Source organism: Mesoplodon bidens, assembly GCF_964165515.1.
Source record: "Mesoplodon bidens genome assembly, contig: HAP1_SCAFFOLD_146, whole genome shotgun sequence".
Classification (NCBI taxonomy): Eukaryota; Metazoa; Chordata; class Mammalia; order Artiodactyla; family Ziphiidae; genus Mesoplodon; species Mesoplodon bidens.
This window is the reverse complement of record NW_027672719.1, coordinates 664,038-736,126: the sequence shown is the minus strand read 5'-3', so window position 1 is coordinate 736,126 and position 72,089 is coordinate 664,038. Positions and strand designations below refer to the sequence as shown.

At 46.0% G+C, this 72,089-nt stretch overlaps 2 protein-coding genes and 1 long non-coding RNA gene across 3 annotated transcripts; all 3 read right to left on the bottom strand.

Annotated features, from left to right (window-relative positions):
• Window positions 1-18,604: 18,604 nt before the first annotated feature.
• On the bottom strand, window positions 18,605-25,800 carry LOC308609774 (BCL-6 corepressor-like; the record flags this gene model as incomplete). Its single annotated transcript, XM_081259069.1, has 3 exons — window positions 25,626-25,800; window positions 24,253-24,439; window positions 18,605-18,852 (listed from the first exon to the last, which is right to left on the bottom strand). Exons 2-3 carry the CDS (start codon window positions 24,428-24,430, stop codon window positions 18,605-18,607), a joined length of 426 nt encoding a protein of 141 aa, XP_081115195.1. The 5' UTR covers window positions 24,431-24,439; window positions 25,626-25,800.
• A 27,980-nt stretch (window positions 25,801-53,780) lies between these two features.
• On the bottom strand, window positions 53,781-54,683 carry LOC308609761. The gene is made up of 3 exons (XR_014014341.1): window positions 54,557-54,683; window positions 54,044-54,119; window positions 53,781-53,867 (listed from the first exon to the last, which is right to left on the bottom strand). It is a non-coding gene; the product is annotated as an uncharacterized lncRNA (long non-coding RNA).
• Window positions 54,684-55,878: 1,195 nt separating this feature from the next.
• On the bottom strand, window positions 55,879-70,029 carry LOC308609760 (BCL-6 corepressor-like). The gene is made up of 6 exons (XM_081259059.1): window positions 69,968-70,029; window positions 68,601-68,787; window positions 62,943-63,188; window positions 61,525-61,706; window positions 60,940-61,125; window positions 55,879-56,019 (listed from the first exon to the last, which is right to left on the bottom strand). Exons 2-6 carry the CDS (start codon window positions 68,776-68,778, stop codon window positions 55,906-55,908), a joined length of 906 nt encoding a protein of 301 aa, XP_081115185.1. The 5' UTR covers window positions 68,779-68,787; window positions 69,968-70,029; the 3' UTR covers window positions 55,879-55,905.
• Window positions 70,030-72,089: the final 2,060 nt, after the last annotated feature.

Genomic DNA, 72,089 nt, shown 5'->3' with positions numbered 1-72,089 from the left:
CTTGACCAGCAGAGTGTTTCCTTCCATTACTTACAGGCTTCTTTGCGGCCAAGACTACATTTGACAAAGCATGAAAACAAGGAATCAAGATGCACCAAAGGTCTACAGAGCAACTGTCACACGTGCACACGTCGAAAGGAATCAAAAAGGCACTTGACAATGATGCCAAGCCCATTAAAAAGAGGATCGGTTTTGTACAAAGGTTTTACAAAACCCAGCATTTTAAAAAAATATAAGTTCTCTACAGTAACAAGTTATTTTAACTAAAACAAAAGTATTGAGATGTGCAGAAATGCAAAAATAAAGTTTAAAAAAAATCCCAAAGTATGATACATTTTATGTATCATGCAGAAACACTCAAGTTTCCTGAATCTTAGAACACCTTTGGCATTTCTGAATCTCAAGGACACAGAAACACAGATACACCCATGACTTCTGCCAAACAGAATCTTCAGAAGTAGACCAAAAGTTAAATTTAAGATGAATTTTTCTATGTAAAAACAATACAAGTTATAAGGCTGCAAGTTGCTGGGGGGTAGGTGAGTCAATTTTACCCTCCTATAAGCCTGTCAACCTTCACTGCTCCTTTGATTTCATATAGAAAACACACAAAAAAACAAATGAAACCCACTGGATGAAAGAGTGAAATGTGGAGACTTACCCTATATTTCAGTAGTAAAGAGGCAAGTATCTTTATAGGAAACATTTGGTTGCAAAAACTAGACCTACGTGTTAATATTTTACTTAGAACAAGCCATATATTAAAATTCACATTTAAATATTTAATTTGAATTTACTGAAAACAAACATCATAGGTTAAAATGGTTATATTTATCCTTCAAAGCTACTGTATTTTATGTTATTTTATTTATTTATTTTAATAGATCTTGATTGGAGTATAATTGCTTCACAATTCTGTGTTAGTTTCTGTTACACAACAAAGCGAATCAGCCATATGCATACCCATTTCCCCATATCCCACCCTCTTGAGCCTCCCTCCCACCCTCCCTATCCCACCCCTCTAGGTCATCGCAAAGCACCAAGCTGATCTCCCTGTCCTATGCTGCTGCTTTCTACTATATTTTAGCAGCATTAGGATGCAGGGTAAAATGGAGTGTATGCGGTAATACAGGACAAATATTTCATAGAGTGTAGCTTATTGATAATCACCACACGATCCTGTGTGATTTACATGCCTCTTAAAAATATATAGGAGGGCTTCCGTGGTGGCGCAGTGGTTGAGAGTCCACCTGCCTATGCAGGGGACACAGGTTCGTGCCCCGGTCCGGGAAGATCCCACATGCCGTGGAGCAACTGGGCCCGTGAGCCATGGCCGCTGAGCCTGCGCGTCCGGAGCCTGTGCTCCGCAACGGGAGAGGCCACAACAGTGAGAGGCCCGCGTACCACACACACACACACACACACACACACACACACACAAATATATATATATATATGTATTAAAATTTTTTTAAATTACACTTTTCTTGTTAGGAGATTAAAAAATTTCTAATAAAAGTTCCCATCTTTTATTAGGCATACATAAGTACAATATAAATGTGACACAATTCACACCATTATTTCACCCCTATACTCACCTGGATCTAGGTATATACCCAGATACTGATTTGGCTTACCTCTATGTCTCCAAATAACTGAGGCAAATACAAAAAAAAGCCCAGGAAATAAAATTACTCTTAAAAGAGCTCAATGAGCTTGTATATTTCAGTTACATTTCCACTTTGTTTAATCATGCTAACTAAAAAAAAATGTTTAACTGTTCTCATTCCATGATGCCCTATTATTCTGTACTAATTTTACAGAATTCCTAATATGTTTTACATATACATGTTTTATTTATATATCTATCCATTTCTAATATCATAGCAAAAGTCAATGTAGCTATTTTAAGAATGCTTTACATATGATATAAATTTTTAATAATAATATTAGTGTGATATCACAAATCTTAACTTCTTTGAATGTACTATTTGATTATTAAAATATCACTCTCTTGAAATAACAATGGGCAGACGATCATAAGCTTTTTTTGACTTCATAAACACTCTTAACAACTTATTTAATACACTATTGTCCAAGCAAGTTGATGAATAGAGAATCAAAAACATACAACTTTAATTAGAAAAAAAAAGCTGTATTTATGAAGATGTTTACAATAGTTTGAGGTTATTTCCAATTTTTCACCAATTTCAAAACTTGACCAACTCAATGAAACCTTGTGAATGCAATGTTAGAAAGTATAACTATGAATCACAGAATTTAAATTTAGTATGAAAAGAATGGCAAATTATATTGAAGCTATGTGGAATTATGTGTATAGACAGCAGGAAGAGAAAATTAAAAAAAAAAAAAATAAAACCCAAAAATCTTCAAACAACACATTTTTTTAAATTTGTGGTAAACGACACAAAACAGAAAATTTATAATTTTAACCATTTTAAAGTGGACCGTTCAGTGATATGAAGTCAACAAAGTTTTAAAACTTTCAGAGGGCACCTGAATAAAAGATGTGTTGTCCACTGGTGATTTTAATGTATCTGGTATATAACTAAAGTCACCACAAAACTCTTTCTGGGAAATTGGCAGATCATAAACATAAACAATATGCTTTTTATTAAACCTTATTGTTTTGCTGTTTCAAAATTCAAATTTACTCACAAAAAAGAGTCAGTTTCATTAGATTTGGTTTCACAAATGCTGCTCCTGCTATTCATTCTTATCACCAAAAAAAAAAGACTATTTGTGACTAACGATAATATGTTACAGAAAATAAAAAGTTAAAAGGTTTTCAATCTGCATATCTGGGAACCTAAATTAAAGCATCACACAACATTTTCAAAAACAGAAAAGCCATTTGATTTGACTCAAATCGTAGTTTTAGGATGGCAGAAAGTACCTTGATAATTTTCTTTTAAGAAAGAAAGAAGGGCCTCCCTGGTGGCGCAGTGGTTGAGAGTCCGCCTGCCGATGCAGGGGATGCGGGTTCGTGCCCCGGTCTGGGAGGATCCCATATGCCGCAGAGCGGCTGGGCCCGTGGGCCATGGCCGCTGGGCCTGTGCGTCCGGAGCCTGTGCTCCGCAACGGGAGAGGCCACAACAGTGAGAGGCCCGCGTACCGCAAAAAAAAAAAAAAAAAGAAAGAAAGAAAACCAAGCCATTAAAGAGAAATTCTTCCGAGAGAACTGAAACATGTTATATACCTCTGACTTGGCATTCCTTCCATCTGGAGAACTTGTTTGGTAACTGTTTTCATCACAGAATGACCTAAAGTAAAATGAATTGAAATTAGAGTAATTATTTTCCAATGAGTGGCTCTTTCCATTTAAAACCAAAAGGCAACTAATTATTGCTTTTCCCATACATTTAAATATGAAATCTACATTATATAATTATACACTTATTTCCCCCTTTGTGTATTCTAATTTCTTCCTCAGAAACCTAAGATGCCATCTTGCAGACTGCCCACAGTGGCTACTATTTTGGCAGCAGCAAAGGTCAACTTGAAACATTTTGCATCTAAAGTGGCTTTGGATACCTTTGGATACAAAGTACAGTCTGAGCACCATCCAGACGCTTAGATACCTAAAGAGCATCTAAGATATCAAACCAGGGCATCTAAGATAACAAACCAAGTCCTGATATTCCCTCAAAAGCTGCTCCTCCCATCAGCCCCCTTCTTCTAAGGGATACTACCCAGTTGCACACATAATCATCAACGACTTGTCTCCGTGTTACTATTTCCTTCATACCTCACATCTATCTGCAGGTCTTGATAGCTACACCCTCAAAACACAACCTGAATTCAACCACTTTTCACTTGCTGCAAACTTCCAACCTAACCTAGGCCATAAACATCTCTTATTTGGAGCACTGTGATAGTCTCCTAACTGGTCTCCCTGTTCCTCTTCTTTTTTTTTTTTTTTTTTTTTTTTGCGGTACACGGGCCTCTCACTGTTGTGGCCTCTCCCCTTGCGGAGCACAGGCTCCGGACGCGCAGGCTCAGCGGCCATGGCTCACGGGCCCAGTCGCTCCGCGGCATGTGGGATCTTCCCGGACCGGGGCACGAACCCGCGTCCCCTGCATCGGCAGGCGGATTCTCAACCACTGCGCCACCAGGGAAGACCCCTGTTCCTCTTCTTTATCCTCCCAAGTCCCTTCTCTATACCAGGTCACCTTATTCAGATACGATTTGGATCATGCCTTTTTCCAGTTCAAACCCCTCTACTCATTTAGAATAATCCACAGCTTTACTCTGGCCTTCAAGACTTTACAAGAGCAGACCCCTGGCTAGCTCCTTGACCTCATGTCCTACCACACTCTTCTTCACTCGGTACTCTGCCCAGATTGGCCTCCTTGCTTTTCCTTAAATACTCCACCCACCTACATGCCTACATACTCATTGCCTCCTTGTCCTGGAATGTGCTTACTCCACATCTTCCATGGCTTGCTCCTCTCTTCATTCAGGTCTCCGTTCAAATCCCACTTCTCCAGTGAAGCTGTCCCCTAACAAACCTATCCAATGGAGTCCTACCTGCTCTCCCTCACTCTCCTTACATTAAGATACTTTTGCACTTCCTACTCTCTAAAGTTATATGACTTATCTGTTTACTCATTTCTATCTGATCTCCTTCACTAGAATGTAAGCTCCGTGAGGGCAAGACTTTTGTCTGTCTGGTTCACTGCTTTATCCCTAGTCCGTAAACCCGTATCTGGCACACAGAAGATGATTACAAAATTACTTGTGAATCTGACAAATGAATAAAGTACTCCTGGCAAGAATTCAGAGGTTGCAAATGAAAGAAAGAATGGTCTTGGTGGAAGCAGCCTTAGTATCTAGGTTCACCTCTATTCAGAGTAGAGATAAGAAAAATTGACAAGTATAATTCACTTTAATTAGTACAGTAGCTGCTAAAAACATAAGGGAAGTGCAACACTAGAAAAGTACATTTGAAGCTTGAACAACATGGGTTTGAACCTCACGGGTCCACTGACACACGCATAGTTTTCAATAAATAGGTACTATCGTCCTACATGATCCAAGGTTGGTTGAATCCACAGATGTGGAACCACTGACTATAAACTTATACCCAGATCTTCAACTGCGTAGGGGTCGACACCCCTAAACCCACGTTGTTCAAGGGCCAACTGGATATGATGAGGAAAGTTAAACACATTAAGTTTTAAAAAACTGTTAATATCTGAACAAATTCTTTTTGTTTTGCTATGTGTTTATCAATTTAAAAAAAGTGACCACATACCAACAAGCAGATTTTTTCTTATATCCAGAATGAGCAGAGTTCTGTTGGTTTCAAGGGCCTTTAGTAGAGCCTTTGCTCCTTCACTGGTGAGGCCGCACTGCTGCAGGTCAAGTGCTTTCGATGAAAGACAAAAGGTCACTTGCTAACTCTACAGATTTAACATATAGACAACTCTCATTTTCTCACGTGTGGAAGAGTCCTGCACAAGACAAGTCATGGCAGGTTTGTAATTTTGGGTATGGAAAAAAACAGAGACATATACGCACACACATAATGCATAATCCAATTTAAAAACCTCTTCTTGGATGTGCAATGATAACCCTGGCTTTAGTACCAATAGATCAGACAACAGATTTTACAATTACAGAACTGAAGAATAACTGTATATAACCTATGAGCAAAAAGCATCACAAAATGAATCTCAGTTCATAATTAGCAAGGGCGGCAGGGGCATGTAAACCTCACAAGCAAAACCTGGTGGAGCTCAGAAATGCACTGCATTCTTTTGATCATGATCTTCAGCTCCAAATCACACTTGAAACTAGTTCAAAGGGGAAAACAAAATAGAAGAAATGTAATAACTATTAGTTTTAGAGGAAAAAAGACAAGTCTAAGAGGATACAAATAATAAAAACTTTCAACAATGTGTGAATAGAGAATACATACTAAAAACCTATCATGAAAGTATGATGGTCAAGAACCCTCGCAGTAAAAGGTCAGACAAAAACCAGAAAAACTGATCATGAATTCTAGTAGTTCTGGGGCTGAACAACCTACTCATTTAAACCAAAGGGATCATCACTAAAGCGCAGGGATTAAAAAATATTACATGAAAGGAAACTATCATGAGTCTTTTGTTTAAGTGTTGTGTGGACCATCACATTAAAATAACTGGAGTCTTTCAACACCCCCATGACACACAGAAATAGCAAGTCAGACATACGGATCTGACAGGATATGATACAACCCTTACAAACTCTCACTACAGAAGAATGGACACAGGGTATAATTAACCAAATAGCCAAATTAATACAAACAGCCAGTAAACCTCACCAGTCAATCAAATGAATACAAAATAAAACAAAATGTGGTTATTCCCCTATCAGATGAAGCCAAGATTCTGTAAGAAAAGCCTTTAAATAATGTCTATACCCTTTGGATCCAAAAACTCTCTTTCTAAGAATTTAACCAGAAGAAATAGTCAGAGATATAGGTAAGGATATATATCAGAGTACTATTTGTAACTGAAAAACTGGACAAAGCTTATATACAAGAATGGATAAGCTATGTGCACTGTGGCATATTCATATAATGGAATACTGAACAATCAGAAAAAATGATGTAGGAGATACAAATTTACTGATTTGCTAAAATGCTCATACTAAATTAATTGAAAAAAGTTATAAAATTTGGAGTAATCCCACTTGCATAGAAAATGGACAGGTACTCATTTTTGTAGTTTTACATTTTTTTACAAGTGCTACAGGCCAGTGTTTGTGAGAGGCAGGCTTCCCATCTACTGTTGGGGTGGACTACAAATTGGCATAGCCTTTCTGGGTGGTAATTTGGCCATGTGTATCAAATGTCTTAAAAATAGGTCACACTTAGTCATTCCACTTGTAGTACCTTATTCTACAGAAGTAATCCCGATGCACACAGAGATGTATATACAACGTATTCACATTGTTTCTGACAGGGAAAAGCAAACTGTCTAAATAGAACTGCAAAGAATTGATTAAACTATGGGACATCAATACGACGCAATACTACATAATACATCATTAAGTGAAAAAAGCAGGAATGTGAAATAGCAAGTATACTACAATTCTATTTTTGGAATCCCTAAGTGTACATATATATTTGTAGGAAAAAAAAGACTGAAAGTATATACGCCAAAATGAACAGTGATTATATCTGGGTATTAAAATTATAGGTTCTCTTGTAACTCTGTATTTTCTGTAAAGGATATATGCAACTCTTAGAGAAAGTTGAAAAGCAAAATAAAAGCTATCAGTAAAATGAGGCTTTAAAAAATCCTATCACAATAGTATGCCAAAAGCTAAGCATATTTCATATTAAAAATTCAATATTTTCAATTTTAGAATTTCCCTCTAAGCCATAAATCCTCACTAAGAGATTCTGCCAAAGCACTTGCACCCAGGTCACCAATGAGCGTGTTGCAGTTCAGAGTGATGCGCCTCAAACCAGCCATGCAGTCAAGATCACGTCTCCTGGAATGAAGACTCTCAGCCCAGGTTTCTTCATGCCTTCTGGTAGTCGGATACTTCAAAGATTTAATGGGATGAAATTAAGATGCTTGAATAAGGAAACAGGGTGTGCCTGAGTATGGCTTATTATGTCAGAGATTTACACACACACGCAGATCAAGCATATATGCCAGGAGCATCAACCTGAGAAATTCAACAGTCACTTCTGGTTTACGAGTCCAGTGACCCAGATTCTGCTTGGTCAGTGATTAGATTCTAGCCACTGCATTTCCTGTTTCTGAACACTTATGCAAAGTTGGACAACTCAATTACAGTCTATGAATTATTTTCCTTATCTTCTAAGTCAGGGAATTGGTTCTAAATTCTATCTTTGCTGAGGCCCTATATTTCATCATCCTGTCCTCCAATGGCCTCCAAACACCTGACTGGGCAAACCATAAGAAAACTTTTTAATATGCATCTTATTTATTAACAAATTATATACACAAAGTTCCATACATAGAATTTATGTACATGATAAACTACACAGATTTTTAAAAATAATACAAAGGTAAAAATGTTCTAATATTTTCTTTTCCTAACTCCTAAGGCATTATTTTATTTTACTTATTTTTTATAAAGATTTATTTATTTATTTGTTTGTTTGGCTGTGCCGGTCTTTAGTTGCAGCATGCCGGATCTTTTAGTTGTGGCATGTGGGCTCTTAGTTATGGCAGGAACGTGGGATCTAGTTCCTTGAGCAGGGATCGAACCCAAGCCCCCTACATTGGGAGCACATAGTGTTAACTGCTGGACCGCCAGGGAAGTCTCAAGCATTATTTAAAAAACTATATTTACAAAATGTACCTCACATGCTACCTAGGGTGTGCACACAAGCTTTAGAGGCCTGGACTATGCAGAGCCAGTTTGATGTGCCTTGGGAAAATAATGGTTTGACATTTAAGCAAAAGTACTGTCTTGAAGACATTCAATTCTTTATATTCATAAAGTAAATTTTGGTAACAGGGAACACTGACTGTCAATGAAAAAAGTCTTATTACATTCCTGAAAAAGTAAAAGACTCAAAGTGCCTTTGTTACTCTAAAAGGAAAATCATTAGTGTCATTTTTCTATTAACAATAACTTATTAAAGCTCCAAGCAGAAACAACAGCAATCACTTACACAGCGCTTAGTATGTGCCAGGCACTATTTATACAAATAAGTGCATTTAAACCTCATAAGGAGGCATAGAGGTTAAGTGATTTGCCCATGGTCACTAGCTATGAAATGGGAGAAAGGGGATTTGAACCTAGGCCATTTGGCTTCCGCACCCAAGTTCCTGACTGTTTTCTACCTCAGGGGTCAATGGACTTGCCCTGTATAGGCTCAAAGAATTTTTCAATTTTTAAAATCTAAATTTAAACATTTCCAGATTTGTGGGCTGTACAGTTACTGTTGCAACTACTCTGCCCCACTGGTGTAGGGTGAAAGGAGCCATAACTACCATGTAAACAACAGGTGCGACTATGTTCCAGAAAAACTTCCTTTACAAAGCCAGGCGACGGGGCTGGATCTGGCCCACCAGCCAGAGTTTACCTATCCCTTATCTGCACCATCAAACTATTAAAAAGCCTTCATGTCAAATTATTAACTAACTTTAGGCCTAAATACAGTCATTATAACCACTGTAAAGTTGTTAAGGCATTATTTTAAAAACTGTATTTACAAATTGCTGATGTACTGACTTTTATTAGTTTAAAAACTACAACAGCTAATAAACACTTGATTCATTTAAGTCTTGAAGACTAGAATGGCATAGTTTCTTCAGAGTATTACAATAAAAGTTTTCAGTAAAAAAACATTCATAGAAGTATTATTAGGTATTATATATTAAATCTATTTCTAAAATTAAGTGGACTATCTTTACTAAATGGTAGAATCCCAAACTGAAAACTGGTCACATTCTTTCAGCAAAATGAAAGTTGCGCTCACATGTATCAAAAGACAAAAATTAGGGCTTCCCTGGTGGCGCAGTGGTTGAGAGTCTGCCTGCCAATGCAGGGGACATGGGTTCGTGCCCCGGTCCGGGAAGATCCCACATGCCACGGAGCGGCTAGGCCCGTGAGCCATGGCCGCTGAGCCTGTGCGTCCAGAGCCTGTGCTCCGCAATGGGAGAGGCCACAACAGTACCACACACACAAAAAAAAAAGACAAAAATTAACTGCCCTCTGTATCAATATATTAATGTGTTTCAATCACATATGTTTTCATGAAAGTTTAAACATAAAATCACCTTTAAGATCTAGGCCATGGGATCGGCTCCATGCCATGACAGAATACACCCCGTGAAGTTTACTTAACTTGTCTTAAGTGTGATAGAATTCTTTATACCTTGACAAATAACTAAAAGGAAAAAAAAAACCCACACACACAATAAGATGAAGAGCCTATACATTTGTCAATCTTGACTTATTTGCTTTTCTTGAGTCAGTTGGAAGTTTATAGCCACATTCTCAAAATCATTAACTACAATCTTCCCAAACAGGTAATTGACGAACAGATGCATTCTAAAACTTGTCAGTAACAAAGTGCTATTCCAGTTTACAGCAACAGTTTAATTCTATTTAGATACTAAAACTGAATACACTGAATACTGCAAACTTTATTGCCAACCACTCAGCAAAGTACTACATACCTTTTCAGATATAGGAAAAAAAATAAAATAAAAAGCATACGACTCTTCCTATTTTCATTTCCACAGATACATCCCAATCTTAATGATCAATCAGCGATTTAAACGTCAACTATAAACCCAGTATACTGCTGCTATGCAGTGTACTAGAGCAATAGAAGAGAGAGGACCTCAAACCCTCTGGTTCCCTCAAAGTCAAAGGCAGGCTTCCTGACCCCTCCAGACCACTACTGGACACAGGGAAGGCACACTAATGTTTCAGGACCCCAACCAACAGTCACCTGCTTTGTGATTACTTCCATGACACACCCTCACCAACATCACTGAGTTTGCTGCTCCTACGGGACGTTACATGTATTTCCTATTTTAACACATACCACAGTGCATCATAATTATGATTTCAGATAGATGTTCTAACAATTGAAAGAGAATGATGACTTTTTTGCTCTTTACATCTTGCTATTTCCCTTCCCATAATATTTCTTGAAGCAAAACCATAAAATATACACAAACACAAAAAACAGAAAATATACAAAACGTGTGCTTTGCACCTTAACGCAAACTTAAGTAAAATTAGTTCTGACAGTATCCAGCATGACAAACTTCCATGGTACAAATGAGAATGGACCAAGGTTTGAGCAGGTACAGGAGACAATCCAGGCATGAACAACACCAAGGAAAGGTAGACAGGAAGTAACATGGTGTGTAGGAAATCACGACACCAGTCTGATGGGAAGAGACTTAAACAAGACTGAAACTCACTTTCTAAACCTCCATCTCCAATTGGACAATTCGCAGGACACAGGTGCACCAAAGTGGCCAATTTATTCAATCCCTTTAATATGGAGAAAGAGTTTAAAATTTTACTGGTTTGATTTGCCCCAAAAGCAACTCTCAACAGTTATGGCCTCTGTCGTCGGAGCTTTGTATGAAATTAAGTCAAAGTGTGGAGCTCCTTTGCCTTTTTTTTTTCTCCTTAAAAAAGAAAAGAAACAATTGTTCCGAGTAAAAACAAACATATTCCAAAGCATGTGTACACTGAAAAGTAAAGAAACTTTATTAACAACTTCATAAAAACTGACTTAAAATTTTAAAAAGAAAAAAACATGTTTTGAAGTCCTTCTGACTGGAGTCGTGTCTCATAGTGTCCTTTCTTTACAGAAATAGTCGTATTAGGACACATATGCACAAGGATTAACACCATGAAACACTGTACACGGCGGGCCCCGGCGAGCTCACCAGTCGTCGTCTGAGTCCAGGTCTCTGGGGAGGATCCACTCCACGGATGAGCCCAGGAGAGTCTGAAGCTCGTTCGTGAACTCCACCAGATCTAAGAGCTCCTTACTTTCCGGATTAAAGGACTCCAGGTCTTTGGGGCAACAGAATAAGAGACTTGCTGACACTTGCCGGCAGAACTCGGCCTCTGCGATGGTGACAATTTCCACATTTGGGAAATTGCAGCGGAATATGCAGGAGGACATTTGCAGTTTCTTGAGCAGGTCTGAGAGCAACAGCCAGTTACGACGCCTACACCAGAGAAAGGACAGTGGTTTGAGTTTCCGGCAAAATTAGAGGCGCTCCCAACTATGAACTACCCGTCTCCTGGCGGTGAAAGGGCCTGCTACTTCCACTTTGATTACCCCACCCCCACCCCACTTCTCACTGTCCTCAGAAGATCTACTTCTTCTTCTTTTTTTCTTTAATTTTATTTATTTATTTATTTTTGGCTGCGTTAGGCCTGTTGTTGCGCACGGGCTTTCTCTAGTTGTGGCTCACGGGCTCTAGAGTGCAGGCTCAGTAGCTGTGGCGCACGGGCTTAGTTGCTCCGTGGCATGTGGGATCTTCCCGGACCAGGGCTCGAACCTGTGTCCCCTGAAATGGCAGGCGGATTCTTAACCACTGTGCCACCAGGGAAGCCCGGAAGATCTACTTCTAGCGGGGGAACTCTGGACTCATGTGCATGTGTTAAGAGACCACCTAGGGCGGATCAGCCAACTTAGACAAAAGCAGGAGCAGCGCCCCTGAACGAGCCTCGTTGCAGGCCACCCCAGTGCTGCCTTGGCTCTGGCCACAACTCAGGTCACCCCTCTCCAAGTAAGTGCACCCCGTTCTAGTCACTGGGGAAAACCAGTCTGTATGCCAACCCAAGGGAGATGGCAAACACCTCTTTGACCTCTCCTCTCCTCCGGCCCTCATGGAGAGAGCATGAGAAACACTCGAGGTCACCCGGCTTTCCTTGCCTCTCCCACACCTCCAACCCGCCCCTCAATGCTGCCGGGAGTGAGGCTCTTTCGAGAAGGGAGGTGGTACAATCCTTCCTGATACCCTGCCACGCTTTATCATCTCTATCCCGAATAGAATGTCACCACAAAGGCAGACACGTTCCCAGCCTCAGAGTCCAAGGAGGATGCTACTCCTTAAGCACCGGGGTCAACACACAGCAGAGCAAGGTCTCCTGATGTGTTCACTCCAAAGGGTTGGTCATGGGGCACAGTGGCCCGACTGTGGGGACAAGACTCGATCTAAGCAAATCTGAAGACACATAAGATCCCAGGTGCCACATACGGCTTTCTCTAATCTTATACGAGAAGACGGTACACATCAGTATCGTCCCGTGGACCTCACGCGCCTTGGACGGCCCCTATGGTAGCCGTTTGGGGTGGATCCCTTCCCCAAGAGTCAGAACAGGCCTCCTTGTGACATCTCTCAGGTAACTCATCTGTTAAACCTAAAACGGGGGTCATTCTAGCCGCCCATAAGTGCGAGATGGGTTCTGTAAAACCTTTTATGCCCTTTGGAGGACACGCCAATCAAAGGGGACCACTCACTTGGGAGCAAACTAGAATGTTCCATTTCCTTACCACGTGAACCTAATGGGGCATGCTGGTAAACCTGGCCATCGGTGCCCTGTTACTTCAGGTCACTGCAGCAGCTCCCTTCCAAAACAAGAGGAGGAAGAGAAAAGGCACGCCCACGAATGCGTTTCTCCGTTTACATCCCAACCTGCCAGAAAGCCCACAATCCTCTGGGCTCCCAGGCCACCTGCCCCGAGCCCTGGTATCCAGGATACCGCATGAAGCTGCTGCTCTTTTAGCAGGCCCTCACTAGCCAGACTTGAGTGGACGGCTGCAAGCTAATGAGTTGTGTGCCCCAGCCAGGGAGAGGCCCTGTCACGTGGCTCTGGGATCAGCTCTGAACGCCACCAACTGCTGTGCACACATCAATTTACTCAACCCAGGGTTTATTTGCTGTGACAATCATGGCCTTCACCTGGAAACCTTCATCACTACTAGGGCAGATTCAAGGGTACCTAGAAATGAAAGGCCGTCCAAGCTGATGGGTAAGTCAACTCTCTTCTCCTGGAAGATGGCAGCAAAGGCAGCAGTAGCCCCACGGCCAGGTCAGACTTTTTGCCACGGGCTGTCCTAACTCAACCACGTTGATCCCACTATTTACACAGTGCTTCTCATTTCCCCAGAAGAGGACGTCTTCTGTCACCCACAGGAACCCAGGAGATAGCAGGAAAGGAAGGTAGTACTATCCTCATTCAACACTTGGAAACTGAGGCCCAGAGATATTAAACCCCAAGTTCAACATGAAGTACTAGACCTATAACTCAGGTCTTTGGTACCTGGTCAGCTGGGAAGATTCAAAAGGCCCCAGAGGGCCCCAGTTAGAGGGATGCAATCCAGCTGTGACGAGCATCCCACAGGCCTTCTCTGTTGGGGGTCAAGTGGGCTAACTACACTCTCCTAGCTAGGAGGGTGATGGCCTCTAAATGGATGGCAACCATCGCCACCAACACTTTTTCTAACTGAAAGGTGTAGAGGCGGGGCGAGTCTGTCGACGCAACACATTCCTTGGTTTATTTTCTCCGCTAGAAATAAACGGGAGTGTCTGAAGGGCAGCCCAGCCATTCCCAAGCAAAGTCAAACTGCTTTTGTCGGACAGCTCTCTGTTCAGCGGCTATAAACCGAATGCCATTACCCGCAAAATGTAACCATAAAGGCCATAAGCCCGACGTTGTGAGTTAATTAAATGCCTCATTAACTTTTTAAAAAACATGACTTATTCAATTCATAGAAAATTTAACCATCACCGCTAAAGGCACAAGCATGTGGTTGCACACTGGCGTTTCAGCCTAAGAAATAGAAGCCTTTTTCCCAGGAGGGAAAGGTTTGAGGTCTTTGGCCACGCAAGTGATCTATTTAACGCGGATCTGAAGCCAGAGTGTGTTTCTAAACTTCCAGAACCACATTATCATGACATAAAGCTCAGACAGCCTTTATACTGCACATGGTATCTTTGGCTAAGCAGAAGAAAATAACCAAGAATGCTGAAGACAAAACTTCAGGAAAACCCTCCCAAACCACACCCTTATCTGCTTAAGCAAACTGTCCTTCAATGTGAAAAGGTTGAAGCTGCCACATCTCCCAACTGGGCCATCATCCCAACATTTAAAATTCTGCCCAGAGAAATCCCAGAAAGTTGGATTCAAAGTTGAAAGCGTTCGTCTACTTGTCACAATGTTCAGCATCAACACTGGTGATCTGTGGAATCTACATATTGAAATTTACATTTGAAGAAAAAAACAAATCCCACCGTAAACATTCCCAAGGCTTCCTGTGCAATCAAAGGCCAGGTAGCCTAAAAAAGGATGGATCAAGTGCCCCTTGGTCCAGGCCTCAGAGCCACCAAACCAAAATGGAAACTGTCTTAGAGGACCAACGAGGGTCTTTTGACGTCTCTGGTCCCAAAGGGAGGCTGCTGGAAATGATGCCAAGTTCACAGGTGGGGCTCGGAGCCCCGCCCTCCACGGCGGGTGCAGCAGCACCCCGCCCCCCCATCTCCAGCATTTGCTGGAAGCGGGAGTCTACTTTCTCAACCCTAACCCAAAAGTTGGGGTTAGGGGTCTCCCCCGCACCTCCAGCGTTTGCTGGAAGCAAGGAGACTATCTTCTCAACCACGGGGGGTCTAGCTCCACACTATGTGCAACAACTGCTCTGTCCTCCTAGGCGCCCGCTCTCAGCTCTTGGGAAACCAACTGGGTGCTCCTTGGACTTCACCTGCAAGTAACTGCGCTAACTACCACAAAGTGCTCTCTAGCTAATGGAGAGGTCTCCAAGAGACGTGCAGATATAAACAACAGCACATTCAACCCACAACAACAACAAAAAAACACCCCAAACTAAGCATAGCCCTAGTGCTTCCAACTACCAACCCACAGGCATGCCTTAGGGCCAAGGCAGGCACACTTCCAAGGGCTCACGGCACTATGGACCGGGGTGGGGGGACACGACGGGAGACGGGGGACAGGGGCACAGAGCTGGCTGAGGGTGTGGGCGCCAGGGCTCCGGGCCAGCCTGGGTCCTGCCACCCCAGTGCTCAGCCACACCTCCACGCTCAGCCTGCTGCACCGCGTTTTACTGTCACCATTCAACTCCCAGAGGGCTGATGCCAGCACAGAAAAATGCCTTTGCCCTGTGGGCTATTACATCACAATTGCTACTGACAAGTATGGTGGGGGAACTGCACAGGGCAGAGAGAGTCATCTGTCTCACAGAGGTTTTGAACTGTCAAAAGGGCAATTCCAGTGTGAGCCAGTCTTGCTGAGGAGCGTGGTGGGCTGTGGAGCACTGCTGGATTGCTACCTGTACGGGTATCAGCTAACCCCTCTGAGGCTCAGTTTCCTCATCCGAGAGTGGGCTAGTACGCGTTACTCCCAAGTGAAGATGTTAACAGGGTGAAAGGAGTTACTACAGATCACACGGGCTTAGGCAGATATCAGCTATCTTTCTATGTTGCTCTAGCAATAGAGGCCATCACTGTCATCAGCCGTGCTGGGTTGGGATACAGCAGTGTGGACAGGGAGTTTTGTGCAAGGCTCAACCCCTGCTCCCCGCCCATCAGCCTTCGGCTCCCGTGCCCTCTCAGAAAGAGACTGCTCAGGTCTGCCCCACTCCCACCCCTACTCTGCACAGACACTTCCCACCCGCTGCCCCACAGGGGCATCACTCTGCCCCAAACAGCACAAGTTAGTAGAGCTAATAACTACTCTCCTTCTTGCTATTCAGAATCCAAAAGGGCTCATTAAAATTCCCCTGGTCGCCAAGCCCTGGGTTAGGTCAGATTTTATATCAGAGATAAGTGAGCCAGACTGGCCGAAGCAGCCTACCTGCCTGAACGGGAACGGAACATCAGAGAGGCCTGCCTTTCTTTTCACACCACGACTGAACAAGCCACCAAAGAGCCCACAGTGTGAGCGGGAGCCAACGCAAACACCCTGCTGGAACACCCAGCCCAGCCCGCCACGTGGAGGGGGCTGGGCTCTGAGACCCGCCCCCCATCCCCAGCCAGTGTGTCCCCCACCCAAGGAGCAGCAGCCGGCGGATCCTGATCCGGGGCACCCACAAGGATGCTCACCTCATAGTCAAGCCGGGAGGCCTGCTGTAGGAGGGTCTCGCCCGCATTCTTATTGACAATAAGTCTCCGCGCTTCCGGTGGCATCGGGCGGGACTGGGTGGTCTCTGGAGGGGAGCTTGACCATGTCAGCTGCGAGGCCTGGGAAGCTGGTAACAATTGCTGCAAACAGTCCAAGGGCTTCTGGTCCTGCTTGGCCGGCGAAGGATCATAGTCGGAACTGGGCTCAGGCCACTTTCAAAATCTCCGGACTGTCACCTATCACGAAACCAGGCAGCGCACACATTTCAGGCTGTCCTTCCTCCACCCGGCTGGTTCGCCTCCTCCCTGAGTTACAAAGCTGAGTGGAGGAAAGCACTTTTCCTCCTCTCTGTCTGGGGGAGGCAGGGTGCGAGGAAGGGGTTGCATTTTTACTCGCTGGAAACTTCACCGCCACCCAGGAGACACGTCCCCTAGGAAGGGGCAGGGACGTTTTGGGGGGAGGGGTTCAGGAAAAGGAAAGCTTTGTCCCCAGAAGCAGAGAAGTAGGCAGGCGGGATGTGCCTGCATGGGCCCGGGGGGCGGGGGAGAGCCAGGGGCAAGAGGTACCTTGCCATCCGCATTGTCCACCTAGGAGTCCCCTGGCAGCGGCAAGCCCCGCCTGGGCTCCTGAGGGATCAAATGCTTGGTTTTGCACGGTCGCTTCCCGGATGGTTTCTCGCTGTTGTCGGTGTATTGCTGCGGCAGGGGCGAAGGCTGCCGATCCATTTCTTCGTCCATGCACAGCACATCTGTCAGGGGAGAAGAAGCGGGCGTTACACAGTTGTAGCCGGTGAGGAAACAAAAGCCCATTGTTAGCACTGATCGTTGGAGCAGCTTCAGTTTTTAAAGATATACCAATTATGTTTTCAAAGCACTAATATTTTAATCATCCCACATTCAACCGGCAAATAGGCTAACCCACGAAACGCCAAATGGCAAGTCGCTTCAAAGGGCCGCAAGAGAGGGCAGAAGCCAGCCCTTCGTGCGCTCCCGTCCCCACCCGTGGGGGGCCTGGGTGCTCGGGACAGGGCGACTGGGGACAGCCTGAGGCTGGAATGAGGGCACTGACAAGCGCCCGGGGTCACCCAAGACTTCCCTTCCTGCCCAGCCGCGGGCTGGGTGATGAGGAGCAGCCCAGGAAGTCGAGCTCCCACCTCACTGTCCATTCCATAAGGAAGTGTGCAGGCTGAAAGGACCTCAGGAAGAAAACTCCCCGCTCGCCACACGCTACTCTTGTCAACTTGGATGGCGCTCAGGTCCCCTCCAGGGCCGTTTCCCACAGAGGGCGGGTGATCCACCCTCCAGGAGGGCCCCCCGCCCCATGCGTACCTTGTTCATTGTCACTGCATTTAAGGGACTCCTCCAACCAGCTGCTGTTGCTTTTGGCCTCTGCCCTTTTCCTGCCAGGTTTCTCTTCGGAGATGCTATTGCCCTGGGGGGTGACCGCAGGCTGAACCGCCTGGGTCACTTCCTTCCTGCCCTGCCGGCCAGGTTTGCTCTCTGCTCCCGACGTTCTCTAAGGTGCAGCAAGCGGCGCTGCTTTCTGGGATGGAGCCCTGTTAATTCAATGCACACCTCAGGTTGGTCAGCTCACTATAATGTGGCTCTTCTAAGTGGTTAGAGGAACTGTTTGTCATTTCCCTCTCAGGCCAGTCAGCTAATGGAGAAATAACTACAAATTAAAGAAGAAGCCCCCCAGGGCGAGGCGGGGGGGCGAACAAACTGTCTTACACATCACTAACAGGGGTGGGGGAGGGGAGGGGTGTGGTCACTGTGTTGGCTGGAACTTGTCACCAAGTCTCGGGAGGGGGCCTATTTGCCTTTGGCCACCTTTGGGCTCCAGCCCCGGCACCTCGCTTTGGGGGGGTGGGGGGTGGGAAGGTGTGAGTGGCTCCCCCCAGGGATCCAGGGTGGGACTGGAACTTTCCACTGCTCCGCTCCAGGACTTCCGAAGGGTGCCCTGCGGGCCTGAAGCGACATCGAGCTCATCTTTGCAGACCCGTTTCCGCTTGGCTTTCAGCAGAGTCCTCGGGGAGCACAGTGGTCTCAGTGTGGTTCCTATTGCCAGACACCTTGCGCTTTCTGTTCAGCCGGAGGGTGGGGCTGCGTGACGCGTCCGGGGCCGCCTGGTCGGCGGGGGACTCTCTGGGGGGCTCCGTGTCCATGTCCTCAGGAAGATCACTGTCTTCTGGGGCTTCGAAGGGGTCAGGTTTGCTTCCATCATAACGCTCCCCTAGGGGAGGGGAGACAACCCGGAAAGGAGGGAACAAAGGTCACCAGGAGCAGGCAGGACCCCCATGCCCAAGGCAATCTGCTACCAACAGACCACCCCCCTTTGGAGACCAGGGGCCTCACACGCCGGAAGCACAAAACCCTCAGAAAGACGTCCCAAAGGAAGGACAGCTGAACACAACCAGCAAAGAAAGCAGAAAATGAGGTGCGTAGCCCACTCACAATCCATCCTTCAAGGGTCAAGGTGAGGCATCTACACCATCCCTCTATAGGCATGTGAGATCACTCCCTAACTGCTTAACTCTCCAAGGTGGCTTACTTTTAAAGGGGGGGGTGAGTGACCTCACAGTAAGATCCAACCAATCAGGGCAGAGCTACAAATGACTATGGAAACAGCTGCTAGTAAACAAAAAAGGCTGATGTCATCAACAGACCAAATAGCCCCCTACTGCCATCTACACAGACATAGCACCAATGTTCACTTGGGTCAGCAGGGGCGAGGGTGAAGAAAAAGGGTAGGGAAAGAATGGTGGGAGGCTGGGAAGCTGGGGAGACCAAGGCAAGAGGAGCCTGGCAAAGGGAAAGGAAAGGCTTCCTGGTGCACACACAAGGGTCAAGGGCAATTTCAAAGAACTCAACCAGATTGCTACAAGTCCGTCTGTCCTCTTTCCACACCCGTGGGGGAAAAAGCATTTCACTGCCATCGAGGGGCTGCTCCTAGTTCCTGTCTACGAAGAAGGCCCTCAGTGACACCAGTCACCCACCTGGCACGTCTCCACGCCTTCCTTCCCAGGCAACAAGCATCTAAGGACATTTCAAAGACAAGACTCCAACCCCCTTCATGGGGGGTGGGGGGTGGGGGGGGTGGCGGGCAGGGCTGAACTGCTCACACCCCAGCTCTGCCTGTGTAGCTCCTGCCCCCCTGCTCAATCTAGCATCCACTTGGGGCTTTTCCTCCAATCACCCCAGCCTAACATCACTCCTCACTTTTGCTCTAGCCAAAGAAACAGTTCAACTGCTTTGCTAGTCACATTGTTTCTAACACACAAATAATTCCATAATGATCACTGTGCTGTTAAAGAGTTCCCCGAAGATGACCCTGTGTCCATCACCGGCCGGGGGTGGGGGTGGGCGTATGAGTTTCGTATTTTGTTAACACCTGAGCTAAGCTCCCACAGCCCGTTTTTCTAGATGAAATCATGGACACACCCCTCACATGCTGCTCGCATTCCTCCTCCTCTCCCTAGACCACTTCAAGTATCACTCCCACTTCTGCCCAGCCGGCTGGTCCCCTGATCAGCCTCTCTTGGGGGCATTCCCAGCATTTAATGGCAGCCAGTTGTGGGGATGAACCTCACCCTGGCCTGGGCTAGCCTGACCTGTGTTCTCAATGGTGGAACACACTTAGCTTTTCTCCAAGGGTATCCCAAGGTGGGAGAGATCCCCATCTACTCTTGCCGGAATGGTGGAATCACCCCAACCGCGAGGGTCTCCTACCATGGCAGCAGGAGAAACCCCAAACTCATGGCCTGTGCTTACGGGTGATGCAGCCCAGGCTACCGCAGGCCCGGTGAAGACGGCGTGCTGCAACTCTCACTCGGGCTGCTCTGTGACCCTCTTAAACACTCGGGCAGGAATGGCGCCGCTTTACAACTCGGCCCCCTTCACTTGTAAAGTGGGAATGTTACTGCTAGCCTCCCTCCAGGGTGGGCTTCATAATCACGGGCCGGGCTCAGCACAGAGAAAGGCTGGAAAAATCCCTTTAACCAAAAGATGCCAAGACTTTCAGACCAGCAAGAATCTCAGGCCCGAAATGTAGGAAATTTTAAGAGGTGAGCCCTGCTGGTTACACCGTTGGACTTCTCTGGTCCAATCTGGTCCAATCAGCCTTCCCTAAAAGCTCCGTGGGAGGGGATCCATGGAGGAATGGAAGGGCTACCTTAAGAACCCCCATGTCCAATTTGAAAGTTTCTTTTTCCAAACTAGGTCCATCTACCCTTCCCCCAACCCCGGAGCCTTTTAGGGCAAAGATCTCAATTCCCCTCAGCTAAGGCCCCCCAAGACCTTACGCTAGTGTGACCTTACCCAGGCCAGTAATAACCCTGAAGGACACCCACCCCGACTGCCCAAGATGCCCATGGCCACCAGCCATAGGGTAGAGGCTCCGTGTCACTTAGAGCTTCTCAAAGACTGTTCTAACCATGACCCACAGGAGGATTACCCTTGAGGGCAAAGGAGATGGGGAGATAAATAGATACACGGGGATCCTAACCATCAGGCTTTGCCATCATTGCTACTTTTGGCCCTTCTAAAAGTGGGAAGCCACGTGCCCTTGGTCACCCAGTCTAAGCAAGATGTGAACGTGGTCCCTGCAGCATGGTCCTATGACTCACAGCACATATATCCCAAATTCATTATGATTGTACCATAGCATCACCTCACAGAAGCATCACCACAGCAACATTTACAAGTCACTGTGGCAGCAAAGCACCCTCACCACTGTTGAGCCATGCCCAGTGAGGCCTAAACAAGGTGAGAGGGTTCTGACTTGCTGGAAGGCTCCCCAGGATTAAAATCCCCTTCTCTGTAGCTTAACTATAATAGCACCTCCAGTCAGGGCTAACCTTGTTCAAAGTTACACCCGCTACACAAGGAGTGCAGGGGATCTCTGTTCCAAAGTAGTTTACAAACGTGCAAGTGCTCAGCTGGAAGAGAAGTTCCCTGAGCAAAGAAGTTTCATGAAGCCCCTCGACTGAGGCTTCCTCCAGCTCCTGGCCAGGCACTGCCACTGAGCAAGTCCTAGGCCTGTCCCAGCCAAGTGGTTGGCAAGGGAGATGGTTACTCCAAGTTTGAGAAGGAAGGGACCAGTGCCACCTTGCCCCGCCCCATCTTCAAATGCCACTGAGGGTTCCTAGTGATGAACTTCCAAGTCTGAGGAACCTCCCAACTCATTTGGTGAACTTCCAAAATAAAAATTTCACTCAGCCACCCATGTGATCATAAAGAATAAATGAGTATCTCGGCCACTGTGTTTTCAAGTTAATTCCTTTTTTTAAACAAGCCCCTAGCAACAAGATGCACCCGCACCAGGACAACCAGGGCCACGCAAACAGCACCCACCACCTTGGAAGCTCCTGGGCCCTCCATGGGTAGGGGCTGCCTCAGAAGGGGGAAGGCATCTTGAAGGCATCCTGGACCCTCTCTGTGACCCCTGCCCGCCCCAAATCTCCGCCCCAGCTCCCATGTGCTCACAGCTCGGCTCTCGGCCACACCGACACCCATGAGAAGGACCTGAGCCCATATCAGCTCAAGACATGATGGCCCAAGAACAAGAAGGCCCATTCATATCCAGCTGAATGGAGTGAACACCTGCTGGGCCTTGGACGTGGAGGCCGCAGTAAGAACAGTGGCCCCTTCAGGTGACCTTTCCTGACCCACTATTTACAAACCCCACGTCTCTACAAGATAGAGGGTGGGTGGGGAACCCACCTCCGTTGCCCCAACCTTTGAAACGGAGCCCCTCACCTTCCCCAACCCTTCTCCTGCCCTCCCATGGTGGCCATTCATGGCTCACTGGGCCATGTCCCGGGTGCTCCAGGAAGAGACCCGTCGGTCGGTCTGAGATTGAAGGCAGGCGGTGGGGGGAGGGGGCTTTCGGAATCATCTGGGGCTCAGGCCCTGCTCCCCATCAGCCACACCGAGTTCTCGTCTCCACGCTCAGCAGGAAAGACTGGGAAGGACGCACACAAACGTCTCTGGGAAGAAGGGCGGGTGAGGCCACTGAGACGTGAAGGGCAGCGGCCACCCTGGGTTTGGCCACGTTGCTGGAGAAAAGGGCGAGAAGACTCGAGGCCGGTTAACTGCCCGCTCCCTTCCTCCAGCCTCCCTCACCGTCCACCCAGAAGAGGCAGATCCCATCCTCAGAAAAGTGCAGCCCCGTGAACTTGGCCTTGCCCACTTTTATCACATCTCTCGGAGAAACTTCCCCAGGAGCTGAGTTATGAGGCCACTCAGGAGGGTAAGGGCTGCGTGTCAGCTGTGAGCACAGGCAAGGAGGGAGGCCTTCTTACTGCTTCACTCCAGGGTGGCCTGGACCCTCCGTTTTTCATTCCAATCCCGAGGGGGAGGAGCTCGGAATCGTCTACTCCAGGCACATCAAGAGCCCCATCCCTCGGGTAAGGCCACCACTGACTAGCCCCAGAAATCCCCTTCTACGGGAGCCACGTGGGACAGACCAGTCCCAGTGTGGCTTACCCAGAACCGTGGCCACAGGCCTTTGTCTGACCCCAAAGATGAGCTGGGGGAGGGCAGTGCTCCAAGCAGCAGAGAGAAGCACACGCTGCTGCTGACCACAATTCTCCCGAACTGCATCAGGCACCCACGACCTAAGCGTGCGGGCGAACGCCGACCCTACGACCGGGTCCAAGGGCCTGGGCCTCCCAAACGTGCCCACCACCCCCGACTGTCCCGTCTCAGGAGGATTTCATGCCCACCCTGTCCTCGACGTTCACCGAGGTGCCCTCACTCACCATCACCGGTGAGGTTTCTGGGGTCCGGAGCAGGCTGCAGGCCGCAGGCCACAAGCACGCACACTGAAGAAAGCGGGAGAAAGACCTCCACTTGCTGCCAACGCATCTCATTCGCCCAGGAAGTCTCGAGGGCCAAGCCCGAAGTCAACCCCAGTGGGGGAGCAGCCGATGGGACCGCAGAGTGTGACTCGAGGCCAACACGAGCTTTCTCTCCAGTTCGGCCTGCAGAACAGAACACACCCGTCTGGTGGGAAGAACGGCCTCGCTGATCCCACGGCCTGGGAGCGTGGTGTCAGCTCCTCATGACTGCAAACGAGCCTCCACAGAACACAATGATGCTCATCTCTCTGGGGCCTTCATCAGCCCTCATCGCACTTGAACGAAACCTCTGCCTCTGGAGGGAGAGTCCGAGTACTCTCCACTCCCTCCCACAGGAGACTGTCACTCTGGAGGGTCTGGCTCTGGCTGCAAGTGCCATTCCACTGCTACCAAAAACCCGTGTCCGTACCTGCTACAGAACAGAACACATACCTGCTACGCCGGAGGTCCTGCACTGCCATTCCTCTGCTCTACTGTATCAGACTATTACTAACTACAGGACTAGCATTGCTCCGGAAAAAGGAGACGCGTGCCAGGGAACAACATTTCATAGGTGCTTCACTCCTGGATGCCGCAACGCTCAAAAGGACAACCAGCCTTGCAATCCACAGCTGGGAAGGGTGGCCAGAGCAGCCCGTTCTCCGAACAGCCAGCACCCAGACGCTGGGCCGTCGGAAGCGTACTGTTTCCTCTCACCTCCCTCGGCACTGGGAGCGGAAGCGCCCCGTTCCCACCGACGTGGTACCACACGCGAGCCGCCTGGGTTCACTTACATCTCTCACTGTCGTTCTGGTTGGCAATGGCCTCCTCCGGGGCGACCGACTTTGGCTTTTTGTCCTGACTTCCTTTCAGCCTTTCCCAGTCAGCGGGGCTGAATTTGCGCACCTCGGAGTCTTTGGTCGTGGGGTGGCCACCTTCTCGCTCTTTCATCTCCAACTCTGAGAAGCGCATCACTGCACGCTACAAAGAGAACGGAGATGGAAAAAAGACACACCTTACCACCAAAGCTATTTCACTGCCCTTACCTTAAAGGAAGGTATCTTCAAAGAAAAGTTTGCCCAAAACCAACCACAATTTATGATACAACTGAGATATTTTAAAATTGAACGATAAAAATGTAAGAGTGTCTATGTGTAACTAGTCACACACTCTTTATTCGTAAAGCCATATGTATGTAGAGATATATGTGGTGTGTATATATAGCCATACATACACTGTGGCATACAGACAGACATTCTCTTTCGAAGGTAAATAAAACAAAACAAAAACACAACACAAAGAAAGCGAAACAAAAACACAACAGAAAAGAAAACAAATGCACAGTGAATAAAGACGACCATGGCCCACAAACTTCCCTTTGTATATTTGGAAATGAAATTTAACTCAAAAGGTTTATGGAAGATTCTAGTAATAAAAATTTGAAGAACTGACCTCACAGTAAGCAGCGGGTAGACATAAAATACTGTCCTCTTGTAATCCTTCCATCTATGTAATTAAAATGGGCACTCAATGGATCATTTAGATAACTTCATCCATTTTTATAAGCATAAACCAATTTTTTTCTTAACATTGCAAAACAATTTGGCTTTATTTGTCTTCTAATTAAAAGTAAAATATCTTAAGGAAATTCCTATACAACATCTATCATTCACTAGCAAGTTAAATACATACTCTATCCCTTTAAGCAAGGTTTGTGTTTTTGTTTTGTTTGTTTGTTTGTTTTTTGGGTGGAAAAAAAATTGCACGAATCTCACAGACATGCGGCCGCTACACACCTCCACCAAGTATCACGTAAGGCATTCTAAGCAGCGCTTTTAGGTATATTTGTTAACGTACAGTAACGGCAGAGAAATCAAAGCGACTGATAGGTAAATGTCATGCAGTCTTTTAGACATCCTTCGCAATAATTGAAACTTCCGTTATCAGCATTCGAGTGGAGTTCGCTTAAAATCTACAGAATAACTTAAAGTATCCACTTACGTCCCCTTACTGGACACATTTCAAACATTTAAATTATCCTAAGCTTCATTAACCAAATCAGCCCGGTGTCCTGCCCTATCATACCCCCGGCCCCCTCCTCTTCACACATTAAAAAAACCTGACAACTGGTCAAGCTCCTGAAATTCGGGTGTGTGGGGGGGCTCACCTGCAATGCCCGCTGCTCCCGGCCGAGCTGACTGGAGTCTGCGTACAGTCCGGTAGCGACACACTTGAACCGGTCACCCACGTAACCAGCGGAGTTTGCGATTCTCTTTGCCAGCTTAGATGGCTTCGGGTTCAGAACTTTGCCATCGGTTGATCCTGCCTCGTCAGCTCCCTCTTTGGTGTCGGTGGGGGTGACGTCCACACTCGGTGGGGCACTGCCCACGCAAAATGGTTTGGGATCCTCTTGGGTTTTCCCGAAAGTGACCGCAGAGCTGTCGCTCGCCAGGGTCGGCTCCAGGAATGGAGTCGAGACCGGCGTCGCTAGGTTCTCCTTGTTGGTTACCACTGGAACATTCTCCTTGCTGAAGCCGGAAACTGGCTGGCCCGGAGCCTGTTTGAAAGTATAGGCTTCGTGGAAGTCACTGATGCGTCCCAACTCCTCTCTCAGGGCAATAAAATCCCGGTGTGGCTGTAGGGCCACATTTTACTTTTTTATTTTTAATATACGTTCACATGTTTTCAGAAAGGATCCAAGGTGGCCCATAACGTAAGGACACACAATATTAGCTTTAAAAAAACATGAAAAAAAAAAAAAGGGAAATCATGATCCTGGAAATGGGTTGCATCCTTTTAAGGGGTGAGAATAACAGAATGAGTGAGCCAAAGATTTGGGAAAGGATCTCACATTTCCAAATGTCCAAATCTTAAAATTGCACCAAGTGGGAATGTAGCTATGGCAGTATTAACCTGAGAGAGCTCTATGATCGCTGTCTTTACTCATCACTTGGTTGCAAGGTTATAAACGACAGGGTAAGTGAAGGAGGGCAAGTAGACAGATAAGAGTCATTTCCTGATTCTCAAAAGAAGGGGCATCACCTAGGGAAGGGCACTCCAAAATCCTACAGGAATCATCTGGATATACTAAATTTCCTAGGTGGCAAAAGTATCTCATTTGACCCTAGCAGCCAGATGGAACTTAGAAAAGCAGTGAAAAGCTACTCAACTGAATGCAAGTCATATGACTAGGAGCACGTCAGTGAAAAGTTCAAGGGAAGATGCTGTGGAAGAGCAGTTCACCTTGTGGTTGAACGTCCTCAGAACGTGCAATGGGAGGTGCAGCACCTGCTCTGTCTCACAGGGACCCTCCAATCTCTAAACTCATCTTTCCTGGGAAGCTGAATTCAAAGAGTCAATTTAAAAAAAAGATAGGGCTTCCCTGGTGGCGCAGTGGTTGAGAGTCCGCCTGCCGATGCAGGGGACACGGGTTCGTGCCCCGGTCCGGGAAGATCCCACATGCCGCGGAGCGGCTGGGCCCGTGAGCCATGGCCACCGAGCCTGCGCGTCCGGAGCCTGTGCTCCGCAATGGGAGAGGCCACAACAGTGAGAGGCCCGCGTACCACAATAAATAAACAAATTAATTAATTAATTTAAAAAAGATAAAAGTCTCTAGTAGAGAAATTGTATCAGAGCCTAGTATTAAGAGCTGTAGAGCCACAAGTTTCCCACGATACGGCCTTAGCAGAGGCTGTTAAAGCAGTGACAGAAAATTTGTACCGAGGGAAATAGCAGAAGAGTTTGCCTACAACTCACGAAAAGGATCCCTGCACTTGGCCTGAAGGAAATCAGCAAAATTTGTAACAGCTTGTGTATTTGTATGCGGGATTGAGAATGAATTTCATTTTTTAATTTCTCTGAATTATCACGTAAGATTCAGAAGATGCTCTCTCTGCCTAGAAGCCACCCCACTGGGATAACTATGCCTACGGAGTGCCTTTGCCTATGACTCCTACTTGCTAACCGACTGGCAGCCTGGCCCCAGGGCCTGGTCGCTGCTCCCAGTGCAATGGTGGATATGGTGTCAACGGTTGCAAAATCAAAGCCCCGTACATCCTCTCCATGCCTCGGTCCCACCCCCCAACCCACTCACCACTGATGTTCAGGAAGGGGAAGGTGTCCTGGATGGGAACGTGGTGCTGTGACTGGTCCAGCTCACCTTCCTCATCTTCTTCATCCACACCATTATCTTTCTCATCCCAAGGAGCAGATCCAGTGGATCCTACCCGAGAAACACACACACACACACACACACACACAAAGGTCAAAAGTGAGGCGCTCACGTTGCACTGTCACCCCTGCAGCTGACCCACTGTTCAAGCTAGGCACTGCCAGCACAGAGGTTCCTTGGGTTCAGTGTGCACCCTCAATGCCAAAGAGTGGGAACCAAGGGTGTTCACCCCACTCCCAGCTCCTCCTACGGAGCCCCAGTGCAAGCTCTCATCCCCTCCCCTATCCAGGAGCTGCAGACCCTACTCCCCTCTCCTAGAAATCTTTTAATTCCTACTCTAAACCCCTTTCTACACATTCGCATCCCTTCTAAGGACCCAAGGAGCACAGCTTCTCTCCTTTGTAAGCTTACTGTGAAGACAGACCCTTCCCTCATGGCAGAGCCTCACTAGATTCACTGGAGGTCAAGTCTAAATTATCTGGCTCTTAGTCGGAACTGGCTAAACATTGAGTAAATATAGGGATCAGGTGGTATTCTCCTAGGAAAAATACCATACAAATTAAATGATCACTTACCCATCATTTATAAAGAGAACTTAATAGCCTTCATAATGTCATGGCAATTGATTCTTAGAACAGCCTTTGAAATACGCAGGAAAGATGAGAACCCAGATTTTATAGTGGAAGAAGCTGAGGCTCAAAACGTTGAATGACTTGATTCAATGTCCCGCAAGTAGTGAAATGGAAAGACCGAGGTTTATAACTCAGACCTTCTAAGTTTTAAGCCCTCCGTCTTCTAAACTACCTGGCCTCTCTTCTCAGTGTTGAGTCCCAAGAGAAGTTATTTTTTATAGAACTCAATACCCCCTCTTCTTTCTAATGCTTTACTGTTCCACTGGGTGGGCAGGAAGACTGTGCTGAGTTTATATCTTTTGTTCTCTGGGTTCTTTCTAGGGACAGCATTTCTTGCTTTGTTTACCAGTCTTCAACTTTGTAAGCGAGGCGACTTTCAAGTCGACTATCGCTTTAAGGGTCCAGCCGGGAACCTGGCACACTGTCCACCTTCTCCCCAGCAGCTGGGGCCTCACCTGGGTTAATGATAGAGCCCTGGGGCTGGGGGATGTCACACACTTGATATATCTTCACTGGGTTCATGGGCACCTCCTTGGTGCCGTTGTACATCAGGTTGAATTCCCTGCTCTTGTTGAGCGCACAGTGGAGCTGGGCCTTCCATTTAGCTGGGTCGGGGTCGTCCACCCCTTCCTGGTACTTCCCCTGTCTCCACAGCCCAGGCCTGAGGGATAGGAAACTGCAGTGAGTGCCTGCTTGTTGCCCAGAAACACTGGAAAGTGTGCCCCTCCTCCCTCGTACAGACACAGATACACACAGCCCTGCCTGACCGCCCCATCACCCCAACTCCAATTTACAGAGACTGCAGCAGAAAACACCACGCTGGGGACCAGGCAAGGCAGGGCCTGAGACAAATTCAGCCAAATGCAAATACAGTATTTTAAAAAGAGGAGCCTCATTTCAAGTGCTTGTGCCAGCATCATCTGTCAAGACTACAATGGCCTTAATGAAGGGTTGAAAATAAAGAAAAATCTGGAACACGTATACACCAAAATACTAATGGCAACTTTTGGATAGCAAGATTTCAGGTAATTTTGTTTTGTTTTGCTTGCCTTATTTGTTTTTCACATGAATTGCTTATATAATAAGAAGAGAAAGGGAGGTGGCGTATGATATGAAGAATTTAGGCTTGCAGTTCCCTCTCCCTTCAGTCTTTAACCTGATGCACAAATAACTGTTGAAACCAAGTACCTTTAGGAGTAGCAGCCCATAGGAGGGCAGGAAGCACGCTCTGGGGGTTCAGCTGGCCTCAGTGCGAGGCTGAGGGCCTCAAGTCCTAATAAACTCACACCACCTGCCTTTCCCACATTGGGAATATTTTGCTGGGAACACCAGTGGCTGGTGGCCTGGGCCAAAACCAGTGTGGCCCCGCCTCTCTGGTTTTCAATTTCCAGGTCTAACAGGCATTTATGTGTCTGTTCACGGGATATCAGCCCTCCCCCACTGTTAACGTATCTCAGATGTCTACACTTTCTTCAGGGCTGTGACGTATGTGCTGGTGCAGAAAAGGGGGATGTCTTTTGCAGAGGACTCAAGATCAAGAGAACGAGATGGACCGGCCAGACTGCTCCCACTCGATGTCAGGAAGATAAGGTGGCCGTGTAGTTAGAATTCTGCAGGGAAACATAGTCTATAGAGTCTATGGGTTTGCGGATCCACAACTTTTATTTTTTCAGTAATGCCAACCAAGCTCATAAGAGACTGGCATATAATCCAGAATGCCAGTCTACTCATTTTCAATGGGGGATAAAGCTGGTCAGTGACCAGCATGGTTAAGTCCAATAACCTGGACATAACCATGTATGATCTCAACCAGTAACTCCTGTGTCTGGTTTCTAATGACGATTCCAAGAACATAAGACCCACTCAACATTTAAATCCAAATTTTCAGATGACTCCAAAGCTAAATGGAAATGATTTGATATTGAACTCTAACTCTGCATTATCTAGACTATCTCTTACCCAGTTGGGTAACCCAGAAGCGACAGTAAGAGGCTCCTGCTTTCCCAAAAATCACAGGGTGTGAAAATGAAAAGCACTGGAAAGGCAAGACCCCCAGTGAATTTGCAAAGCTGCTCTTGTGTCTTTGTCTTTTTGACCTTGAAGCCAGGAGAAATTCTAAAAATACAAATGTATTCATTTTTAAAACTTGACTTTACTGACTATTGTTCAGATCCCCAAGCCTACAAAAATAATTTTATTTTTTTAAAAATGCTCCCTGCCCCAAAGGAGTTTACAATCCCTTAAAGGAGACAGATGAGTCCACAGATCAGAAATACAGATACTATGTGAACACCAGTAAAACTGCCTAATCCATAAAGAGTCGGGGGGTAGGTATGGTTGGCCAAGTTTATCAGAATTTATGATTCTAGGGCTGAATCTTGAACATGGGTAGAAGTTAACCAGGTGAGAAGCGTGGGTCACGATACTCTAAGCAGAAGAAGCTTTATGGGCAAAGGCAGAGGCTGAAAAGCACAGTGCTTAGGGGACCTACAAGCAGTTCAGCTTGCGTGGAGGCAGCATGAGATGCAAGTCTGGGCTTGTAAGTAGGAACCATGCCAAGGAGTTTGGACCTGATTCTTAGAACACCGAGAACCACTGAGAGATTTAAGCAGGTTGTGATGGGATCAGATTTAAGCTTTAGAAAGAACCCTCTAGCTGCAGGACTGAAAAGGGTTTGAAGGGAGGCAAGGCATGAAGATAACACATAGTCTCTATATAATCCATATAATAGTGTCACTAGGGTCTGAACTAAGGAGGTGGCGGTAGGGATAGAGGATACAGGTAACGAAGGAGCCGTTAAAGACGCTGACTTGACAGAGCTTGATGATGAACTGAGTCCTTGAAGAAGGTGAGAGAGAAATCAAGGATGATTCCCTGGTTTAGGGTTTGGGAGACTGGGTGGGGGGTGATGCTGGCCACTGAGATAGGAGCAGGTTTAGAAAGATGATTTCCCTTTGGAAATGTCGGAGTTCAAATGCCTGTGGAAGGCCTAGGGGAGAAGGCCCAGCATGCCCAGGGCAGTTTTTTATCCCCACTCACCTCTCACATCACCTGAGGGACTCTCCCTGCCTGCCTCCAGCCTGGACGATGGTCCACCAGATTACGGACATCTCTGCCCTGTGGGCAAGGACCAATTTCGTTTCATTTCTGTATCCCTGCTCAGGCTTTAGCACACAGTAGGTCAATGTGTATTTGTTGAATTGCCTCAAATTTACAGAAATACACTTCTTGGGGAATGAATAAGTTGCTATTACAGATGCAAGACCAGAAAAACAGCTATGAGCAGAAGGCCAAGGAGACACTGCAGAAAGTGCTGGAGGAGAAAATGGGTTGCAGAACAGCAACTGCAGAGCAAACAGGTGTGGGGATGCTCCATAATCCTTGGGGCTGGGAACCCTGGGACAGTCTGGGTGGCAAGGGAGCCAGCTGCACAACTCCCCGGAACCCCCAAGGCACCACCCTCTCCTCTGATCTCCCTCAGCGGTCCCTGGCCCTGGCCGAGCACAAGTGTGAAGAGTGGAAGAGCCAGTACGAGAGCCACCCCCAGCATGCAACTGTCCCCTACCCTGCCAGCCCAGTAATCATGAACGCCGTCTTCCTTCTCTTTTTTACAATGTGGTACATATGGATTTTTTTTGAATGAGATTCAACCAGCTTTTAAACCTTTCTTCTTTCTAACAATATCAGTACTCTCTGACTCTCCAAATGCGCCTTTTCAAGTTGATTTAATTTATGGAAACATCACCCTTCATACTTTCCCTTTCTTTTTTAAACCTCCCCATGGTAGTGTAATGTAGTAGAAGGAGATTTGGCCTGGGAGTTTGGACACCAGGGTTCTAGCGGCAGTAACCTACAGTTACACACGTTATATTATTAAAGAAAAAAGTAACTTACAGAAATGTATGAGGCCATTATGCACATACACACAAATATATATTCACTCATATATCCATAAAAAAGTAGTCTGGAACGTTCTATAAAATGTTAAAGGTGTTCATCCCACGGTGGAGGAGATATACGTTAACTATATTACCCTCTTAAATTTTTACAGTAAATATATATTACTTTTATAATTTAAAAAGCCAAACTTTTCATTTTTAAAAACCTAAAACATGAAAGAAAACTGGAAAACCAACAAAATTAAAACAATCCCTAAGTCTGAGGCAACGATTTTTTTATCCGAGTACAAGTGATGAATGAAAATACTAAGAATGGTGTGTGACACCTTAAAGTATATACACATCATTTATTTTTGACTCTTAATGGACATTTGGTTTGTTTTCAGTTTGTGCTAATGCAAATCATGGACAGGAATCCTGCTGTACCCGTTATTCTGGTGCATTTACACAGGGCGGGGGTGAGGGCTGCTGGCTCACAGGCTATTTATATACCTTCAGTTGATGGAGAGGGCTAAATGCTTTCCAAAGTAGTTGTGTCGATTTACACTCCAGTATAAACAGGGTAGAGGATTCCCATAGTACTTCAGGTCTACAATACCTGATACTACCAGACTTTATTTATGTATTTGTCAATCTGATTGGCATGTAGTTTCCTTGGTTTTGACTCACTTTTCTCTTATTACTTAATGAAGTCGTACACTTTTCTGTGTTTACTGGCTGTTTGGATTTCCTTTTTTATGAGGTTTACGTCAACTATTGTTATTTTTTATTATTATTTTTTATTATTTATTTATTTATTTTTGGATGTGCTGGGTCTCCGCTACTGCGTACAGGCTTTCTCTAGTTGCGGCAAGCGGGGGCTACTCTTTTTTTTTTTTTTTTTTTTTTTTTAAGTTTATTTATTTATTTTTTTAATTAGTTTCTGCTTTATAACAAAGTGAATCAGTCATACATATACATCTGTTCCCACATCCCTTCCCTCATGCATCTCCCTCCCTCCCACCCTCCCCATCCCACCCCTCCAGGCAGTCACAAAGCACCGAGCTGATCTCCCTGTGCTCTGCGGCTGCTTCCCACTATCTATCTACCTTACGTTTGGTAGTGTATACACGTCCATGCCTCTCTTTCGCCTTGTCACAGCCCACCCTTCCCCCTCCCCATATCCTGGGGGCTACTCTTCATTGCGGTGGCTTCTCTTGCTATGGAGTACAGGATCTAGGCGCGCGGGCTTCAGTAGTTGTGGCACGTGGGCTCAGTAGTTGTGGTTCACAGGCTCCGTAGTTGTGGCGCACGGCCTTTGCTGTTCCGCGGCATGTGGGATCTTCCCAGACCAGGGCTCGAAACCATGTCCCCTTCCTTGGCAGGCAGTTTCTTAACCACTGCGCCACCAGGGAGGTCCAACTATTGTCATTTTGAATTCTTCTCCATTTCCAAGTAATACTCTCACATGACTATTTTCTCACTAAATTGGAGGCATTATCTGTTCACTTTCTGAATTACTAACAAGTAACGGTTTAGTTCCTCTACATTCTTTCCTATGTCCACACTGCTCAGTAAAGTTATGTCATCATGAGTTATTCCACTGCTCACGATCTCTTTGACATGTAGTGATATACTTAAAAATCTACATTGTTTGGCTTCCCTGGTGGCGCAGTGGTTGAGAGTTCGCCTGCCAATGAAGGGGACACGGGTTCGTGCCCCGGTCTGGGAAGATCCCACATGCCGCGGAGCGGCTGGGCCCGTGAGCCATGGCCGCTGAGCTTGCGCGTCCGGAGCCTGTGCTTCGCAACGGGAGAGGGCAAAACAGTGAGAGGCCCGTGTACAGCACAAAAAACAAAACAAAACAAAAAAAAACCCTATATTGTTGATCAACTAGAAACTCTCTCAACGTCACACTTTGTAAAATAAGGACATTCATACCATCTTCCCTTTTTTCAACCTCCTGTCTACCATCCAAACCTAGCTCTTACATTGTCAAAGTTGAAATTTATATTCTATTCTATGTGCAGTTAATTCTTCTGTTAGTTGAGAGTCAGTACGGAATAAGGTTTAAGAGAACAGGCAGAGAGCCTGAACTCAAAGCCTCGATCCAACCTTAAATTAGGTACAACCTAGGCAAGTTCCTTCCCTGTCTTAGCTTCCTGTTCTCAAAAGTGGGAATGATATTAGCACCAACCTCATAAGGCTATTCAGAGGATTAAATGAGTTAATATATGCAAAAACACTTAGAGCCTAATATATACTAAGTACATACTAGTACACAAAACATTTCAGTACATACCAAGTTAATACTAATACATACTAAGTATAGTTTACTTTAGTTGTTTGTGATTACATGCACGTTGACAATAAAAGCTGCAAACCAAGACAGTATTGCCAGTATTACAATGAAATTAATATTGCCCACTGCAGATGTACTGTGTCTCTGTGTATAGACTACACCTCGTTCCATACTGTGCCAGTGTCACTGCCCTTGTGCAGGGTGACCACATACCCCAAGCCGCCTTGGGCTGTTCCAGTTTATACCTGTTGTCCTGATGTTACAGCATTAGAGTGCCTCCTTACACTATTGAAGTGTAAGGAGTTTGGACAAGTTCCGGTTTGGACAACCAATTAGACAGGTGGTCATTACCCCTGTGTGTCACTGAAAAGGGGGACATCTATAGTGTCAAGTTGAAGTGGATTCTTCCCTTCCTCACCAATAGTAGGTTAAAAATCAACCATAGTTCAGTGTGCTTCAGGTTTATGTCCGTATAGCCTTTTCTCCTCTGGAGTTCAAGTTCCTTCTCCTCTTCCTCTCCCTCCTCCCTTCCAACAGTGCCTAACACCTAGTAAGTACAATATGCCTCAAGGTGTTTCTAAGCTCTCAATCACACAATCAATAGAAGCCTCTCCACTCTAGACTAGCTGCAATCTGCACTGAATCCCCTATTACCTTCCTTCTTGGTTTATTGCCTCATTTTGCTGGATTATGTCTATAAATAGCTTAAGGTGTAGCATAGGAGGTCAATTTTTCAAATTTCTTTGGGTACAAAATATCTTCTTCAGCCTCCACGTATGACTGATAGTTTGGCTGGATACAAACCCCTAGGGTGAAAATTATGTGCCTGAAAAACTTTGGAGGTATCTTTCTAATGCCTTCCAGGATCCATGGTGCTCATGACAAGTATGATAAAGTCAGATTGTAACCTTTTTTTTTAGGTGACCAGTATTTTTCTCTCTGGAATGGATGTATCCTCTCAGTATTTTATTCTATTTTAATTTATTTTTTCGGTATTTGAAAGTTTCACAATGAAGGGTGCCTAGGTATGAGTCTATTCTTGCTCATCTTGCATAACTATTTTCAATCTGAGGCCTGATGTCTACTTTCAGCTGTGGGGAATTTTGTTGCCCTTTGACAGCTTCCCTCCATTGTTTTTCTGGGTCTGGACTTTCTAATAGTAACATGTGGGATCTCCCAGATGCAGCCTCTCTAACATATTTCTATCACATTTTCCATTGGGTCTTTCTTTTTTATATACTGAGAAATTTTTTAAATTCCTACTGAATTTATTTCAGCACCCATATTTTCATTTCCAGGAGAACTCTCTTGCTTTCTGACCATTCTCCTTTTCATTAATACCCTAGTCTTCTTTTATAGTTGCTAGCTCTTTTTAAACCTCTCTCAGGATACTAATTAGGGTTTTTTCTTAAATTATTCTGTTCCCTAAATTGTCCCTGGTCCTACTAGGATATGCTTTCACTCTTTTTCCCCCTCTCTCATGTTGTAAGCTTTACTCAACTAACAGGAAAATGACAGTTATTTTCTATTTAAGAATGAGCGCAGAAAGCTCCCTGAAGTCAACGATTGATTGGCTTCTTATGCAGGAAGAAGCGGGCAGTAACTGTAATAGGACCTCCCCCAAACACAATTTTCTAGGGTGTAAAACCTCACACTAGCTGCCCCAGTTCTCGCGTTTCACTGTTTTCAAAATGAAATCATCTCATTTCAGGAGCATGAGGGCGGGTCTGGGAGTCCACTCCTCCAAACACAACCCTTCAATGAGCTCCCCTATTTCAGTCACACTTTTAACTAACTCCACCCTCTCTCCTACATGCGCACCTGAGCATGGGGCTACTTTTTCAGGTGGGGTCAGAATCCTCCTCAGTTGCACGTGGTCCCTGTGCATATTCTAGATGATGCTTTTCCTCTGTTCTACTGCTTCAGTTTCACACTCTTCCACCTGTCTTCTGTCTTTCAAAACTATGTTGAAATCTCTTGATTGTTGCAGGCATATATACTTAAACACTTTGATACCATCATTGTAGTGTCTTGTCGAAACAGAGATGAGCTAAAAGGGTTCTCAGTGCATTCTGAATCTGCTATTCTGTGGTCCCAGTGTTTAAACTTCTTGGACTTCCCCAGTGTCTATTACTGCTTTTACAAATACAATCTCGTGGTCTATTCGTGAAGGAAATGAATACACCACAACTAAATTGACAAAGAATGCGGGTTAGATGCTCTAGGGTCTTGTCATACTCTGCCATTTACTAATAAACCACTTACGTTCTACAAATTGTAGGTGCTCATTTATAAAACGAAAGGGAGTAACTCTACATGAACTATAGATTTCTCCTACTCTAACATTTCATAATTTTCTAAGTTCTTTTCTTAAAAGTTCTCTATATTATCATTAATTTTAATTAAAAAATAAAAATCTAACTCTTTTGAAAATCAAAGAGTAATTCCCGTACTCCTACAATAATGGGATAATTAGTTCTGAAACCTGTCAAGTGTCATGTTTCATATGAAGAGAAAATCATATTAAATAATTTAAAAAAATTAAACATGGACTTTGTAGCACAAAGACAAGGTCCCCCACAAATGGTGTTCCTTTATTTACTAGAAATGTTCAGCTCTGCATTAAAGTTGAAATAAAATAAATATATTAATTTTGAGGTGCAAAAATTTCTTATGAAAATCAATTTTTCTTTTCTGTCCATACAAACAAAAGTATGGAATGACATTAGAGGTCAGGTTTATTTGGTAATAGAATGTAGCTTCTTGATATTTTTGATTTTAGGAAAGGAGAATATCAACATCGAAACGTTTTTCAACTTTACTTTTATTTAAAATGAGGCCATATTTTCCTCTTATAAAAAGAGAGTTCAACTAGAACTGTCCATTTTCTCATCTGTAAAACAAGAGCACTGAATCAGCTGACTGTATTCATTCAGAACTCAATTTCCTTATCTTATGATCACTAAGTTTCTCCCTAAATCTAATATACTAAGGTTCTAAGGAAAGGAAAATATATTACTAACGACATGTTTTGATTTTAGTTTCTTAGAGTTCAAATGTCCACCATTCACCTTGGTCTAAGCTTAAGGAACCATTCAAGGGGATACAATGCAGGTGGGAGGAGAAAACAGAACCCTCACACAAGCTGTGCTGTGTTGCAATCAGCCTTCCGTTTGAAAAATAATCTTCTCTATAGCTTTAAAGTGATAACTTTGTACCTGCAATGCTTCTTGTTTCAAACGGATTTTCTCTGGCTCCTCCTGAACACGTTCTGAGGAATCATCGACCTCTTCGATTTCTGAGGAGGAAGGACTCTCTACTGTCACAGTCACAGGAAATTCTGATGGACCTGAGTGTCACAAGAAGAAGATAGGAAACCACAGAGTTGTTACACTAAAGTGCAAAGAAAGAAGACAAGATTGTATAAAAGACAACACAAGCCAGATACCAAATATCCAAATATTAGAGGACATTTAACAAAAGTGATCTGAGGTATCATTCTTTATAAATGTCTCTCACTGCTCTTTAGTGTAAAACAGGCAATGACTAAGTAAAAGTACAGTAACTTATTTTTGCTATGTTACTGTACAGACCTCTGTTGTACGTGGTTAGGATTAGTAATGGGAATTGCCCATATTATTTTACTAAGTTTCTTTCACAGAAGCCAAGTGAAGATCCAAGGTAAACATTTTTTCTCAGATCAACTTTATACTGCAAATGAAAAATTTATTCTTCACCATCAGACAAAAACAGTCTGGAAGAAAATGTAGTTTTTCAGAGGAAAATACATCAGTAAAGGGACTGATGAATAATCAGGAAGTCAACATATCTAAGCTGTGAATAATAGACATTAGAATTTAAAAAAATAAATCACATACACATACACAACTAAAACTGACCCATCAAAAATTTCATCTTCTCACCACCCTTAAGCCAAAACTAGGGCAACAATTCTCCCAGCAAGCTTCACTGCCACTGCAATGTTGTTCAATAGGACATTTCCAAACATTTAAAAACTGACCTGGCCACAACCCCATAAAAGTCTACAGATCATAAAGAACTGTGCTGGGATTATAAACCACGCAGAAGACAAGTCACTAGGACATCATTTTGACAACAAGCAGCAAACCCTGCAGCATAGGAAAACCCTAACAGGAGAACGAGGTGCACACCCCTCTCTCTGGGAATGCAAGGCCAGGACTGACACCCAAGATGCTCTTCTCTCAACCTCAGCAGTGGTGCCATTCACAGAGCCACTATGCAGTCTCCCAAGACCACTGGGAAGGAGAATCTGATACTGACAGTATTCGCTTGCCACGAGGCCATAAGCGAGGGAATGTGTGTGGCCTTGGTGAGAGAGCAGAGGTTTGGGAGATGTTGCTGTATATTGGCTTTCAGATCAGGAATTTGTACATATAGCCCGCAAACAACGTTTCTTGAAAACATGTGAACATTCTTGAGTATGACAGCTCCATGTGAGGGGTCAGAAATGGCAGTCAAGTTCGTCTCACTGGGTAACAGCTGATTTGCGGACTGGAAAACAGGATTCCTTGTTTACAGACATCACCACAAGGCTGCCCGTTGTGTGCCAAATCCACACAACTACACAGTTGCATTGGGAGAGCGACCAAACATGTTTTACATGGATTTATTTCAGAGAGGGAAATGCTTCTTGGAAGGCTCTGTCAGTTTAAAAAGCAAGAAGAATGACCATCCACCTTTCCCAATTCAAGCCCTATATATCATAAATATGATAGCTACACACCACCAACTGATTACGTACATCACCAGCTTTGATGAATGGAAAGCCCCTAAAAAGATAGCAACAAAACGAAGTTAGATCTTCATGTAAATACATCACCAGTTAAACTCAGTTAATACAACTATGTAGTAGTATGAACAGTATCCATACAGAATTGTGTATAAAAATAAATAAGCTCAAAACAAGGACCTGGAGGGCTCTGCTACGGAGAAAACACAACAGAATTCAGCCTACTGGCTTGGTAATCACTCTCTGAACTGCTGAGAGGCCCCTTCAGCTCCTATGTTCAGGATGGTTGAGATTTCAGTCTCTCTTCTTTAAATGGTGATATTAATCGTTCTCTAATTTACCCCCCTGTGTGAGGAGGATGGACCTGCGATTAAGTGTCTCAGGAAGAAGACAGGAAACCACAGAGCTGTGAAACTCAAGTGCAAACACTGGAGATTCAACACTAGTTTATGCAACAGCAATTCACATTACCATTTGCAAAAAAGTAGTCGGTTGTCCAGTGGGGATTAGAAACATCCATTTAACATGAGCAACTGAACAGATATTTTACACAGGAACTACTTCAAGTACTATTTAAAATCAATTCTCTTTGTTTTCTTAAGCAATTGTTAATCCCCAATTTCCTGATTACTACCAAGTAAGTCACCTGAAGATCATCTAGAGCCATCTATTTCACTTAGCAAGCCTAAAGCTATAATTCAACCATTATATTTACTGTTCTGTGACAAAAATTACTATGAACAGCTATCCCCTGGATAAGAAATCAGGTAATGCTAGTTTGACTCACTAAATCTGATTTACTGAGTTAATAAGCCAGTTGATTTAGAAGAGGTCTAATGCATATTTTTCATCCATTCTGCATTAAACTATTTCCCATGCCTAAAATGTCTTTTTTCCCATTCGTACGTATCCAAATTCTTACTTCTGTGCTGTAGGGCTTCGCTCAACTACACCTGCCTTTAATCAAACTTTCCTCACATGCACAATTGGTGATCATTTTAGTCTCCTCAAGACTCCCACGGAGTTACCTCTGTTGTGACACTTGAGAAACAACTTGAAACTCCCAATTACTTTTAATTTTTCTTCCTTAGAGGGCTCATTAGGCAGAAGCCATGTGTGAGTTACCTTTTTTCCTCTACACAAAATACCAGAGACCACCCACATAATACAAGTTCCAAAATAAAGAACTCTAAATGACTGAAAAAGACAGGGAATGCAAACAGGTTACCTGTTGCTTTTTGCACTTTCTGCAGGACACAATGGCCGGAAACCAGACACTCCAGGTGGTAGCGCTTCAGGAGGGTAACATTCTTTACCAGCAGGGTGTTTCCTTCCTTTACTTACAGGCTTCTTTGCGGCCAAGACTACATTTGACAAAGCATGAAAACAAGGAATCAAGATGCACCAAAGGTCTACACAGCAACTGTCACATGTGCACACGTCGAAAGGAATCAAAAAGGCACTTGACAATGATGCCAAGCCCATTAAAAAGAGGATCGGTTTTGTACAAAGGTTTTCCATAAGCCAGCATTTTAAAAAAATATAAGTTCTCTACAGTAACAAGTTATTTTAACTAAAACAAAAGTATTGAGATGTGCAGAAATGCAAAAATAGAGTTTAAAAAAATCCCAAAGTATGATACATTTTATGTATCATGCAGAAACACTCAAGTTTCCTGAATCTTAGAACACCTTTGGCATTTCTGAATCTCAAGGACACAGAAACACAGATACACCCATGACTTCTGCCCAACAGAATCTTCAGAAGTAGACCAAAAGTTAAATTTAAGATGAATTTTTCTATGTAAAAACAATACAAGTTATAAGGCTGCAAGTTGCTGGGGGGTAGGTGAGTCAATTTTACCCTCCTATAAGCCTGTCAACCTTCACTGCTCCTTTGATTTCATATAGAAAACACACAAAAAAACAAATGAAACCCACTGGATGAAAGAGTGAAATGTGGAGAATTACCCTATATTTCAGTAGTAAGAGGCAAGTATCTTTATATGAAACATTTGGTTGCAAAAACTAGACCTACGTGTTAATATTTTACTTAGAACAAGCCATATATTAAAATTCACATTTAAATATTTAATTTGAATTTACTGAAAACAAACATCATAGGTTAAAATGGTTATATTTATCCTTCAAAGCTACTGTATTTTATGTTATTTTATTTATTTATTTTAATAGATCTTGATTGGAGTATAATTGCTTCACAATTCTGTGTTAGTTTCTGTTACACAACAAAGCGAATCAGCCATATGCATACACATGTCCCCATATCCCACCGTCTTGAGCCTCCCTCCCACCCTCCCTATCCCACCCCTCTAGGTCATCGCAAAGCACCAAGCTGATCTCCCTGTGCTATGCTGCTGCTTTCTACTATATTTTAGCAGCATTAGGATGCAGGGTAAAATGGAGTGTATGCGGTAATATAGGACAAATATTTCATAGAGTGTAGCTTATTGATAATCACCACACGATCCTGTGTGATTTACATGCCTCTTAAAAATATATAGGAGGGCTTCCGTGGTGGCGCAGTGGTTGAGAGTCCACCTGCCTATGCAGGGGACACAGGTTCGTGCCCCGGTCCGGGAAGATCCCACATGCCGTGAAGCAACTGGGCCCGTGAGCCATGGCCGCTGAGCCTGCGCGTCCGGAGCCTGTGCTCCGCAACGGGAGAGGCCACAACAGTGAGAGGCCCGCGTACCACACACACACACACACAAATATATATATATATATATGTATTAAAAATTTTTTAAATTACACTTTTCTTGTTAGGAGATTAAAAAATTTCTAATAAAAGTTCCCATCTTTTATTAGGCATACATAAGTACAATATAAATGTGACACAATTCACACCATTATTTCACCCCTATACTCACCTGGATCTAGGTATATACCCAGATACTGATTTGGCTTACCTCTATGTCTCCAAATAACTGAGGCAAATACAAAAAAAAGCCCAGGAAATAAAATTACTCTTAAAAGAGCTCAATGAGCTTGTATACTTCAGTTACATTTCCACTTTGTTTAATCATGCTTACTAAAAAAAAATGTTTAACTGTTCTCATTCCATGATGCCCTATTATTCTGTACTAATTTTACAGAATTCCTAATATGTTTTACATATACATGTTTTATTTATATATCTATCCATTTCTAATATCATAGCAAAAGTCAATGTAGCTATTTTAAGAATGCTTTACATAGGATATACATTTTTAATAATAATATCTAATTAGTGTGATATCACAAATCTTAACTTCTTTGAATGTACTATTTGATTATTAAAATATCACTCTCTTGAAATAACAATTGGCAGACGATCATAAGCTTTTTTTAGCCTCATAAACACTCTTAACAACTTATTTAATACACTATTGTCCAAGCAAGTTGATTAATAGAAAATCAAAAACATACAATTTGAAGTAGAAAAAAAAAAGCTGTATTTATGAAGATGTTTACAACAGTTTATTTTAGGTTATTTCCAATTTTTCACCAATTTAAAAACTTGACCAACTCAATGAAACCTTGTGAATGCAATGTTAAAAAGTATAACTATGAATCACAGAATTGAAATTTAGTATGAAAAGATAAGAATGGCAAATTATATTGAAGCTATGTGGAACTATGTTTATAGACAGCAGGAAGAGAAAATTAAAATGTAAATATTGCTTGATAGGATAATGGGATTAGAGGTGGTCTCTTAAATTTTTCTTTTTTATGCTAATACAATACCTTTATAAAACCCAAAAATCTTCAAACAACACATTTTTAAAAAATTGTGGTAAGCTACACAAAACAGAAAATTTATAATTTTAACCATTTTAAAGTGGACCGTTCAGTGATATGAAGTCAACAAATTTTTAAAACTTTCAGAGGGCACCTGAATAAAAGATGTGTTGTCCGCTGGTGATTTTAATGTATCTGGTATATAACTAAAGTCACCACAAAACTCTTTCTGGGAAATTGGAAGATCATAAACATAAAAAATTTATTTTGCTTTTTATTAAACCTTATTGTTTTGCTGTTTCAAAATTCAAATTTACTCACAAGAAAGAGTCAGTTTCATATTAGATTTGGTTTCACAAATGCTGCTCCTGCTATTCATTCTTATCACCAAAAAAAAAGACTATTTGTGACTAACGATAATATGTTACAGAAAATAAAAAGTTAAAAGGTTTTCAATCTGCATATCTGGGAACCTAAATTAAAGCATCACACAACATTTTCAAAAACAGAAAAACCATTTGATTTGACTAAAATCTTAGTTTTAAGATGGCAGAAAGTACCTTGATAATTTTAAGAAAGAAAGAAAACCAAGCCATTAAAGAGAAATTCTTCCGAGAGAACTGAAACATGTTATATACCTCTGACTTGGCACTCCTTCCATCTGGAGAACTTTTTTGGTAACTGTTTTCATCACAGAATGATCTAAAGTAAAATGAATTGAAATTAGAGTAATTATTTTCCAATGAGTGGCTCTTTCCATTTAAAACCAAAAGGCAACTAATTATTGCTTTCCCATACATTTAAATATGAAATCTACATTATATAATTATACACTTATTTCCCCCTTTGTGTATTCTAATTTCTTCCTCAGAAACCTAAGATGCCATCTTGCAGACTGCCCACAGTGGCTACTATTTTGGCAGCAGCAAAGGTCAACTTGAAACATTTTGCATCTAAAGTGGCTTTGGATACCTTTGGATACAAAGTACAGTCTGAGCACCGTCCAGACGCTTAGATACCTAAAGAGCATCTAAGATATCAAACCAGGGCATCCAAGATAACAAACCAAGTCCTGATATTCCCTCAAAAGCTGCTCCTCCCATCAGCCCCCTTCTTCTAAGAGATACTACCCAGTTGCACACATAATCATCAACGACTTGTCTCCTTGTTACTATTTCCTTCATACCTCACATCTATCTGCAGGTCTTGAGAGCTACACCCTCAAAACGCAACCTGAATTCAACCACTTTTCACTTGCTGCAAACTTCCAACCTAACCTAGGCCATAAACATCTCTTATTTGGAGCACTGTGATAGTCTCCTAACTGGTCTCCCTGTTCCTCTTCTTTTTTTTTTTTTTTTTTGCGGTACACGGGCCTCTCACAGTTGTGGCCTCTCCCCTTGCGGAGCACAGGCTCCGGACGCGCAGGCTCAGCGGCCATGGCTCACGGGCCCAGGCGCTCCGCGGCACGTGGGATCTTTCCGGACCGGGGCACGAACCCGCGTCCCCTGCATCGGCAGGCGGATTCTCAACCACTGCACCACCAGGGAAACCCCCTGTTCCTCATCTTTATCCTCCCAAGTCCCTTCTCTATACCAGGTCACCTTATTCAGATACGATTTGGATCATGCCTTTTTCCAGTTCAAACCCCTCTACTCATTTAGAATAATCCACAGCTTTACTCTGGCCTTCAAGACTTTACAAGAGCAGACCCCTGGCTAGCTCCTTGACCTCATGTCCTACCACACTCTTCTTCACTCGGTACTCTGCCCAGATTGGCCTCCTTGCTTTTCCTTAAATACTCCACCCACCTACATGCCTACATACTCATTGCCTCCTTGTCCTGGAATGTGCTTACTCCACATCTTCCATGGCTTGCTCCTCTCTTCATTCAGGTCTCCGTTCAAATCCCACTTCTCCAGTGAAGCTGTCCCCTAACAAACCTATCCAATGGAGTCCTACCTGCTCTCCCTCACTCTCCTTACATTAAGATAGTTTTGCACTTCCTACTCTCTAAAGTTATATGACTTATCTGTTTACTCATTTCTATCTGATCTCCTTCACTAGAATGTAAGCTCCATGAGGGCAAGACTTTTGTCTGTCTGGTTCACTGCTTTATCCCTAGTCCCTAAACCCGTCTCTGGCACACAGAAGATGATTACAAAATTACTTGTGAATCTGACAAATGAATAAAGTACTCCTGGCAAGAATTCAGAGGCTGCACAGGAAAGAAATAATGCTCTTGGTGGAAGCAGCCTTAGTATCTAGGTTCACCTCTATTCAGAGTAGAGATAAGAAAAATTGACAAGTATAATTAACTTTAATTAGTATATTAGCTGCTAAAAACATAAGGGAAGTGCAACACTAGAAAAGTACAGTTGAAGCTTGAACAACATGGGTTTGAACCTCGCGGGTCCACTGACACACGCATAGTTTTCAATACATAGGTACTATCATCCTACATGATCCAAGGGTGGTTGAATCCACAGATGTGGAACCACTGACTATAAACTTATACCCAGATCTTCAACAGCGTAGGGGTCGACACCCCTAAGCCCACGTTGTTCAAAGGCCAACTGTATATGATGAGGAAAGTTAAACACATTAAGTTTTAAAAAACTGTTAATATCTGAACAAATTCTTTTTGTTTTGCTATGTGTTTATCAATTTAAAAAAAGTGACCACGTACCAACAAGCAGATTTTTTCTTATATCCAGAACGAGCAGAGTTCTGTTGGTTTCAAGGGCCTTTAGTAGAGCCTTTGCTCCTTCACTGGTGAGGCCGCACTGCTGCAGGTCAAGTGCTTTCGATGAAAGAGAAGAGGTCACTTGCTAACTCTACAGATTTAACATATAGACAACTCTCATTTTCTCACGTGTGGAAGAGTCCTGCACAAGACAAGTCATGGCAAGTTTGTAATTTTGGCTATTTAAAAAAACAGAAACATATACACACACACATAATGCATAATCCAATTTAAAAACCTCTTCTTGGATGTGCAATGATAACCCTGGCTTTAGTACCAATAAATCAGACTACATATTTTACAATTATAGAACTGAAGAATAACTGTATATAACCTATGAGCAAAAAGCATCACAAAATGAATCTCAGTTCATAATTAGCAAGGGCAGCAGGGGCATGTAAACCTCACAAGCAAAACCTGGTGGAGCTCAGAAATGCACTGCATTCTTTTGATCATGATCTTCAGCTCCAAATCACACTTGAAACTAGTTCAAAGGGGAAAACAAAATAGAAGAAATGTAATAACTGTTAGTTTTAGAGGAAAAAAAGACAAGTCTAAGAGGATACAAATAATAAAAACTTTCAACAATGTGTGAATAGAGAATACATACTAAAAACCTATCATGAAAGTATGATGGTCAAGAACCCTCGCAGTAAAAGGTCAGACAAAAACCAGAAAAACTGATCATGAATTCTAGTAGTTCTGGGGCTGAACAACCTACTCATTTAAACCAAAGGGATCATCACTAAAGCACAGGGATTAAAAACTATTACATGAAAGGAAACTATCATGAGTCTTTTGTTTAAGTGTTGTGTGGACCATCACATTAAAATAACTGGAGTCTTTCAACACCCCCATGACACACAGAAATAGCAAGTCAGACATACGGATCTGACAGGATATGATACAACCCTTACAAACTCTCACTACAGAAGAATGGACACAGGGTATAATTAACCAAATAGCCAAAGTAATACAAACAGCCAGTAAACCTCACCAGTCAATCAAATGAATACAAAATAAAACAAAATGTGGTTATTCCCCTATCAGATGAAGCCAAGATTCTGTAAGAAAAGCCTTTAAATAATGTCTATACACTTTGGATCCAACAACTCTCTTTCTAAGAATTTAACCAAAAGAAATAGTCAGAGATATAGGTAAGGATATATTATCAGAGTACTATTTGTAACTGAAAAACTGGACAAAGCTTATATACAAGAATGGATAAGCTATGTGCACTGTGGCATATTCATATAATGGAATACTGAACAATCACAAAAAATGATGTAGGAGATGCAAATTTACTGACTTGCTAAAATGCTCATACTAAATTAATTGAAAAAAGTTATAAAATTTGGAGTAATCCCACTTGCATAGAAAATGGAGAGGTACTCATTTTTGTAGTTTCACATTTTTTTACAAGTGCTACAGGCCAGTGTTTGTGAGAGGCAGGCTTCACATCTACTGTTGGGGTGGACTACAAATTGGCATAGCCTTTCTGGGTGGTAATTTGGCCATGTGTATCAAATGTCTTAAAAATAGGTCACACTTAGTCATTCCACTTGTAGTACCTTATTCTACAGAAGTAATCCCGATGCACACAGAGACGTATATACAACGTATTCACATTGTTTCTGACAGGGAAAAGCAAACTGTCTAAATAGAATTGCAAAGAATTGATTAAACTATGGGACATCAATACGACGCAATACTACATGATACATCATTAAGTGAAAAAAGCAGGCATATGAAATAGCAAGTATACTACAATTCTATTTTTGTAATCCCTAAGTGTACATACATATTTGTAGAAGAAAAAAAGACTGAAAGTATATACGCCAAAATGAACAGTGATTATATCTGGGTATTAAAATTATAGTTTCTCTTGTTACTCTGTATTTTCTGTAAAGGATATATGCAACTCTTAGAGAAAGTTGAAAAGCAAAGTAAAAGCTATCAGTAAAATGAGGCTTTAAAACATCCTATCACAATAGTATCATGCCAAAAGCTAAGCATATTTCATATTAAAAATTCAATATTTTCAATTTTAGAATTTCCCTCTAAGCCATAAATCCTCACTAAGAGATTCTGCCAAAGCACTTGCACCCAGGTCACCAATGAGCGTGTTGCAGTTCAGAGTGATGCGCCTCAAACCAGCCATGCAGTCAAGATCACGTCTCCTGGAATGAAGACTCTCAGCCCAGGTTTCTTCATGCCTTCTGGTAGTCGGATACTTCAAAGATTTAATGGGATGAAATTAAGATGCTTGAATAAGGAAACAGGGTGTGCCAGAGTATGGCTTATTATGTCAGAGAGTTACACACACACACAGATCAAGCATATATGCCAGGAGCATCAACCTGAGAAATTCAACAGTCACTTCTGGTTTACGAGTCCAGTGACCCAGATTCTGCTCGGTTCTAGCCACTGGATTTCCTGTTTCTGAACACTTATGTAAAGTTGGACAACTCAAGTACAGTCTATGAATTATTTTCCTTATCTTCTAAGTCAGGGAATTGGTTCTAAATTCTATCTTTGCTGAGGCCCTATATTTCATCATCCTGTCCTCCAATGGCCTCCAAACACCTGACTGGGCAAACCATAAGAAAACTTTTTAATATGCATCTTATTTATTAACACATTATATACACAAAGTTCCATACATATAATTTATGTACATGATAAACTACACAGGTTTCTTAAAATAATACAGAGGTAAAAATGTTCTAATATTTTCTTTTCCTACCTCCTAAGGCATTATTTTACTTATTTTTTTATAAAGATTTATTTATTTATTTGCTTGTTTGTTTGTTTGGCTGTGCCGGGTCTTTAGTTGCAGCATGCCGGATCTTTTAGTTGTGGCATGTGGGCTCTTAGTTATGGCAGGCACGTGGGATCTAGTTCCTTGAGCAGGGATCGAACCCAAGCCCCCTACATTGGGAGCACATAGTGTTAACTGCTGGACCGCCAGGGAAGTCTCAAGCATTATTTAAAAAACTATATTTACAAAATGTATCTCACATGCTACCTAGGGTGTGCACACAAGCTTTAGAGGCCTGGACTATGCAGAGCCAGTTTGATGTGCCTTGGGAAAATAATGGTTTGACATTTAAGCAAAAGTACTGTCTTGAAGACATTCAATTCTTTATATTCATAAAGTAAATTTTGGTAACAGAGAACACTGACTGTCAATGAAAAAAGTCTTATTACATTCCTGAAAAAGTAAAAGACTCAAAGTGCCTTTGTTACTCTAAAAGGAAAATCATTAGTGTCATTTTTCTATTAACAATAACTTATTAAAACTCCAAGCAGAAACAACAGCAATCACTTACACAGTGCTTAGTATGTGCCAGGCACTATTTATACAAATAAGTGCATTTAAACCTCATAATGAGGCATAGAGGTTAAGTGATTTGCCCATGGTCACTAGCTATGAAATGGGAGAAAGGGAATTTGAACCTAGGCCATTTGGCTTCCGCACCCAAGTTCCTGTTTTCTACCTCAGGGGTCAATGGACTTGCCCTGTATAGGCTCAAAGAAGTTTTCAATTTTTAAAATCTAAATTTAAACATTTCCAGATTTGTGGGCTATACAGTTTCTGTTGCAACTACTCTGCCCCACTGGTGTAGGGTGAAAGGAGCCACAACTACCACGTAAACAATGGGTGCGACTATGTTCCAGAAAAACTTCCTTTACAAAGCCAGGCGACGGGCTGGATCTGGCCCACCAGCCAGAGTTTACCTATCCCTTATCTGCACCATCAAACTATTAAAAAGCCTTCATGTCAAATTATTAACTAACTTTAGGCCTAAATACAGTCATTATAACCACTGTAAAGTTGTTAAGGCATTATTTCAAAAACTGTATTTACAAATTGCTGATGTACTGACTTTTATTAGTTTAAAAACTACAACAGCTAATAAACACTTGATTCATTTAAGTCTTAAAGACTAGAATGGCATAGTTTCTTCACAGTATTACAATAAATGTTTTCAGTAAAAAAAATACATAAAAGTATTATTAGGTATTATATATTAAATCTCTTATTTCTAAAATTAAGTGGACTATCTTTCCTAAATGGTAGAATCCCAAACTGAAAACTGGTCATATTCTTTCAGCAAACTGAAAGCTGCGCTCACATGTATCAAAAGACAAAAATTAGGGCTTCCCTGGTGGCGCAGTGGTTGAGAGTCTGCCTGCCAATGCAGGGGACATGGGTTCGTGCCTCGGTCCGGGAAGATACCACATGCTGTGGAACGGCTAGGCCCGTGAGCCATGGCCGCTGAGCCTGCGCGTCCAGAGCCTGTGCTCCGCAACGGGAGAGGCCACAACAGTACCACACACACACAAAAAAAAGACAAAAATTAACTGCCCTCTGTATCAATATATTAATGTGTTTCAAGCACATATGTTTTCATGAAAGTTTAAACATAAAATCACCTTTAAGATCTAGGCCATGTGATCTGCTCCATGCCATGTCAGAATACACCCCGTGAAGTTTACTTGTCTTAAGTGTGATAGAATTCTTTATACCTTGACAAATAACTAAAAGGAAAAAAAAAACCCACACACACAATAAGATGAAGAGCCTATACATTTGTCAATCTTGACTTATTTGCTTTTCTTGAGTCAGTTGGAGGTTTATAGCCACATTCTCAAAATCATTAACTACAATCTTCCCAAACAGGTAATTGACGAACAGATGCATTCTAAAACTTGTCAGTAACAAAGTGCTATTCCCGTTTACAGCAACAGTTTAATTTTACTTAGATACTAAAACTGAATACACTGAATACTGCAAACTTGATTCCCAACCACTCAGCAAAGTACTACATACCTTTTCAGATATAGAAAAAAAAAGAAAAAGCATACGATTCTTCCTATTTTCATTTCCAAAGATACATCCCAATCTTAATGATCAATCAGCGATTTAAACGTCAACTATAAACCCAGTATACTGCTGCTATGCAGTGTACTAGAGCAATAGAAGAGAGAGGACCTCAAACCCTCTGTTCCCTCAAATTCAAAGGCAGGCTTCCTGACCCCTCCAGACCACTACTGGACACAGGGAAGGCACACTAATGTTTCAGGACCCCAACCAACAGTCACCTGCTTTGTGATTACTTCCATGACACACCCTCACCAACACCACTGAGTTTGCTGCTCCTATGGGACGTTACATGTATTTACTAATTTAACACATACCACAGTGCATCATAATTATGATTTCAGATAGATGTTCTAACAATTGAAAGAGAATGATGACTTTTTTGCTCTTTACATCTTGCTATTTCCCTTCCCATAATATTTCTTGAAGCAAAACCATAAAATATACACAAACACAAAAAACAGAAAATATACAAAACGTGAGCTTTGCACCTTAATGCAAACTTAAGTAAAATTAGTTCTGAGAGTATCCAGCATGACAAACTTCCATGGTAAAAATGAGAATGGACCAAGGTTTGAGCAGGTACAGGAGACAATCCAGGCATGAACAACACCAAGGAAAGGTAGACAGGAAGTAACATGGTGTGTAGGAAATCACGACACCAGTCTGATGGGAAGAGACTTAAACAAGACTGAAACTCACTTTCTAAACCTCCATCTCCAATTGGACAATTCGCAGGACACAGGTGCACCAAAGTGGCCAATTTATTCAATCCCTTTAATATGGAGGAGGAGTTTAAAATTTTACTGGTTTAATTTGCCCCAAAAGCAACTCTCAACAGTTATGGCCTCTGTCATCGGAGCTTTGTATGAAATTAAGTCAAAGTGTGGAGCTCCTTTGCCTTTTTTTTTTCTCCTTAAAAAAGAAAAGAAACAATTGTTCCGAGTAAAAACAAACATATTCCAAAGCATGTGTACATTGAAAAGTAAAGAAACTTTATTAACAACTTCATAAAAACTGACTTAAAATTTTAAAAAGAAAAAAACATGTTTTGAAGTCCTTCCGACTGGAGTTGTGTCTCATCGTGTCCTTTCTTTACAGAAATAGTCGTATTGTGACACATATGCACAAGGATTAACACCATGACACACTGTACATGGCGGGCCCCGGCGAGCTCACCAGGCGTCGTCTGAGTCCAGGTCTCTGGGGAGGATCCACTCCACAGATGAGCCCAGCAGAGTCTGAAGCTCGTTCGTGAACTCCACCAGATCTAAGAGCTCCTTACTTTCCGGATTAAAGGACTCCAGGTCTTTGGGGCAACAGAATAAGAGACTTGCTGACACTTGCCGGCAGAACTCAGCCTCCGCGATGGTGACAATTTCCACATTTGGGAAATTGCAGCGGAATATGCAGGAGGACATTTGCAGTTTCTTGAGCAGGTCTGAGAGCAACAGCCAGTTACGACGCCTACACCAGAGAAAGGACAGTGGTTTGAGTTTCCGGCAAAATTAGAGGCGCTCCCAACTATGAACTACCCGTCTCCTGGCGGTGAAAGGGCCTGCTACTTCCACTTTGATTACCCCACCCCCAACCCACTTCTCACTGTCCTTAGAAGATCTACTTCTTCTTTTTCTTTTTTAATTTTATTTATTTATTTATTTTTGGCTGCGTTGGGCCTGTTGCTGCGCACGGGCTTTCTCTAGTTGTGGCTCACGGGCTCTAGAGCGCAGGCTCAGTAGCTATGGCGCACGGGCTTAGTTGCTCCGTGGCATGTGGGATATTCCCGGACCAGGGCTCGAACCTGTGTCCCCTGAACTGGCAGGCGGATTCTTTTTTTTTTTTTTTTTTTTTTTTTTTGCGGTAGGCGGGCCTCTCACTGTTGTGGCCTCTCCCCCTGCAGAGCACAGGCTCCGGACGCGCAGGCTCAGCAGCCATGGCTCACGGGCCCAGCCGCTCCGCGGCATGTGGGATCCTCCCAGACCGGGGCACGAACCCGTGTCCCCTGCACCGGCAGGCGGACTCCCAACCACTGCGCCACCAGGGAAGCCCGGCAGGCGGATTCTTAACCACTGTGCCACCAGGGAAGCCCGGAAGATCTACTTCTAGCGGGGGAACTCTGGACTCATGTGCATGTGTTAAGAGACCACCTAGGGCGGATCAGCCAACTTAGACAAAAGCAGGAGCAGCGCCCCTGAATGAGCCTCGTTGCAGGCCACCCCAGTGCTGCCTTGGCTCTGGCCACAACTCAGGTCACCCCTCTCCAAGTAAGTGCGCCCCGTTCTACTCACTGGGGAAAACCAGTCTGTATTCCAACCCAAGGGAGATGGCAAACACCTCTTTGACCTCTCCTCTCCTCCGGCCCTCACGGAGAGAGCATGAGAAACACTCGAGGTCACCTGGCTTTCCTTTCCTTTCCCACACCTCCAACCCGCCCCTCAATGCTGCCGGGAGTGAGGCTTTTTCGAGAAGGGAGGAGGTACAATCCTTCCTGATACCCTGCCACGCTTTATCATCTCTATCCCGAATAGAATGTCACCACAAAGGCAGACACGTTCCCAGCCTCAGAGTCCAAGGAGGATGCTACTCCTTAAGCACCGGGGTCAACACACAGCAGAGCAAGATGTCCTGATGGGTTCACTCCGAAGGGTTGGTCATTGGGCACAGTGGCCCGACCGTGGGGACAAGACTCGATCTAAGCAAATCTGAAGACACATAAGATCCCAGGTGCCACATACGGCTTTCTCTAATCTTATACGAGAAGACGGTACACATCAGTATCGTCCCGTGGACCTCACGCGCCTTGGACGGCCCCTATGGTAGCCGTTTGGGGTGGATCCCTTCCCCAAGAGTTTACTGACTGAAACTGTGCAATTGCAGTCGCTGACTCCCGTGTCCTTTGGGCTCTAGGGGTGTGTTCCAATGAGGGCAGTTGGCTGGGGAGCCCTCCCACCCCACAAACTTTTCTGGAAAAGTTCCACTGCATTATGTGAGGTCGGTGGACACTTGGTGAGGGATTCACTCACCCCCCAACCCAGCCACCCTCATCTGCTGAAGGGGATTTCTAACTCCTGCCACCCCACAGAATAGCTGGGCTGGCTCTAGACCACATGCTGGCCACGCTCACCCCTGAGCGACGGACACCTGGACGTTATAACACGACAAAACGGGGTCTTCGGAAAATTCAAACTCCAATAGGTCACCATAGGCCTCGTTGCTGTCATCCTGGTCCTCCGGTCCTGGGGGATTTGCTAAAACATCGTAACCACTTTCATCATCTGGTTCTAACCGGGGGGGCGGGGGCAAACAAGAGAGAGGTCAGTAAGCTGGAGCAAGATTCCAGCTGCTCTCCAAAAAGGACTCTGGAAAAATTCTTTCCCAAGCAAGCCCTCCTCACAGCACCACCACCACCCCCAGCCCCACCTCCACAAGCCCAACTGAAACGAACAAGGCTGCTCACCACACACACAGCTGCCAGAGAACTCCGAAGAGCAACCGGGGTTACCGTCGTCAGGAGCCTGCAGGTTATTTAAAGCCTGCAGAGAGAGGGGGAGAGAGAGAAAGAGAGAGAGAAACAAGATAACGCCTGCTGGTAAGAGGCAAATGCTGCTGGAGTTCGGGAACATCTCACGCTGGGGCTGGTGTCACCTCCTGATAAGTCCCACTGCACACGCCTCCAGGTATCTGACTGAAACCTCCCCACGCGTCCACCCGCCTTCCTGAGGGACTGCCCGGCTCACCGCCCCAGCCTGCCAAACAAAAGCTAGCCTGCCTAGCCAAGAGTTTTCCAGCCCCCCACCTCGCAAAACTCAAAGTACGTATCTCTTCTTTGACAGACTAACGTTGGGCCGCTTTTCCCAGTAAAGGGTCACTTAGAGTAAACGGGGGGTGGGGGTAGGGGGAACCCAGGTGAAAGGCTGTGAAGTCACCGTCTAGATGCTTGAACAAGACCGTGTCTTGACCTCTGCCGTACCTGTTAAGAACTTCTCCAGAAGTTCGCTGTGGTTCACTTTCTTGATGGTTCTACCTGAGTACGTAGCCAGGGTAGGATCAGCACCGTAGGAGAGGAGCAAGCGGACAATTTCGAGATGATCATTCTTGACAGCATCATGGAGAGGCCTAGGAGAGATGCGGAGGATTACACCTATGCACGCGATGCTTGCTTCTAAGGACACGGGGCAATATCGAGCGTGTGCGGCCAAGCCTCGTAGGCGCGCTATTTCACCGAGGAGGTGAGTGTACGGTCGCTGCGACAAATTACTCTGTTATTTCAACACATAACCCTTTACGGGACAGGTGAAGGGACCATCTCAGGCCTCATTCTTCAATGCAAATCTCTCTTAATGCATGGCCCAAGGAGGAACTCAGGCCACGATGAAAACGTTTCCAATGAACTTAAATAGTGACAGACTGTAAGAAGGTAACGTACGGCGGGGTGGGGGGAAGAACCCCAGCATCACGGAAGCAGATACGACAAGCCATTGTTATACCATTACAAACAAAACCCAAAAAGTGCAGTTTGTAAAAGAAACTAGGGGCAAAGTGGAACCTCTCCTGAAACCAACTTGGAGATGAGTGATCAACCCTCTCGCCCAGAAGCAGTCGACAGGCAGGGCGAGTTCTCAGGAGGATACAGAGTCCTCCTGCCCGTATCCGCTGGGGTCAGGAACACTGACCGCAGTCCCATCCAGAAAGGATGCTATTTGAAAACCATGAGCCACCAAATACCTTACGGTTTTGCTAATGTTATGACCGTCAGGAAAGCCCCAGTGCCCTGCCTCGTGGTGGCATCCCAGGTACAACCGGGAAGATGATTGGGCTGACTCAGACCTGGGCCTCTGGCCAATAAACCGAGGTCAAGGACAGAGTGGGGGCCAGGCCCGGGGATGTGGGTGGACACGGCAGGTCCTATCAAGCCAGTTGCCACTGGACCTGTCTGTACTCCTGCAACTTTCAACTCACATATATGTTCAAGATTGAGATTCAACAGACGCTGGTGAAGAGTCCAGGGTCTTAAAAGAGAACACCCCTGATTATTCATGCAGGCTCAACATTTTCAGGGACTTCTGTCCATAAGAGCGTCACAGACTTTTAAAGTTCTATGTAAATTTGCCAGAAAGATCTGTCCGATTCCATTCTAGAGGACTCCGCCATCAGTGTGCTTACATGGCACTCACTCTCCATCTTTCCTTCTGGGGTTCCCCGCACACCCTGAGAACCACTGGCTATGCCCCAAAAGGGCCAGGCCAAGAGCAAGACCGCCACTGACCCGGTTTCATCCTGGGCACTGCAGTTGACATCGACGCCATATTCAAGGAGGTGTCATACGATGTTGAGCCAACCTCTTGCACAAGCCTCGTGCAGGGCACAGTAACCCGCGTTGTTGCAGTGGTTCACATCACAAATCTTGTTCTCCAGGCAGTACAAGACCACTTCCTACGGGGAGAGGAGAGGAGAGGAGAGGAAATACCATCAGACCACCATACAGTGAACCTTGTAAGGGTGACCTCCCCATAGCTTGCCGGTGCCCACTTTCAAAGGCATACATCCTTGGGGCCAAAAGCCCACCATGGCGCGGGGAGGCGGCAGGCATCCTGGTGGGGCATGAGAGTGTGTGAGAAGGGCTTGGAGATGCAGACAGTGTTGTCTAAGGCTCTGCTGCACCAGTGGCCTGGCCATGGGCAAGTTACCCTTGAACTTCTCCAAGCTTCCACAGGGCTGTTGAGAGGACGCATTCGGATAGCGATGGAAGCCCTCAGCCCAGGGGCCGACGTGACCAGTACAGAGGTGTCACGGCTGCTAACATCTTAGATGACACATTGCCAAGCACAGACCATTCTCACTTGATGGGTCTGTTCAGTCGGTGGCAGTGGACGATAACACAAGTTTAGATAAAAGTATGGATGACCAACACTTAAAGAGAGCTTAAATCAGCCGGAGAACATTCCCCAGCTTAGAAAAGCAGGGACACCCAGGTCAGCTACATCCTCGCGCCCCCTGTTAAGACCCCAAATCAGAACCTAGGACTCAGATGCTCTTGTCTGTATGTTAAGTAGACTTAAAGAGAAGCTCTCTCCCTCCATCCTCGAGGAATGACACAAAATGCCTCCAATAACCCCACCCTCTATTTTGCCTCACTCCACCCTCTCGGGGCAGAATCAGTCAAAAAATTTCATATTTACTCAAGTTAATGACAGGAACCTGATACACCACAGGCTGCAACCTCCACATTTCAAGAATCAAATAAAACGTTCACCGCCCCCCCACCCCCACCCCCGGAGATGTTCTGTGTCAACACTGTGCATTAGAATCACTGTTATTAACCTTCTTTCTTTGGCTTGTTAAAATATTAATATGAACCACTCCCAGTAAGCAGAGCAGGAATTTATTCAATGTTTTATTACCTTAAGAAAGTTTTCAGACACATGGAAAGCATTTGCCAACAGAAAACACGTTATACTGTTTATACTGGGTAAGTCGTGCCCAGCAGAGAGCCGGCAGGTTCTGAGAGCTGGGAGTAGGCAGAACGTGCATGTGGCCCAGCACATGGTCTGCTGGGTAAGGGGGGATGAGATGGGGTCAGAACAGGCCTCATTGTGACATCTCTCAGGTAACTCATCTGTTAAACCCAAAAAGGGGGTCATTCTAGCCGCCCATAAGTGCGAGATGGGTTCTGTAAAACCTTTTATGCCCTTTGGAGGACACACCAATCAAAGGGGACCACTCACTTGGGAGTGAACTAGAATGTTCCATTTGCTTACCACATGAACCTAATGGGGCATGCTGGTAAACCTGGCCATCGGTGCCCTGTTACTTCAGGTCACTGCAGCAGCTCCCTTCCAAAACAAGAGGAGGAAGAGAAAACGCATGCCAACGAATGCATTTCTCCGTTTACATCCCAACCTGCCAGAAAGCCCACAATCCTCTGGGCTCCCAGGCCACCTGCCCCGAGCCCTGGTATCCAGGATACCGCATGAAGCTGCTGCTCTTTTAGCAGGCCTTCACTAGCCAGACTTGAGTGGACGGCTGCAAGCTAATGAGTTGTGTGCCCCAGCCAGGGAGAGGCCCTGTCACGTGGCTCTGGGATCAGGTCTGTGGCTCTGGGATCAGGTCTGAACGCCACCAGCTGCTGTGCACACATCAATTTACTCAACCCAGGGTTTATTTGCTGTGACAATCATGGCCTTCACCTGGAAACCTTCATCACTACTAGGGCAGATTCAAGGGTACCTAGAAATGAAAGGCCGTCCAAGCTGGTGGGTAAGTCAACTCTCTTCTCCTGGAAGATGGCAGCAGAGGCAGCAGTAGCCCCACGGCCAGGTCAGACTTTTTGCCACGGGCTGTCCTAACTCAACCACGTTGATCCCACTATTTACACAGTGCTTCTCATTTCCCCAGATGAGGACGTCTTCTGTCACCCACAGGAACCCAGGAGCTACCAGGAAAGGAAGGTAGTACCATCCTCATTCAACACTTGGAAACTGAGGCCCAGAGATATTAAACCCCAAGTTCAATTAACATGAAGTACTAGACCTATAACTCAGGTCTTTGGTACCTGGTCAGCTGGGAAGATTCAAAAGGCCCCAGAGGGCCCCAGTTAGAGGGATGCAATCCAGCTGTGACGAGCATCCCACAGGCCTCCTCTGCTGGGGGTCAAGTGGGCTAACTACACTCTCCTAGCTAGGAGGGTGATGGCCTCTAAATGGATGGCAACCATCGCCACCAACACTTTCTCTAACTGAAAGGTGAAGAGGCGGGGCGAGTCTGTCGACGCAACACATTCCTTGGTTTATTTTCTCCGCTAGAAATAAACGGGAGTGTCTGAAGGGCAGCCCAGCCATTCCGGAGCATAGTCAAACTGCTTTTGTCGGACAGCTCTCTGTTCAGTGGCTATAAGCCGAATGCCATTACCCGCAAAATGTAACCATAAAGGCCATAAGCCCGACGTTGTTAATTAATTAAATGCCTCATTAACTTTTTAAAAAACATGACTTATTCAATTCATAGAAAATTTAACCATCACCGCTAAAGGCACAAGCATGTGGTTGCACATGGGCGTTTTAGCCTAAGAAATAGAAGCCTTTTTCCCAGGAGGGAAAGGTTTGAGGTCTTTGGCCACGCAAGTGATCTATTTAACGCGGATCTGAAGCCAGAGTGTGTTTCTAAACTTCCAGAACCAGATTATCATGACATAAAGATCAGACAGCCTTTATACTGCACATGGTATCTTTGGCTAAGCAGAAGAAAATAACCAAGAATGCTGAAGACAAAACTTCAGGAAAACCCTCCCAAACCACACGCTTATCTGCTTAAGCAAACTGTCCTTCAATTTGAAAAGGTTGAAGCTGCCACATCTCCCAACTGGGCCTTCATCCCAACATTTAAAATTCTGCCCAGAGAAATCCCAGAAATTTCTGCCCAGAGAAATCAAAGTTGAAAGCATTCATCTACTTGTCACAATGTTCAGCATCAACACTGGTGATCTGTGGAATCTACATATTGAAATTTACATTTGAAGAAAAAAACAAATCCGACCCTAAACATTCCCAAGGCTTCCTGTGCAATCAAAGGCCAGGTAGCCTAAAAAAGGATGGATCAAGTGCCCCTTGGTCCAGGCCTCAGAGCCACCAAACCAAAATGGAAACTGTCTTAGAGGACCAACGAGGGTCTTTTGACGTCTCTGGTCCCAAAGGGAGGCTGCTGGAAATGATGCCAAGTTCACAGGTGGGGCTCGGAGCCCCGCCCTCCACGGCGGGTGCAGCAGCACCCCGCCCCTCCATCTCTAGCATTTGCTGGAAGTGGGAGTCTACTTTCTCAACCCTAACCCAAAAGTTGGGGTTAGGGGTCTCCCCCCCACCTCCAGCGTTTGCTGGAAGCAAGGAGACTATCTTCTCAACCACGGGGGGTCTAGCTCCACACTATGTGCAACATCTGCTCTGTCCTCCTAGGAGCCCGCTCTCAGCTCTTGGGAAACCAACTGGGTGCTCCTTGGACTTCACCTGCAAGTAACTGCGCTAACTACCAGAAAGTGCTCTCTAGCTAATGGAGAGGTCTCCAAGAGACGTGCAGATATAAACAACAGCACATTCAACCCACAACAACAACAAAAAAACACCCCAAACTAAGCATAGCCCTAGTGCTTCCAACTACCCACCCACAGTCATGCCTTAGGGCCAAGGCAGGCACACTTCCAAGGGCTCACGGCACTATGGACCGGGGTGGGGGGACACGACGGGAGACGGGGGACAGGGACACAGAGCTGGCTGAGGGTGTGGGCGCCAGGGCTCCGGGCCAGCCTGGGTCCTGCCACCCCAGTGCTCAGCCACACCTCCACGCTCAGCCTGCTGCACCGCGTTTTACTGTCACCATTCAACTCCCAGAAGGCTGATGCCAGCACAGAAAAATGCCTTTGCCCTGTGGGCTATTACATCACAATTGCTACTGACAAGTATGGTGGGGGAACTGCACAGGGCATGGAGAGTCATCTGTCTCACAGAGGTTTTGAACTGTCAAAAGGGCAATTCCAGTGTGAGCCAGTCTTGCTGAGGAGCGTGGTGGGCTGTGGAGCACTGCTGGATTGCTACCTGTACGGGTATCAGCTAACCCCTCTGAGGCTCAGTTTCCTCATCCGAGAGTGGGCTAGTACGCGTTACTCCCAAGTGAACATGTTAAAAGGGTGAAAGGAGTTACTACAGATCACACGGGCTTAGGCAGATATCAGCTATCTTTCTATGTTGCTCTAGCAATAGAGGCCATCACTGTCATCAGCCGTGCTGGGTTGGGATACAGCAGTGTGGACAGGGAGTTTTGTGCAAGGCTCAACCCCTGCTCCCCGCCCATCAGCCTTCGGCTCCCGTGCCCTCTCAGAAAGAGACTGCTCAGGTCTGCCCCACTCCCACCCCTACTCTGCACAGACACTTCCCACCCGCTACCCCACAGGGGCATCACTCTGCCCCAAACAGCACAAGTTAGTAGAGCTAATAACTACTCTCCTTCTTGCTATTCAGAATCCAAAAGGGCTCATTAAAATTCCCCTGGTCGCCAAGCCCTGGGTTAGGTCAGATTTTATATCAGAGATAAGTGAGCCAGACTGGCCGAAGCAGCCTACCTGCCTGAACGGGAACGGAACATCAGAGAGGCCTGCCTTTCTTTTCACACCACGACTGAACAAGCCACCAAAGAGCCCGCAGTGTGAGCGGGAGCCAACGCAAACACCCTGCTGGAACACCCAGCCCAGCCCGCCACGTGGAGGGGGCTGGGCTCTGAGACCCGCCCCCCATCCCCAGCCAGTGTGTCCCCCACCCAAGGAGCAGCAGCCGGCGGATCCTGATCCGGGGCACCCACAAGGATGCTCACCTCGTAGCCAAGCCGGGAGGCCTGCTGTAGGAGGGTCTCGCCCGCGTTCTTATTGACAATAAGTCTCCGCGCTTCCGGTGGCATCGGGCGGGACTGGGTGGTCTCTGGAGGGGAGCTTGAGCATGTCAGCTGCGAGGCGTGGGAAGCTGGTAACAATTGCTGCAAACGGTCCAAGGGCTTCTGGTCCTGCTTGGCCGGCGAAAGATCATAGTCGGAACTGGGCTCAGGCCGCTTTCAAAATCTCCGGACGGTCACCTATCACAAAACCAGGCAGCGCACACATTTCACGCTGTCCTTCCACCCCCCACCTGGTTCGCCTCCTCCCTGAGTTACAAACCTGAGTGGAGGAAAGCACTTTTCCTCCTCTCTGTCTGGGGGAGGCGGGGCGCGAGGAAGGGGTTGCATTTTTACTCGCTGGAAACTTCACCACCACCCAGGAGACACGTCCCCTAGGAAGGGGCAGGGACGTTTTGGGGGGAGGGGTTCAGGAAAAGGAAAGCTTTGTCCCCAGAAGCAGAGAAGCAGGCAGGCGGGATGTGCCTGCACGGGCCCGGGGGGCGGGGGAGAGCCAGGGGCAAGAGGTACCTTGCCATCCGCATTGTCCACGTAGGAGTCCCCTGGCAGCGGCAAGCCCCGCCTGGGCTCCTGAGGGATCAAATGCTTGGTTTTGCACGGTCGCTTCCCGGATGGTTTCTCGCTGTTGTCGGTGTATTGCTGCGGCAGGGGCGAAGGCTGCCGATCCATTTCTTCGTCCATGCACAGCACATCTGTCAGGGGGAGAAGCAGCGGGCGTTACACAGTTGTAGCCGGTGAGGAGAGAAAAGCCCATTGTTAGCACTGATCGTTGGAGCAGCTTCAGTTTTTAAAGATATACCAATTATGTTTTCAAAGCACTAATATTTTAATCATCCCACATTCAACCGGCAAATAGGCTAACCCACGAAACGCCAAATGGCAAGTCGCTTCAAAGGGCCGCAAGAGAGGGCAGAAGCCAGCCCTTCGTGCGCTCCCGGCCCCACTCGTGGGGGGCCTGGGTGCTCGGGACAGGGCGACTGGGGACAGCCTGAGGCTGGAATGAGGGCACTGACAAGCGCCCGGGGTCACCCAAGACTTCCCTTCCTGCCCAGCCGCGGGCTGGGTGATGAGGAGCAGCCCAGGAAGTCGAGCTCCCGCCTCACTGTCCATTCCATAAGGAAGTGTGCAGGCTGAAAGGACCTCAGGAAGAAAACTCCCCGCTCGCCACACGCTACTCTTGTCAACTTGGATGGCCCTCAGGTCCCCTCCAGGGCCGTTTCCCACAGAGGGCGGGTGATCCAACCTCCAGGAGCGCCCCCCGCCCCGTGCGTACCTTGTTCATTGTCACTGCATTTAAGGGACTCCTCCAACCAGCTGCTGTTGCTTTTGGCCTCTGCCCTTTTCCTGCCAGGTTTCTCTTCGGAGATGCTATTGCCCTGGGGGGTGACCGCAGGCTGAACCGCCTGGGTCACTTCCTTCCTGCCCTGCCGGCCAGGTTTGCTCTCTGCTCCCGCCGTCCTCTAAGGTGCAGCAAGCGGCGCTGCTTTCTGGGATGGAGCCCTGTTAATTCAATGCACACCTCAGGTTGGTCAGCTCACTATAATGTGGCTCTTCTAAGCGGTTAGAGGAACTGTTTGTCATTTCCCTCTCAGGCCAGTCAGCTAATGGAGAAATAACTACAAATTAATGAAGAAGCCCCCCAGGGCGGCGGGGGGGAACAAACTGTCTTACACATCACTAACGGGGTGGGGGAGGGGAGGGGTGTGGTCACTGTGTTGGCTGGAACTTGTCACCAAGTCTCGGGAGGGGGCCTATTTGCCTTTGGCCACCTTTGGGCTCCAGCCCCGGCACCTGGCTTTGGGGGGGTGGGGGGTGGGGAGGTGTGAGTGGCTCCCCCCAGGGCTCCAGGGTGGGACTGGAACTTTCCACTGCTCCGCTCCAGGACTTCCGAAGGGTGCCCTGCGGGCCCGAAGCGAAATCGAGCTCACCTTTGCAGACCCGTCTCCGCTTGGCTTTCAGCAGAGAGTCCTCCGGGAGCACAGTGGTCTCAGTGTGGTTCCTATTGCCAGACACCTTGCGCTTTCTGTTCAGCCGGAGGGTGGGGCTGCGTGACGCGTCCGGGGCCGCCTGGTCGGCGGGGGACTCTCTGGGGGGCTCCGTGTCCATGTCCTCAGGAAGATCACTGTCTTCTGGGGCTTCAAAGCGGTCAGGTTTGCTTCCATCATAACACTCCCCTAGGGGAGGGGAGACAACCCGGAAAGGAGGGAACAAAGGTCACCAGGAGCAGGCAGGACCCCCATGCCCAAGGCAATCTGCTACCAACAGACCACCCCCCTTTGGAGACCAGGGGCCTCACACGCCGGAAGCACAAAACCCTCAGAAAGACGTCCCAAAGGAAGGATAGCTGAACACAACCAGCAAAGAAAGCAGAAAATGAGGCGTGTAGCCCACTCACAATCCATCCTTCAAGGGTCAAGGTGAGGCATCTACACCATCCCTCTATAGGCATGTGAGATCACTCCCTAACTGCTTAACTCTCCAAGGTGGCTTACTGTTAAAGGTGGGGTGAGTGACCTCACAGTAAGATCCAACCAATCAGGGCGGAGCTACAAATGACTATGGAAACAACTGCTAGTCAACAAAAAAGGCTGATGTCATCAAGAGACCAAATAGCCCCCAACTGCCATTTACACAGACATAGCACCAATGTTCACTTGGGTCAGCAGGGGCGAGGGTGAAGAAAAAGGGTAGGGAAAGAATGGTGGGAGGCTGGGAAGCTGGGGAGACCAAGGGAAGAGGAGCCTGGCAAAGGGAAAGGAAAGGCTTCCTGGTGCACACATAAGGGTCAAGGGCAATTTCAAAGAACTCAACCAGACTGCTACAAGTCCGTCTGTCCTCTTTCCACACCCGTGGGGGGGAAAAGCATTTCACTGCCATCGAGGGGCTGCTCCTAGTTCCTGTCTAGGAAGAAGGCCTTCAGTGACACCAGTCACCCACCTGGCACGTCTCCACGCCTTCCTTCCCAGGCAACAAGCATCTAAGGACATTTCAAAGACAAGACTCCAAACCCCTTCATGAGGGGTGGGGGGTGGGGGGGGCGGCGGGCAGGGCTGAATTGCTCACACCCCAGCTCCGCCTGTGTTGCTCCTGCCCCCCTGCTCAATATAGCATCCACTTGGGGCTTTTCCTGCAATCACCCCAGCCTAACATCACTCCTCACTTTTGCTCTAGCCAAAGAAACAGTTCAACTGCTTTGCTAGTCACATTGTTTCTAACACACAAATAATTCCATAATGATCACTGTGCTGTTAAAGAGTTCCCCGAAGATGACCCTGTGTCCATCACCGGCCGGGGGCGTGGGTGGGTGTATGAGTTTGGTATTTTGTTAACACCTGAGCTAAGCTCCCACAGCCCGTTTTTCTAGATGAAATCATGGACACACCCCTCACATGCTGCTCACATTCCTCCTCCTCTCCCTAGACCACTTCAAGTATCACTCCTACTTCTGCCCAGCCGGCTGGTCCCCTGATCAGCCTCTCTTGGGGGCATTCCCAGCATTTAATGGCAGCCAGTTGTGGGGATGAACCTCACCCTGGCCTGGGCTAGCCTGACCTGTGTTCTCAATGGTGGAACACACTTAGCTTTTCTGCAAGGGTATCCCAAGGTGGGAGAGATCCCCATCTACTCTTGCCGGAATGGTGGAATCACCCCAACCGCGAGGGTCTCCTGTCATGGCAGCAGGAGAAACCCCAAACTCCTGGCCTGTGCTTACGGGTGATGCAGCCCAGGCTACCGCAGGCCCGGTGAAGACGGCGTGCTGCAACTCTCACTCGGGCTGCTCTGTGACCCTCTTAAACACTCGGGCAGGAATGGCGCCACTTTACAATTCGGCCCCCTTCACTTGTAAAGTGGGAATGTTACTGCTAGCCTCCCTCCAGGGTGGGCTTCATAATCACGGGCCAGGCTAAGCATAGAGAAAGGCTGGAAAAATCCCTTTAAGCAAAGGATGCCAAGACTTTCAGACCAGCCTGAATCTTAGGCCTGAAATGTAGGAAATTTTAAGAGGTGAGCCCTGCTGGTTACACCATTGGACTTCTCTGGTCCAATCTGCTCCAATCAGCCTTCCCTAAAAGCTCCGTGGGAGGGGATCCATGGAGGAACGGAAGGGCTACCTTAAGAACCTCCATGTCCAATTTGAAAGTTTCTTTTTCCAAACTAGGTCCATCTACCCTTCCCCCAACCCCGGAGCCTTTTAGGGCAAAGATCTCAATTCCCCTCAGCTAAGGCCCCCCAAGACCTTACGCTAGTGTGACCTTACCCAGGCCAGTAATAACCCTGAAGGACACCCACCCCGACTGCCCAAGATGCCCATGGCCACCAGCTATGGGGTAGAGGCTCCGTGTCACTTGGAGCTTCTCAAAGACTGTTCTAACCACGACCCACAGGAGGATGACCCTTGAGGGCAAAGGAGATGGGGAGATAAATAGATACACGGGGATCCTAACCATCAGGCTTTGCCATCATTGCTACTTTTGGCCCTTCTGAAAGTGGGAAGCCATATGCCCTTGGTCACCCAGTCTAAGCAAGATGTGCACGTGGTCCCTGCAGCATGGTCCTATGACTCACAGCACATATATCCCAAATTCATTATGGCTGTACCATAGCATCACCTCACAGAAGCATCACCTTACAGAAGCATCACCACAGCAACATTTACAAGTCACTGTGGCAGCAAAGCACCCTCACCACTGTTGAGCCATGCCCAGTGAGGCCTAAACAAGGTGAGAGGGTTCTGAGTCGCTGCAAGGCTCCCCAGGATTAAAATCCCCTTCTCTGTAGCTTAACTATAATAGCACCTCCAGTCAGGGCTAACCTTGTTCAAAGTTACACCCGCTACACAAGGAGTGCAGGGGATCTCTGTTCCAAAGTAGTTTACAAACGTGCAGGTGCTCAGCTGGAAGAGAAGTTCCCTGAGCAAAGAAGTTTCATGAAGCCCCTCGACTGAGGCTTCCTCCAGCTCCTGGCCAGGCACTGCCACTGAGCAGGTCCTAGGCCTGTCCCAGCCAAGTGGCTGGCAAGGGAGATGGTTACTCCAAGTTTGAGAAGGAAGGGACCAATGCCTCCTTGCCCCGCCCCATCTTCAAATGCCGCTGAGGGTACCTAGTGATGAACTTCCAAGTCTGAGGAACCTCCAAACTCATTTGGTGAACTTCCAAAATAAAAATTTCACTCAGCCACCCATGTGATCATAAAGAATAAATGAGTATCTCGGCCACTGTGTTTTCAAGTTAATTTCTTTTTTAAACAAGCCCCTAGCAACAAGATGCACCCGCACCAGGACAACCAGGGCTGCGCAAACAGCACCCACACCTTAGAAGCTCTTGGGCCCTCCATGGGTAGGGGCTGCCTCAGAAGGGGGAAGGCATCTTGAAGGCGTCCTGGACCCTCTCTGGGACCCCTGCCCGCCCCAAATCCCCGCCCCAGCTCCCATGTGCTCACAGCTCGGCTCTCGGCCACACCGACACCCATGAGAAGGACCTGAGCCCATATCAGCTCAAGACATGATGGCCGAAGAACAAGAAGGCCCATTTATATCCAGCTGAATGGAATGAACACCTGCTGTGCCTTGGATGTGGAGGCCGTGGTAAGAACAGTGGCCCCTTCAGGTCACCTTTCCTGACCAGCTATTTACAAACCCCACGTCTCTACAAGACAGGGTGGGTGGGGAACCCACCTCCATTGCCCCAACCTTACAAACGGAGCCCCTCACCTTCCCCAACCCTTCTCCTGCCCTCCCATGGTGGCCATTCATGGCTCACTGGGCCATGTCCCGGGTGCTCCAGGAAGAGACCCGTCGGTCGGTCTGATATTGGAGGCAGGCGGTGGGGGGAGGGGGCTTTCGGAATCATCTGGGGCTCAGGCCCTGCTCCCCATCAGCCACACCGAGTTCTCGTCTCCACGCTCAGCAGGAAAGACTGGGAAAGACGCACACAAACGTCTCTGGGAAGAAGGGCGGGTGAGGCCACTGAGACGTGAAGGGCAGCGGCCACCCTGGGTTTGGCCACGTTGCTGGAGAAAAGGGTGAGAAGACTCGAGGCCGGTTAACTGTCCGCTCCCTTCCTCCAGCCTCCCTCACCGTCCACCCACAACAGGCAGATCCCCTCCTCAGAAAAGTGCAGCCCCGTGAACTTGGCCTTGCCCACTTTTACCACATCTCTCTGAGAAACTTCCCCAAGAGCTGAGTTATGAGGCCACTCGGGAGGGTAAGGGCTGCGTGTCAGCTGTGAGCACAGGCAAGGAGGGAGGCCTTCTTGCTGCTTCACTCCAGGGTGGCCTGGACCCTCCGTTTTTCATTCCAATCCCGAGGGGGAGGAGCTCGGAATCGTCTACGCCAGGCACATCAAGAGCCCCATCCCTCGGGTAAGGCCGCCACTGACTAGCCCCAGAAATCCCCTTCTACGGGAGCCACGTAGGACACACCGCTCCCGCTGTGGCTTACCCAGAACCGTGGCCACAGGCCTTTGTCTGACCCCAAAGATGAGCTGGGGGAGGGCAGTGCTCCAAGCAGCAGAGAGAAGCACACGCTGCTGCTGACCACAATTTGCCCGAACTGCATCAGGCACCCACGACCTAAGCGTGCGGGCGAACGCCGACCCTACGACTGGGTCCAAGGGCCTGGGCCTCCCAAACGTACCCACCACCCCCGACTGTCCCGTCTCAGGAGGATTGCACGCCCACCCTGTCCTCGACGTTCACCGAGGTGCCCTCACTCACCATCACCGGTGAGGTTTCTGGGGTCCGGAACAGGCTGCAGGCCACAGGCCACAAGCACGCACACTGAAGAAAGTGGGAGAAAGACCTCCACTTGCTGCCAACGCATCTCATTAGCCCAGGAAGTCTCGAGGGCAAAGCCCGAAGTCAACCCCAGTGGGGGAGCAGCTGAGGGGACCGCAGAGTGTGACTCGAGGCCAACACTAGCTTTCTCTCCAGTTCGGCCTGCAGAACAGAACACACCCGTCTGGTGGGAAGAACGGCCTCGTTGGTCCCACGGCCTGGGAGCGTGGTGTCAGCTCCTCATGGCTGCAAACGAGCCTCCACAGAACACAATGATGCTCATCTCTCTGGGGCCTTCATCAGCCCTCATCGCACTTGAACGAAACCTCTGCCTTTGGAGGGAGAGTCCGAGTACTCTCCACTCCCTCCCACAGGAGACTGTCACTCTGGAGGGTCTGGCTCTGGCTGCAAGTGTCATTCCACTGCTACCAAAAACCCGTGTCCGTACCTGCTACACAACAGAACACATACCTGCTACGCCGGAGGTCCTGCACTGCCATTCCTCTGCTCTACTGTATCAGACTATTACTAACTACAGGACTAGCATTGCTCCGGAAAAAGGAGATGCGTGCCAGGGAACAGCATTTCATAGGTGCTTCACTCCTGGATGCCGCAACGCTCCAAAGGACAACCAGCCTTGCAATCCACAGCTGGGAAGGGTGGCCAGAGCAGCCCGTTCTCCGAACAGCCAGCACCCAGACGCTGGGCCGTCGGAAGCGTATTGTTTCCTCTCACCTCCCTCGGCACTGGGAGAGGAACCGCCCCGTTCCCACCGACGTGGTACCACACGCGAGCCGCCTGGGTTCACTTACATCTCTCACTGTTGTTCTGGTCGGCAATGGCCTCCTCCGGGGCGACCGACTTTGGCTTTTTGTGCTGACTTCCTTTCAGCCTTTCCCAGTCAGCGGGGCTGAATTTGCGCACCTCGGAGTCTTTGGTCGTGGGGTGGCCACCTTCTCGCTCTTTCATCTCCAACTCTGAGAAGCGCATCACTGCACGCTACAAAGAGAACGGAGATGGAAAAAAGACACACCTTACCACCAAAGCTATTTCACTGCCCTTACCTTAAAGGAAAGTATCTTCAAAGAAAAGTTTGCCCAAAACCAACCACAATTTATGATACAACTGAGATATTTTAAAATTGAACGATAAAAACGTAAGAGTGTCTATGTGTAACTAGTCACACACTCTTTCTTCGTAAAGCCATATGTATGTAGAGATATATGTGGTGTGTATGTAAAGCCATACATACACTGTGGCATACAGACAGACATTCTCTTTCGAAGGTAAATAAAACAAAACAAAAACACAACGCAAAGAAAGCGAAACAAAAACACAACAGAAAAGAAAACAAATGCACAGTGAATAAAGACGACCATGGCCCACAAACTTCCCTTTGTATATTTGGAAATGAAATTTAACTCAAAAGGTTTATGGAAGATTCTAGTAATAAAAATTTGAAGAACTGACCTCACAGTAAGCAGCGGGTAGACATAAAATACTGTCCTCTTGTAATCCTTCCATCTATGTAATTAAAATGGGCACTCAATGGATCATTTAGATAACTTCAGCCATTTTTATAAGCATAAACCAATTTTTTTCTTAACATTGCAAAACAATTTGTCTTTGTGTTTTAATTAAAAGTAAAATATCTTAAGGAAATTCCTATACAACATCTATCATTCACTAGCAAGTTAAATACATACTCTATCCCTTTAAGCAAGGTTTGTGTTTTTGTTTTGTTTGTTTGTTTGTTTTTTGGGTGGAAAAAAAAATTGCACGAATCTCACAGACATGCGGCCGCTACACACCTCCACCAAGTATCACGTAAGGCATTCTAAGCAGCGCTTTTAGGTATATTTGTTAACGTACAGTAACGGCAGAGAAATCAAAGCGATTGATAGGTAAATGTCATGCAGTCTTTTAGACATCCTTCGCAATAATTAAAACTTCCGTTATCAGCATTCGAGTGGAGTTCGCTTAAAATCTACAGAATAACTTCAAGTATCCACTTACGTCCCCTTACTGGACACATTTCAAACATTTAAATTATCCTAAGCTTCATTAACCAAATCAGCCCAGTGTCCTGCCCTATCATACCCCCGGCCCCCTCCTCTTCACACATTAAAAAAACCTGACAACTGGTCAGGCTCCTGAAATTCGGGTGGGGGGGGCTCACCTGCAATGCCCGCTCCTCCCGGCTGAGCTGACGGGAGTCTGCGTACAGTCCGGTAGCGACACACTTGAACCTGTCACCCACGTAACCAGCGGAGTTGGCGATTCTCTTTGCCAGCTTAGATGGCTTCGGTTTCAGAACTTTGCCATCGGTTGATCCTGCCTCGTCAGCTCCGTCTTTGGTGTAGGTGGGGGTGATGTCCACACTCGGTGGGGCACTGCCCACGCAAAATGGTTTGGGATCCTCTTGGGTTTTCCCGAACGTGACCGCAGAGCCGTCGCTCCCCAGGGTCGGCTCCAGGAATGGAGTCGAGACCGGCGTCGCCAGGTTCTCCTTGTTGGTTACCGCTGGAACATTCTCCTTGCTTAAGCCGGAAACTGGCTGGCCCGGAGCCTGTTTGAAAGTATACGCTTCGTGGAAGTCACTGATGCCCCCAACTCCTCTCTCAGGGCAATGAAATCCCGGTGTGGCTGTAGGGCCATATTTTACTTTTTTATTTTTAATATACGTTCACATGTTTCCATAAAGGATCCAAGGTGGCCCATAACGTAAGGACACACAATATTAGCTTTAAAAAAACATGAAAAAAAAAAAAAAAAAGGGAAATCATGATCCTGGAAATGGGTTGCATCCTTTTAAGGGGTGAGAATAACAGAATGAGTGAGCCAAAGATTTGGGAAAGGATCTCACATTTCCAAACGTCCAAATCTTAAAATTGCACCAAGTGGGAATGTAGCTGTGGCAGTATTAACCTGAGAGAGCTCTATGATCGTTGTCTTTACTCATCACTTGGTTGCAAGGTTCTAAATGACAGGGTAAGTGAAGGAGGGCAAGTAGACAGATAAGAGTCATTTCCTGATTCTCAAAAGAAGGGGCATCACCTAGGGAAGGGCACTCCAAAATCCTACAGGAATCCTCTTCATATACTAAATTTTCTAGGTGGCAAAAGTATCTCCTTTGACCCTAGCAGCCAGATGGAACTTAGAAAAGTAGTGAAAAGCTACTCAACTGAATGCAAGTCATATGACTAGGAGCATGTCAGTGAAAAGTTCAAGGGAAGATGCTGTGGAAGAGCAGTTCACCTTGTGGTTGAGCATCCTCAGAACGTGCAATGGGAGGTGCAGCACCTGCTCTGTCTCACAGGGACCCTCCAACCTCTAAACGCATCTTTCCTGGGAAGCTGAATTCAAAAAGTCAATTTTAAAAAAAGAAAGGGCTTCCCTGGTGGCGCAGTGGTTGAGAGTCCGCCTGCCGATGCAGGGGACACGGGTTCGTGCCCCGGCCCGGGAAGATCCCACATGCCGCGGAGCGGCTGGGCCCGTGAGCCATAGCCACCGAGCCTGCGCGTCCGGAGCCTGTGCTCCGCAATGGGAGAGGCCACAACAGTGAGAGGCCCGCGTACCACAAAAAATAAAAAAAAAAATAAATAAATTTAAAAAAGATAAAAGTCTCTAGTAGAGAAACTGTATCAGAGCCTAGTATTAAGAGCTGTAGAGCCACAAGTTTCCCATGATACGGCCTTAGCAGAGGCTGTTAAGGCAGTGACAGAAAATTTGTACCGAGGGAAATAGCAGAAGAGTTTGCCTACAATTCACGAAAAGGATCCCTGCACTTGGCCTGAAGGAAATCAGCAAAATTTGTAACAGCTTGTGTATTTGTATGCGGGATGGAGAACGAGTTTAATTTTTTAATTTCTCTGAATTATCACGTAAGATTCAGAAGATGCTCTCTCTGCCTAGAAGCCACCCCACTGGGATAACTATGCCTACGGAGTGGCTTTGCCTATGACTCCTACTTGCTAACAGACTGGCAGCCTGGCCCCAGGGCCTGGTCGCTGCTCCCAGTGCAATGGTGGATATGGTGTCAACGGTTGCAAAATCAAAGCCCCTTACATCCTCTCCATGCCTCGGTCCCACCCCCCACCCCACTCACCATTGATGTTCAGGAAGGGGAAGGTGTCCTGGATGGGAACGTGGTGCTGTGACTGGTCCAGCTCACCTTCCTCATCTTCTTCATCCACACCATTATCTTTCTCATCCCAAGGAGCAGATCCAGTGGATCCTACCCGAGAAACACACACACACACACACACAAAGGTCAAAAGTGAGGCGCTCACGTTGCACTG

Excerpts from the sequence above, each read along its gene's own strand:
- LOC308609760 (XM_081259059.1), bottom strand. The coding sequence starts at position 68,778 with ATGCGCTTCTCAGAGTTGGAGATGAAAGAGCGAGAAGGTGGCCACCCC. Across the intron at positions 63,189-68,600 it reads CCAGAACAACAGTGAGAGAT|GGGAGTGTTATGATGGAAGC; the intron begins GTAAGTGAACCC and ends CCCCTCCCCTAG. Across the intron at positions 61,126-61,524 it reads TGGACAATGCGGATGGCAAG|GACCAGAAGCCCTTGGACCG; the intron begins GTACCTCTTGCC and ends CCGGCCAAGCAG.